General features: G+C 50.7%; 2 protein-coding genes across 2 annotated transcripts; one reads left to right on the forward strand and one right to left on the reverse strand.

Annotated features, from left to right (window-relative positions):
* Window positions 1-3,539: 3,539 nt before the first annotated feature.
* Window positions 3,540-21,016, forward strand: HGD (homogentisate 1,2-dioxygenase). Its single transcript, XM_072345151.1, has 15 exons — window positions 3,540-3,857; window positions 5,478-5,779; window positions 9,501-9,572; window positions 10,919-11,007; window positions 11,826-11,931; window positions 13,102-13,161; window positions 13,338-13,429; window positions 13,905-13,939; window positions 14,825-14,904; window positions 15,278-15,377; window positions 16,668-16,792; window positions 17,105-17,209; window positions 18,300-18,426; window positions 20,012-20,193; window positions 20,781-21,016. The coding sequence occupies exons 2-15, from the start codon at window positions 5,765-5,767 to the stop codon at window positions 20,910-20,912; spliced, it is 1,320 nt and encodes a 439-aa protein (XP_072201252.1). The 5' UTR covers window positions 3,540-3,857; window positions 5,478-5,764; the 3' UTR covers window positions 20,913-21,016.
* Window positions 21,017-24,195: 3,179 nt separating this feature from the next.
* Window positions 24,196-26,720, reverse strand: NDUFB4 (NADH:ubiquinone oxidoreductase subunit B4). The gene is made up of 3 exons (XM_072339503.1): window positions 26,428-26,720; window positions 26,035-26,181; window positions 24,196-24,353 (listed from the first exon to the last, which is right to left on the reverse strand). Exons 1-3 carry the CDS (start codon window positions 26,626-26,628, stop codon window positions 24,294-24,296), a joined length of 408 nt encoding a protein of 135 aa, XP_072195604.1. The 5' UTR covers window positions 26,629-26,720; the 3' UTR covers window positions 24,196-24,293.
* Window positions 26,721-63,985: the final 37,265 nt, after the last annotated feature.

A 63,985-nucleotide genomic window follows, 5' to 3' on the forward strand; every position in this document is an offset into this window, starting at 1 on the left:
AACATCATGCTGTATCTCTGGCAAAGCCTGTTGCCTGTGTCAGTTGTAAAACTCACCTGTGCTGCTTTGGGGCTTTCCCAAGCCTTGTGAGTGTGTTCAGGTCAACACACACAGGGCAGAATAGCTATATGTTGGGGACAGGACAACCACTTGCTACAAGAAATGATGGAGAGCCTTTTGTCCCCCAGTCTGTACACAGATCCGGGGTCATCCCATCCCAGGTGCAGTTGCTCTTATTGAATTTCATATGGTTAGTGATTGCCCAGCTTGCCAAGATCTCTCTGTAAAGCTCCATAGCATCTCCTTCCTATTTACTGTCATCTGCTTAAGAAGCTGTAGGCCCTGCTCTGGCTAAAGTATGCCCTAAGGGAAAAGAATTACAGTGAAGGGATAGTGACAAACATATAGCCTTGCCTTTGTCGCATGCCACTGATCCAGAAAATGCTTATGGAGTGCATAGGGAAGGGAAGGCCAGAAGTTCCTTGTCTTTACTTCCCTTTTTCCCCAGCACCCATGTTATTTACCTCTCAGTGCCCCACCACCTGAACTTGAAGGTGATTTAGCAGGAAAAAAAAAAAAAGTGTTTTAATGTATTTGCTATAAAGTCAAGTTATTTGAGTCTCCTTGTCTATTGGGCCAGTATGAGCTGTCTCATCTTCCATTTGAAAGTCTTGTCCCATTCCCCCTCTCATCTTCCATTCACCATTGATATGCTGAACACCAGATGCCATTTTCAAGCTGTTACATTTTCAAGCAAACCCCTTGGTACTTTCATTCTGCTTCCCTGACATAGAAGAGCTCCTTGCACATCTTTGCAAAGCTGCATCACAGCGCTTGTGAGAATAGATATCCACTACTCAGCTGCTGGTATGCAGTTACCATGCAGGTGTATATGTGTCGTAACAGCCAATGCCCTGGTTTTTCACATTTCTTTTATGACTTTCATCATACATTGCAGCTGGAATCTCTGGGGTAGAGGCCATGTGAAGCCATGCATTGGACAAAGGTCATAAACCCAGAAAGGTAGCTGAAAAAACACTGCATGTTCTTAAAGCTCATTCTTCCACCATCGATTCATTTTGTTTATGAATCATGTTTATGTGATAGCAATTCATTGTGACTATGAATCACATTTATGATTCATACAGCAACAAAGACAGTTGCTATAACATTAATAAAGTACCTCTGTACTTAATATTTCATTAGATCTATATTTAAGAGCCCCTCCAACTAACTAAAGGAGTTGGCAAAGCTGAATCACAGAATCACTGAGGTTGGAAGAGGCCTCTTGAGAGCATCTAGTCTGATACCCCTGCTCAAGGAGAAACAACTGCAGCAAGTTGCCCATAACTAGGTCCAGTTGAGTTCTGAATACCTTCATCACTGGACAACACAAATAGCTCTTGGCAACATATTGCAGTGTAACACGTGAAGGATAACAAGACAATGGGGAATTATCTATGGATTTATGACTTACCTCTTAAGTTGGATAGGCTGGGTCAGAAGCACCACAGAAGTGTTGAAAAGCTTTCTTTTCTGCATTTCATATAATTTGGAGATCAATGAATCAAAAAGGCCAGAAACATTAGTTCAGCAGCATCTCATTGTGGTTTTCCCTGAATAGAATGGAAAAGCAAGGGTAGACAGACTAATAAGCTTTGAAACATTTGAGTTTCATGTCAAGTGAGTAAAATGATTACAGCATGTATTTCCTTACGTCAGAGAAGAAAAGAAGTAGCAAGTAGGTCTGCCCATATTTTGGAGGGCTGCTCCAAAAGTAATACCTCCTATTTTATTGTGTTAGCTCACAAAATCAGAGGTGGATGTTGGTGGTACGACACTAAAGGCTTAACCTTCCTGACAATATCCCATTACATTTTATTGCTGTGTGACAGCTGGCAGCAGAGGGGCAATCTGACAAACTGACATCTGACATGGAAATGTGGGTGAAGTAAAGGTGTGTCATTGAATTCACTCATGCAGAGAAAGTTGCACCTATTGACATTCATCAATGCTTGCTGAATGTTTATGGAGACCAGACAGTGGATGTGAACACACTGAGGCAGTGGGTGGTGGGTGTCAGTAGTGTCAAAAGTGACATGAAAGACAAGCCATGTTCCAGGTGGCCATGAAGAATTTGACAAGCACAGCATGTAGGCTCTTGTTCATTGCTGGCAAAAATGCATAGCTAGTGGTGTTGACTAGGTTGAAAACTAGTGTTCTGTAGCTGAGAATTTGTTCTATCAGATAGTGTTATTGTTGCTCTTTGTACCTGTTGTAGTTTTCATTGAAATAAATGGGAAGCATTAATTTCGGAGCATCCTACATAAAAAAACAAGGCCTTTATTTTCATCTGTCACACCAGAAGAAGACAAGTGAGCAGGACCTGTAAAAACCTATTGAGCAAAATGAAATATAGGTTCTCAAAAAAGAATGTACAATGGAATCCCGCTGCATGGCTCAAGAAGGGGGAAGGGGATTTTGAAGCCCCTGAAACTTTGTAACTTTGTTTTCCAAAACAGGTAATTCTTCAATGTCAGGAAATGTGAGATAGACTCTACCCTTAAATATTGTCTGGCAGGAAAGGAATCTCCAGAGTAGGTGTCAGGCACCGGGTACTTTATTTCTTTGGCTATGATGAATTGCTGTTCAGGGTTAGCTAAATTATTCGCAGCTCCGTTTGAGGTGGAGAATTCTTTGGTGCTGACATGATTTCTTATGGTAATACTAGAAGAGGCAGTAGTATAGAGAGAGCCTCCCTTAGCATATGGTAAGATGGAAATCAGTTAACTGAAAGCTAAAGAAGGCTAAAGAATTGACTTTAGAACTTGGAGACTGTTATGTCTATGTTCTTCTAACACAAGGGGGTCCAGGTCTATGGTTCAGACTTTCAGGTGCTACCAAAACAAAACAACCCATATTTCCAGTTGAACTTGTCCCCAGTGCACTCACATTGTAATATGAATAATTTTTTACCTGTTTTACAGCAAACATGAGCAATGCACTGATGCCTAACACTGCACAAGCAGGTTAGCTAAGTCTGTTCCTGGTGACTATGTGACATGACTTCTAGCTTCATTAAGCCAGAGGAGCAAAACTCATCCCCAGCAGAGCCTAAGTAAGGAACATTGGAGGCAGTAGGGGAATCTTGATCTCAAGCAGACAGAAACACCCACAGTCTGAGAAAGAATGGAACACTTCCTTTCTTGGATCATCTCTCCACAACATTCATTGTCTCTACTGGTTATGAGGCACCATCTCCTGACAGTGCTCTCAATTAATGTCTTGCATCTTTCCAGACAAGTCTTTGACTACATCTCTCAATCTCCATTTCCAAGTAATTTCCCCACAGCCCACGTCTCCCGAGATGCATCTGTGCTTGCTGTGTTTATGTTCACTCGGTGTTCACCTTGTGTGAAACAGCATGCAAAAGTGAATACAGACTGCCTCAAAACCTGTCAGCTACATGGACAAGCAATAGAAAAGCAATCAAGGAGCCGATGAGGTGCTGTGGACTTCCTTGGCCGTGGTGCTCCTGCTCCTGGAAGACAAGTATTGTAGGGACAGAGGAGGAGCTGCATCCAATTTTAGGCACCCCAATGTACTGACGAATGGCTGTAAGTTGAACTGTGACCAGACAAGATGTTCAGGGGTTGGAGCTTTCCTCTGATGAGAGATTGGGCTGGTTTGGCCTGTAAATGATGCAGCCTTGGGAGAACCAAAACCTGCGGGAAGGATACCAAGAAGTTAGATAGCACCTGCCTCTTCACAGTAGTGCATGATAAGGCATCTACCACCAACATGGGAAGACTGAGCTGCATAGAAGTTCAACTTTTTGACCACGAGACAACTGCCAGGTGAGGCTGTGCATTCTCCATTCTTAAAAGTCTTCAAAACAATACTGGTATGATCTCAAAGCTGACTTTGATTTAAGCTGAATATTGCTGTAGTGACTTTCTCAAGTCCTTCCTAACCAGAATTATTATGTTATCCTAAGGCCAGAGGGGATATCCAAGGCAAACTACCCCTCCCTTATCAATAACCACTGTCTTACAGAATCATAGAGTCATTAGTCTTGGAGAATACTTCTAAGATCATCAAGTCCAACCATCCAATCCTCACCATGCCCAGTAACCATGTCCCTCAGTGCCACATTTAGTTACTGAATAACTTCATGGATGGTAACCGAATCGCTTCCCTGAGCAGTGTGTTCCAGTGCCTCACCACTCCTTCTGAGAAGAATTTTTCCCTAACATCCAATCTGAACCTTCCACTGTGCAACTTAAGGCCACTAGCTCTCTCCCTATCCCTAGTTAAGTGGGAGAAGAGGCTGACACCCACCTCACCACAACCTCCATTTAGGGAGCTATAGAGACTATTAAAATCTTCCCTGAGCCTCCTCTTCCTTGTTCCTCAGCCACTCCTCATAAGGCCTGTGCTCCAGACCCCTCACCAGCTCCACTGCCCTCCTCTGGACACACTTCAGGGCCTCAATGTCTTTCCCGTAGCGAGGGGCCCAAAACTGATCACAGCACTTGACGTGTGACCTCACCAGAGCTGAGTACAGAGGGATGATTGCCTCTCTAGTCCTGCTGACTGCACTATTTCATATGCTCCATTCGCTCCTTCATAGCAGTCAGCCTAGTTTGCCGGGCAGCAGAGCTGGAGTCATCTTGTCATACTCCCAGAGAAGCGTTGTTGCAGAGTCTCTACCCAGCACATCTCCTTTCTCTGCAGACATTAAAAAGTGGCAGCTCTCAGTAGCCTCAGTGTTTTACTGAGGGTGGTGTGCGGAGGTTTTTGGAGCAGGCAGGCTACTAGCAGTTGTCCCTCTCACAGAGCACATTAACCACAGGGTCACATCTAAATCGGAAGGCATGCCTCCCAATGGAGCAGGCCACAGAAAGAAAGGAAAAAACATTGCTACTTTCCTTTTTTTTTTTTTTTTTTTTTTTTTTTTTTCTTAAGATAGAGGAGAATTCAAAGTAAGAAAAAAAAAATCAAATGAAATCAATTGATTTTATTTTTTTTTAAATTTTTTTAGTTTTTTTTCCCCTGCAACTTCTGGAAACGCAGAGTTGCTTTCATTAGTATTCTGTGCCACCTGCTTGCTTCTGCTCCTTCCTTGGCAACAGCTTTCCTGCCAAATATTAATATTTCAGAGTTCTGTAAGTTTTGCTCACCAGCTCTAATGGTAAAGTACAGAGCCATCCCTTCCCTCGGGCCCTGAAGTGCTGTGTAATGTTACCACACTGGTATCACTGACTTCACCAGCATGGGGATATGATCTCTTCTGTCCCCTAAGACCAGATACCACGTGGTTCAGAGGCATAATGAACAAAATGTGTGCTTATGTATTTAGAGGGTCATTCACCAAAATTGTGAGGGGTGTGATTTACAGTAGAGGCTCATAAATAAGTTGCAAAAAAATGACTTTTCTTTGTTCTTAATCACCTTGTCTTCTCACCCATGTGCAGGAAGCAGCAGTGACATTGTCCCCCTCGCTTCTATTTCTTATTTCCAAACCCTTCCCAGGACTGGACTAGGGGGAAGGCTGGTGTTTGATTAAACACAGACTGGGCTGAGCAAACAGAGCTCTCTTGGACTTTCTCACTTCCAGCCCGTGACCAGCTCAGCAGGGTTGATGCAGCCCTCCCGGCTGGACACACACACTCACGGACTTCTGAAACCACTTCAGGCTGCGTTGGCTATTTATCTGCTCAGGGTTTGCATCTGCTGACAAAGGAGGAAGACCAAGAGGACCATGACAAGCTTGAAGGTGAGGGGCTGTGGGGGCTGAGGGTGCTGGGGCTGCCTGCCCTTGACATCCCCTCTGTGCACCCTCACTTGGCACCAGAACTCCCTGGTGGGTGCTCCTGGAGGGGCTGGTGGAAGTGAAGTGTAGGATAGTGAGTTCTGCAGTTGAGGACTGGCAATAGGTTTTAGCTGGAGGTAATGTATCCCATTTAGTTTCAATGTATCTCCCTTTTGTGTTTTAAGGTGTGTTCAAAAGACCTCTCAAGATACAGGATTTTGCTATAATTCACACAAATGGGCTATTATCACTTTCTTCTCCTTTGGAAATCATTCTTGATCCAGCTGATCCTGTTCAGGACCTCTGCATTACCTTATTTGTTCTCCCCCTCTCCCTCTTGCCCTGCTGCCAGGAGGTGTTTCCCCCTCAGCCTATGAAATCTGGCCACTAACATCTGCCCAGCTGTTGCAACCCTGGTGCAATCTTTCCCAGTGGCCTAGGAAAGCTCCATCCTGGGTCAATGTCTCAGTGTAAATGGAAAACCCAGTGCTAGTTCCTCCTGACAAGTCATGCCCTCCTCTCCCAGCACAGAGTGAATTGCGAGGGCAGATGTTGTTCTATTGTTCATTTATAGGACAGCAATCTCAAATTTTGCCAGCACTTTTGTGGTATAGGGCACCAAGTCATCACTACAGTGGGTGAGGTCTCATCCCAGGACTGCTGTGCTGCTCCCCAAACTAAAGGGCTGACACTGTTGGGAAGCCCTTCTATTTTCACCCTCCTGCTGCCCCTATTTTCATTCATCTTCCTGTGGGTTTATCCTAAACATGCCAATGTTGGCCCCTCTGAGCTGGGACAAGGCAGTGAGCTGCTTGTGCAGAGATGAATGTTGCTTTCGTGTCTCCTGCAGCAGTAGCAGATAGAGAAATGTATTATGCAGCATTTGAAGAGGGGCCTTAATTATCTTGCAGCCCATGTGTTTGGACTTCAAATACATTTCTTCCCATCCCTGCTGTCTAATCTGGTGAACGAAAGGTTATGGTTTATAGGTCAGAGCGTGACACCCATTGCGAGCTCTCTGCTTTGCATCCCAGTTATTGCAATCAATGCTCTTTGCTGAATTTTTAATGCTGAGCTGCGCTTTCATCTCCCCTATTTTACTGAAAAGCAACAAAACAAAAACAAGGTGGAATCAGACATACTCCTGAGATCCTGTTTACATAAAAATCTATGGGATCATGAACAAAATAATGACAATAATTAAAAGCAGAATTGAAAGCAAAGGACCACAGAGAACTTTTTGTTCCACAGAGAAATCACCTGCCCAACTATTAAAAAAGTCCCTGATCAATTAGGAGGAGGAGCAGGGAAAGAGCAGCAGGTCACTGCCCTGGGCTGTGTCATGGAGAAGGGTTGATCATGAAGAAGGGTTGGTTGTGGAGAACAAGAAGTGGTTGTGGAGATGAAGGAGAGGTAAGGGAGAAGTAGATTTGGCCATGGGGAAGAAAGGTTTGCCATGAAGAACAGCTGATCACATGGAAGAAAGGTTGCAATGCCCCAAAACACCCCAACAGCCATCCCAACAACTGTGGCCGCACTCTGGAGGCAACAGACGAGGAAAGCCATTCTTGGTGAGGTTTTCAGCCTTCCTGAGCCAGGTTCAAAGCTGGATCTGAGCAGCAGTTTTCTCCTGCTGCAAAGCATCTGAGCCCTACGATGTTTTAATTATCCCCCAGCACTGGTTTACTTGGAAAATGAACCAACAGGCAAATAAAATCGCAAAAGGAAGATAAATAAATAAACAAAATCTCTACTCCCTGTCCAGAACGTGAGCATGCAAATAGCTTTAACTCCCCAGCCATGCACTTACACGTGGGAGCCTGTGCAGGGTGTTTTTTTTTTTGGCAAACCACATTGTGTTCTGTGCTGACCCCTGAAGGAAAGGAGAGGAGGCAACCATCCCCATGGGAATAGCAAAAGAGAGTGAGTGAATGAGAAAAGCCATGCCAAACAGCCAGGTAAAACCTGGAGCAATGAAACCTCGGGGCTATTAATCACCATCAGGGCATCGTCTGAGTCCTGCAGCTGCAGTCCTGCCCTCCATAGGGAAGTGTCTTTTTTTTTTTAGCCCTCGACACAGTTACCTGAGGACTATTTTTTCCTTAGCAGAGAAAAACTGTTTTGCCTGAACAATGATGCTGCAGCTTCTCCCTGCACTCCCCAGAAAAGACCCTCCTCCAGCTTTAAGCCCGAGTATTTTGCAGACAGGGGTGATGTTCCTCAAAGCAGTTGCATTAACCCTCCCTATGCTGAGCATCCTTTCTTGCCCCTTTCCTCTCCTGCTTACTGCCAGCCAGAGCTCCCTCCTGCCTCCACCCTTTGCAGCTGGTGAAGGAGAATGCAGTGGTGAGATGTGGATTCACTCTGGAACTGCTGCAGTTCCAGCAGATAGTGCTGCATTTCCTTTCAGAAGGAGGAAAAAGGAAAAAAAAAAAAGCAGGAATGTTCCATCACATTACCTTTGCCAAGGGTGGTTAGGTGGCCTGCTGCTTTGCATATCAATGTGCTTCGTGCAGAAGCAGGTGGAGAGCAGATTGTGTTAGGAGAGATCCATCCTCCCCAGTTCTACATAAAGCAGGTTTGGGTGAGGCAGGGCTTCTGGCCAGCGTGAGTCCCTCTGGGAAGGGACAATGTTTTTACAAATAGCTGACAGGCACCTGAGAAAAAACTCAGTTTTTTTTTCAGCAAAATCTGAGAACAGGGGGAAGAAATCCACGCACTGCAGTAACAAACCCAGTCCTACTCTGCTCAAGGCAACGGCAGCATTGTTCTGTCCAAGTTGGACAGCTGGGCAAGCACCTTGTTCCAACTCAAACGCACTCCTGCCTACCCTAGAAGATGAGGCTGCAGTAAGTTTTGTGCCAGGGGAGTGGTTTCCACAACGAAAGTAAAGCATTTTGAAAAGGTCGATCTGAAGCTGGGAGGTCTGAGCGAACAAGCTGCCTCCCAGCAGTACCACGAGCACCTTCAGGCTGTGTACGGAGAGAGGGACAGTAGGCAGCATGAATATTTAAGTCTGTTGCTGGGCCATGAGGCTGAGCCATTGATCGCAGCCAGAATACCTCTGCATTCATGCAGGATGCAGAGGGGCTGTGCTTCATTCTGTAGGATCAGAGGGGCTGCCTCACCCGGGGTCCTGCAGCCCCATCTGTGCCCTCACACAGAACTTGCTGGATGGGTCCCTCACCCGTACACTGCCCTAGGACCCTAGATGGTCACCTTAATTCTTGCTTGCTGCCGTGGTAGGCAGTTCACACCTCCACTGGGTTACACTCATTTAGGGCAAATCAGTGAGATGCTTAATTCCCAGCAGAGCCTCCCTCATCCCAGCTAAGTCCTGACCTTTCTTATGATGGCCATGGAGATGTGTCATGAGAATCACGCAACACAATGACCCTCAGTTTCAATCTCTGGCACAGAATGTCACCAAAATGTACATGCAGGTCCAACAGAAGAGCAGGTCCTGATTGTGTTTCTCAGCCTACCACAGGGCTTGCTAGTGAAACAGACTGGGGAGATGGGAAGATGGTGCACGGAAGCAAGCAAGCAGACCACTTGGGGCAAGTCTCAATGCATGCAAAGATTGTGGAGGAAAAAAAAGCACGGGGAAGGGATGGATGAGTTGTCTGGAGAGGTTTGACTTCTGTTTTCAAAACACTGAAGAACTGTGTGATTTACTTTACAGTACATGTCAGGATTTGGAAATGAACACGCTTCGGAGGACCCACGCTGTCCAGGAGCTCTACCAGAGGGACAGGTACAGAGCTTGTGAAAATGCTTAATTAAAAAGACACGGAGCAGAATGACTATCTGTTCCCTGGGCTTCTTTCTAAATTAATGTGTTTTCTTTCTCTCTGCCACAATGAAAGTCTTCAGGTGCCTCCCTTATGCAAGATGAGAATAATAAGACGCTGGCAAAAATCAGAATTAAATACTTCCCATTATGTTCAAGTTCCTTGTGAGACACCAAGTTTTGCTTGGGAGCTGCAACTTGCCTGGCTTTCCTCTGCTCAGCAGCAGCTTTAACAAAAGGATTTGGGAATGGAAGTGGCTTGGGCATGCTGGGTAGGAGGGAACTGGTGGGGACTGAGTCAGAGCAGAAGTCTGACTCTTAGCATAGGGACAGTGCACACTCCTGTGGATCTCAGCAGGCATGGATTTAATTCAGCGGGGTTACTGGCCTTTGGCAGGATGGCAGCTGCCCTCTATGAGCTGTCATAAGTGGGCAGATCTGTGGTTAGAAATAGACAACTTGAGAACACACTCGATTAAAACACAGTGTGCTGGATTGTTTTAATGGAGAATTCACTCCTCATTTGGTGCTACGCACTCAGTCCCTTCTTTCTGTGGGTGTCCTTATGGCGGCAGGAATTTCCAGGCCAGCTTTGCAGAGGTACCCCACCAAAGAGCACTCATCAGATCAGAGTTTGGGTTCAGCATGGAAAGCGTTAATAGAAAACCTGACTGTGAAGTAGATGGAAAATCTTCAATCCCAAGGGTGGATCCTTTCTCCACTGCAGTATTTATAAGACCAGCATCTGCAGTCGTGCTGGCTCAGACAAAAATGACAAGGGCTATTGATCCCCCTGCTCCACTGTGCACCCTTGCCAACAAGACAGAGGGACAGAGTGTGGAGGCTGGGAGATTTGTGCTGGGAGCTTTTCCTCTTACTGATTCCCCCTCACCCCCCCAGCAGGTGATGTGATGCTGCAGGGTGACCCAGCATGGCAGGGACAGGATTCTGGCCCAGAACCTGCAGAAGGGAGAGGGGCAGTGAACAGAGTATGGCTGCCAAAAAGAAAAAAAAGAGGCAAATTGTAATTATATACAGTCTGTAAGTGCTGGGAATAACACTGTTTCCTATGGTGCTCTCACTGCATTCTGGTGCTAGCAGCATGCTTCCACAGCCTATGTGCCTCCTGACGGCTGTGAGAGCTTCCAGGTGATGCTATAGAGGAATGGATTTTAGGCTGGGCTGGTACATATTGGGCATCCAGAACCCTGAAAGTGGGGATGTAGGGCTGCCTGGGCTGTTCACAGACTGAATGGGGTTGGGAGTGTCACACATCTTTCACTGCTGGTTCCTCTTTCTCCCCGCTGCAGAACAACCCACAGGTCTGCCCCTATGGCCTCTACGCGGAGCAGCTCTCAGGCTCAGCCTTCACCTGTCCCCGGGCCAGCAACAGGAGGAGGTACGATGGTGGTGCATGTGGGGATAAATCAGGACACATACAGGTGCCCTTGGATGCCTTGGGACACAGGGGCAGGACACTGACATCAGCCCTGGGTTGAGAAACCTTTGCTTTGGACAAACCAAGTGTCAGACATGTTTCTGAGGGGCTTCTGAGATGTCCATTCTTGGGCTGCCATTGCTCTCTATTAGAAGAACTCACCCTGCAAAGGGTAATGGGCTCCAGTGGTGCAGGATGACATGGTGAGCCTACCACTTTGCTGAACCTCAAAGGATTCAACTCGGCAGCTGAATCACACTAGGCAGGGGGCTGGCAGCTCCCACAGTGCTCAGGAAGAGACCTCCAGATAATATTCAGACAGTGACAGAGGCATGGGGGACTTCCTGTGGTGCTAGGAGGCCTCATCTCATGGGTTGGCCCAAAAACTTTGGCCCTATGGGTTTATGCAGTCATACAAAATGCTACTTTCAGTAATCCACCCAAATCCAGGTGTTGCCTGTGACCTTCTAGTTCCTGAAGCTCCCTTGGTCTTTTAGTTAGCTAGTATGCTCATCCTTGTGCTGCCTGAACTTCAGTCTTTATGTAGCCTTTGTTCCCACCCGAGAAATAGCTGTATTTCAGTTACAGATATAACAAAATCCCTCTGGAATCCCCCTACCTCTCTGGAAGTCTCTGACTGTGAGACAACATTCAATATTTAATATACCACTTGCTCCAGTGGCCACCAACACTAATATTCCTCCTGCCCACTGGGGTTCATTCATGCAGAGGACCTCACCTCTTCCCCAGCCTCATCCCATCCCTGTCCCTCCCCACAGCTGGCTCTATCGGATCCTGCCCTCCGTCTGCCACAAGCCCTTTCAGCCTCTGCACGAGAGCCACCTGACACACCACTGGGATGATGTGGAGCCTGACCCCAACCAGGTAACCTTACACCCTCCATCTGGGGAGGGGGACAGCCCTTGGTATGATGTGGGTTGCAGAACGCGGGCTGCTCCATCATCCTACTGCATCAGTGGCTCATGCTGGGGCCTACACTGCCATCACCTCCTGTCAGGAGGCTGCTGTCTGCCAGCCTGTTCCTCTGTAGCCCTCCTGGGAAATCAAGCCCCGTTCTGGAGAGGCACAGCATTCGTTTCCCTCTGTTACGGCCTTGCTATCATCTTTAATCATTATTTCTTCCCTGCCAGCCCCAGGACATTTAGCTCTGCTAATCTGCCTCTCTCCTCCCGTTGTGCTCCTCTTGACATAACCTCGTGCTCATTGATTTCAGCTCCTCCCTTTCCTGATGCATTATCATTAGCCATCCTGCAGCCTCCCGATGGCTTGCCCATTTGTCTAAATACTTCCCTGGTTCTGCTGAAACACGTTTTCCAGCCACTGACCGAGCAGAGGTGACAGGCTGCTGTTTAGGTTCCTGTAGTTTTCCTTCCCAAATACAGCTCAGCTGCAGCTGTGCAGGCTTCCAGCCCATCTTCAGCTCCCCATGGCATTCTGTGGTTCACCTAGTTCACACCACAGCTTTCCCCACTGTCATCCATCTAAAGGGATTACTGTGTAGAGCCATCAGCCATTCCCATCCTGCTGATCTCAGGTGCTTGGGTGAATTTGTACCAAAATCCCTCCTGCAATGGGCTCGTGACTGTGGCAACTGATTCTGAAGAGACCCTAGTGATACTCCTTAGTGGTAATAAACACACTGGGGACTCCTCTGGCACCTCCTGCCTAGGGGTCCCACTAGGCCTTGGGAGGAAATTCCCTGCTCTCAGCAGTGTTGTTAGGAATAAAGGAACAGACAGCTTTTAAATAGGATTTAAACACAAAACGAAACAAACAAACAAACCAAAGAACCCACCAACCTTGGCTCTCACACAGGCCATCCAATTGCTTTACAAAATTATGACTCAAAGGGAAAGAGCTCCATAAATCAAAAGAAACCTGCAGACCAAATTAAGCAAGGCGAAGAGGAAACAGAAGCAATCTCAGCAAGTAGAGGGCAATAGGGAGGGGAAGCAGGCTGCTTCCTTTTGAATTGCCATCCTTTACCTTATAATCACCTTGTTCCCTTCTTGCTTTCTGTTTCCTGCAACCTAGCTGAGATGGAAGCCCTTTGAGATCCCAAAAGCCTCCCAGAACAAGCTGGACTTTGTGAGCGTAAGTTGGGGTGCTGGGACTTTGGATTTCAAAGACAAGTCAACAGCATATTTGGTCAAAGCCAAAAGTGGTGAGGCAGTTGGCTGATACCCAGCCAAGGGATGGGATGAAGCAGGATGGGGCTGCACATCCTGACTGCCTGACACTCACACCCAAGGCCTGGGGTCTGCCCACAGGGACTGCACACTTTGTGCGGAGCCGGAGAGCCCCGAGGACGCAACGGTATCGCCATCCACATCTTCGTCTGCAACACCTCCATGCTTGACAGGTCAGGGACTGGTTGTCGGAGGCTGGGCTGAAGGAGGGAGATGGATAAAAGGATGCAGGGAAAGGAGATGTCATGGGCCTGAGGCTCTTGTGCCAGGGACCAGTGCTCCTTGGAGGTGAATACAGCCGCAGGAGACCATCACTACCCATTGTCTAAGGCTGATTCACCCAAGGCTACAGAGATAGCACCAAGGTGGGAAAAGAACCTGCTATCAGGCTGTACACATCAAACCTACACCTGCCTGTGCATCATCTCCCCTAACCCATGTGTTGCATTTCTGTTGGTCTCCCAGCTCAAAACTCCCCTGCTAATACCATGGTCTGGTCCCGGGCCTGGGCACTCTGGTCTGGGTGACACTGCTTGAGCAGAAGTTGGACCAAGTAACCTCCAGAGGTCCAAGTCCAGCTGTGCTGTGATTCTGTAAGAGCATGTGTACAAGTGAAACCTTGACCTTCATGTTCTCCTTTTCCTTTAGATGCCTTTATAATTCAGATGGTGACTTCCTGATTGGTGAGTCAATGCTTCGGCTTCTCCTTTCTCCTGCAGGGCATATCTGGGTTGCCACCTGCCTGCTTATTTCCTCCTTCAAAGCCAGAGCCTGGCAGCCATCTTCAAAGACTTGAGGAGGGATAAGTTCACTCACATACCACCCAGATCTGGTGTTTTGGCAATAGCTGGGCTTTCAGGCTTGTCCCATCACTGCCAAGCAGCACAGAAGGGGCACACCCATGCCAGAACACATTGTTCCTTTTGAGCGGTGACCCAGCTCCCCCAGCCTGGCTATCAGAGATCCCTTCCCAGATCACTAGCAGGCACACACTGGAGGTTATCTGGAAAAACATAAGCTCTAGAATTTCTGAACAGCTTATTGCGAATTGCCTTCACTGCTTCAGTCCAAGATCATTTGGCATGGTAGCTTAGCTCCCGCACTCTGCCAGCCTCAGGCAACCAGACTGCCACGATGAGAGCTGAGCTTGGCACATGGAAGAGCATGCATGCAGAAAAAATACTCTGCACGGCATCACAAGACCAAGAGCCTGATATTTACCTGCATCTTTTTTGACCAGTGGACAGAAATGCTTCCAGGCCCCCAGTGGGAACATTTCTCTTATGAAATGTTGTTCATGCCCACCTCCCTTAGTACTTGAGGTGAAAGGGCAGGTTTTGTAAATCTGTCAGATTTCCAGGTCAAAATGTGAGTGATTCAATGCCAAAAAAAGCCAAAGAAAGTACTGCAGATATTAGTGGAACACTACCTGTGATCTCAGAAAGCAGGAAGAATAAGCTATTACCTAGCTAATGCAGTTGTTTCCTTCTAAGGGGACTGAGAAGAAGTCATCACACACAGTGACAGCCTGCTCCTTTATCTCTTCTACCTCCATTTTATTTCCACAGTGCCCCAGCAAGGAAAGCTTCTCATCACAACTGAGTTTGGGAAGATGCTAGTGGAGCCCAATGAAATCTGTGTTATCCAGGTAAGGGCTGTGGTTAGCTGGAGAGCCCGTTGTTGGAGCAAGCAGCTAAAACCTGAGCTCTGTGTGGTTTATGCTGAGCTATGTGGGGCTGGAGGGACCAGAGAAACCCAGCTGAAGCCAGTTCCATCATGTAGCAGAGCCCCAGGTGGAAGATGACACCCATTCCAGGTGGAGAATGCAGTGGCATCCAATTCAAAGAGCAGCACCTCACACACTGCGATGTGTGGCCACAGAAGGTCACAGTGTGTAGGCAATCTGAGGGCCTGCTAGAGGCAACCAAAGCCACAGAGTGTTTGGCATGTCCTGCATTGAGTTGCTTTTGGTTTGTTAGCCAAGTACAGGGATGATCCTGGTTTCTTCCTTTCTTTTCCAGCAAGGAATGCGTTTTAGCGTGGAGGTGTTTGGAGAGACCAGAGGCTACATCCTGGAAGTGTACGGGGCACACTTTGAGCTACCTGACCTGGGACCCATTGGTAACCATCTCCCATCAGACCTACAGAGCAATCCAAAGGGAAAGAGTTAGGAATTGCCAATCTATATCTTATCTCCATGTAATCCATCCTCCCATGCACACATTCCTCCCTAAAGGCAGTTTCCATCCTGGCACTGTTATTCCCACTGAAGGCCTGTGAAAGCACCTCATAGCCATAGTGAATCTGGAGCTGTAGAACCCACAGGTAGGAGCCAATCCAGCCTGCAGCTCCTGGCTGGGCCCCACTCCAGCATCTGCCCCATGCAACATGCTCTGTACAGCTTTTTCCACACTGAATCTACACAGATTTTTTCACCAGCTTTCCTTTTAGCAAGTTGGGATTGCCTGCCTTCACCTTGCTTCTTGTGCTATGTGCCTGCTCCACTTGATTATTGCTATTGTTACACCTGCCTGCTCGTGGGAAGTTTTCCCATTAGGTAATTTTTTCAGACACTGTTGGAGAGGAGGGTTTTTTGGTCTCCAGAAGGCAGGCATCTATTATAACATTTACTTGCTGGAGAAAAGGAAACGAGTGCCCTTGCCTGTAGACCTTTTCAGGAGACGGTAATTATGAGAGCTCCTCTCCTTACCACCTACCTGCCTTCCCCTCAGAGACTAAGACTCTTTGTATTTCATTCTTATTTTATTCTAACTTCACTTTTCACTTGAAAAATGGCAGCTGGAGAAAAGCACTGACTGTTAAACCTTAGCAGTGGGTAGTAATGTCTTGCATTTTTATCCAAGAAACTCAAAACACTTTGTAACAATAATGCTAATGAGAAGAAGAAGAATATTGCAGCGCCCATATGGTGCTTTGCATTTTGAAAATGCACTCCTCACATTAACCAACCCTCAGTATGCCCAAAGTCTACAAGTATCACTAGCCCTCATTTTATTCCTTTTTTGTTCAGAAAAGTCTTATGCTCCCTCATGACACGCTTCTGCATTTCTAAGTGTCCAAGCAGCAGGATGTCCAGCAATAGAGAGCAATTCATCCTCTATATTTCTTTACTTTTTATTTTTGCTTAATTCCCAACATCTACACATCTTTAGTAGAGGTTGAAGGACTAATACTGTTTAGGAAAGAATGGAGGGAGGCTTATCTTAGTCACATAAGGGAGCGTGGACCTAAATGCTAGGACATGTTACAGTTATCTACTTATAGAAGCCAAAGAAGCACATGAATCTTGAAGGTTTCATGATGGACCCAGAAGTGTGGTCAGTCCCAACGCAGAAGGGCACCCACAGAGCCCTGTTGCCCAACAAGCTCTTACATTTCTTTCTTCTGCAGGAGCCAACGGCCTGGCGAACCCACGTGACTTCTTGGTGCCAGTAGCGTGGTATGAGGACCGGAGAATTCCAGGGGGCTACACAGTTATCAGCAAGTACCAGGGCAAGCTGTTTGCAGCCCAGCAGGTAAGGAGGCCATAGGAAAACACTGGAGCAACCACCAGTGCATGTTGTCTCAGGCACTGCTTTGGCACTCAAACTTCTTCAGAGACGGAGCCCTGGAGGGAGGGTTAAGGCTCTCCAGGTGGGAGCACTGAGGAAAATCATGTCCTCGCAGCATCAGGCTGTGCCTGAAGGCCTTTGTGCTCCAGACTGTCAGTACACTTCTCATCAGCACTAAACCTATTTTAACTTGAGAAGGGGCAGCACCCTGTGCGTGTGCAGAAAGGTGGAGGGTTGTGTGTGGTAACATTCTCTCTGTCCCTATTGCTTTGATAGGAATTCTCCCCCTTCAACGTTGTAGCCTGGCATGGGAACTACACACCATACAAATACCATCTGGAAAACTTTATGGTCATTAATTCTGTCGCTTTTGACCATGCGGTAAGTTCAGGGGCAATTAAGGCAGAGCAAAGCTTTGTGGATGCTGTACCATCAGAATTCACCCAGAGCTCCAGGGTCCCTGTGCCTGTTAAAAAATACCTTATGCTATAAGAAACAGTGTGAGATCTGTCACATTTGTTTTCCTGGGCCTCAAACAAGCCCTTGCAAAAAAAAAGAAGACAGCCTCCTTAGTGGTGCAATGACAGAACTGGAGGTTGATCAGCTTCCTAAACAGCTTAGCATAGAAAGCCTGCTCTCTGGAAGAGGGCTGAATACTGAAGCCAGCATGCACCGTGAGACACAGAGAAAAGACACACACTTAAAATTCTTGTTCTTTATTGCAATGATACAGGCTCCTTCCCCTGGTTCGTCTGAGCCCTTGAAACACATTCCAAGAGCTGGCAGCTCTCATTGCAATAATTTCTAGATCTTATGGAAAATAACTAAAGCCAAAATCAACGTGAGCAGCTCTTCTAAAAAAGAAACCAGCCCAGTGGGAGAGGTGCCCACAGCCGTACCATCTCCTGGCACTGCTTCCACAAGTGGGTGTGCGAGGAGACAGAAGCACCGCTAGTGAAATAACCAGCAGAAAGCATTGTTTAATCTCTGAAATAACCTGCCAGGAGAAAGATAGGTTTGGGATCAAAGCCCAGAAAATCACTTTACTGGAGTGGAAACTTCAAAAATCCTTGAAGCAAGCCACAATTTATCTGCACTCTGTTCTCCCTGTTAGTCAGCCACTGGTGCTGTGAGGCGAATACCCCAGTAGGATGTTGTGCTCCAAAAGCTGCCAAGAAGGAGGTTTCATGGTAGGAGCGCTGGAGACTGCTCCTGGAGTCGCAGTGCTGCATCCCAAATCCCAAGGATACCATGCTTGCTCACCCTCCCTCAGCTTTCTCCTCTACACAAGGGGGATTTTTGACCCATTAGAGTGAGAAGGGAGGGAAAGCAAAATTATTTTGGGATCCTCACATTGAAGAAAGCAGGGAAAGGCCAAGGTCTGCTATGCATATTCATACCCAGCTTTATCGATGGGGTGACCCGAGTCATGCTCTGTTTGATGCTTTCTGCTTTGTTGTTTTTTTTTCAGGATCCATCTATCTTTACCGTCTTGACAGCCAAGTCGACCCGTCCTGGAGTGGCAATCGCTGACTTTGTCATATTCCCCCCACGATGGGGGGTTGCCAACAACACCTTCCGGCCACCTTACTACCACAGTATGTCTGTCTGGTCTTTGTGGGTTTTGTTTGAGTGCAGAGGCACAGAAAAACCAAGCCTCCATTTATCTGAAAGCACACGCAGTGAAAAAGTCTCATTTGTTGCCCTTGGCAAAGTTACACACAGCTTCTTGGAGTCAGTGAGTGCTCCTTGAAAAATGAACAAAACCAGAGATGTTCTCATTTGCAGAATCTCAGGAAAAGTCAGAGGTGATGGGCTGGTTGTGCTTGCATAGGTGGTTGTGCCTGTACCCAAGGGGCTCCCGCTGAGATGGCATGCACACTTAAACTGGCACTGCATGAACAGGTCAGATACTGTCCTGCCATCCAGCCATGAATCACAGAACTCATTAGGTCATGAAAGAATGGGAGAATGGAAAATATGACAACACACGTGGAATAAAGCACTGTGACAGCTGCCCATGACCTAGTAGGGCCAGCTCAGGGTTGCAGTGGAGGGCTGAATTGGCTCTCCTGAGCCTCTCTTCACTGCTGCACAGTGGAGGCGGTACCACTGGCATTTACAAAAGCCAGAGGAAGGAACTATTCACCAGCCCATTCTCCCCAAGTGATAGGATGAGTTACGTAGTGGGCACATCAGTAATGAAGCTCTCACAGCCTGTACTGTTCCCTGAGTGCTCCAAGCACAGCATTTGAGCAAGTTCAATGAAAAGCCTGTACAATCGACTCCTACAGGAGATGCTGACAACATGGGATGAAAATAAATGACTGTTTGCATACATTTTTAGGCCAACTGTGCTCTGAGCTAAATTAGTTTTGTTGTTAAATTTTTCAGGCCTCAGGTTGTACTTAACAAAGACAGAACTAGCGGTTAATCGGGGCTATATATAGCAGAGCTGCAGAGGCATGTCCTGGTTTTGCAGCAAACTGACCACTCAGCAGAAAGCTGCCATATTGTTTAGTCACATCAGATCTACTAAAGCTGGAAGGCTGCAATGGCAGTTGTTAGCATACTTTCTTCAGAGGGAGTATAACTAATAACTCCTGCATTACTGGATTTGGCCATCTGTAGCTAAGTTAGGTTACATCAAGGGATTCTTCCTCAGGGAAAGACAGAATTTGTCTCCTTGTCTTTGTGCACACAGTGGCTCTGCTCTTGAGAACTAAGCAGATCCTGTGTGCATCAAAAGCATAAGGTACTGAAGAATCTGGCTGCACTGGAGTGGCAGAAGGACACAGAACAAAGTAATTGTGTTTCCAGCCTGGGACAGCATACCAGTTTGTCTCACCACGGCATTTGTGCCTCAGTACCTATAACACAGGGATGATTACTCTGATTACCTTCGAGAGCTTTCAGATCTCTAATCTGAGTCTGTAAATACCAAGTTACCCATAAAGTCTGTATGCAGCTTCAACGTTCATACAGCTCAAAGTGGCAGGAAAAACACAGGTCTGCCCGCATCAAAACCTTTACCACTTTGCAAGCACTGCCTGTAGCATCCCTGCTGTCTTCTCCTGTGCAGCCATGCTTATTAACCTCCACCTCCCATACTGCTCGGTTTGTGGGTTTCAAGGAGATCTCAGCTCCTGTTGTGTCACAAACTCTTCTCTATGCCTTCCTTAGGGAACTGCATGAGTGAGTTCATGGGGCTCATCAAAGGCCATTATGAAGCAAAGGAGGAGGGCTTCCAGCCTGGAGGGGCCAGCTTGCACAGCATGATGACTCCACATGGACCAGATGCTGACTGTTTTGAGAAGGCAAGCAAAGCCAAGTTGGAGCCTGAGAGAGTTGCAGAAGGGACTATGGTAAGGAGCCTCTAAGGTTTTGTACCCAGCACAGCATACTGCTGCTGACACACACAAAAAGCATAGCTTCCTAAAAGCAAGGTGGAAAAGCTGTTGGACCAAATTGCTGTAGCATTCATATCTCTCTGACTGATCAGACATGAGATGTGACATCTTTGATCATCTGACCAGGTAAGCTGTTGCCTGAGCAGGAAGCTGGGAATTTTCATTCTGATTAACTTAAATTTTGTCTGATGCTATGGACAAAGAAGTCAAACCCACAGCTGTCTTCCTTTCTTACTCCCTAAAATAAAATTATGATCACCGACGGGTTCAGAGCCAAAGCTGTTTGAGCAACCTGGCTTTCAGGGTATGCAGAGTGCGAAGTCACTCCTGGGACCTGGCTAACACCAGCACTGTAGCACCAGCTCTGAAGAGATGTGCCTATCTCTGCTGGGAGTTGCTTTCTCCCCCTGGGCTGATCAGGTTGGATGCAGAGTTTGGCAGAGCTGGACCATGTGTACAGCTCCTTTTTGTGCTAGAGTAGAACCCCCTTGCCTGGATTCAGACTCTCCCTTGGCCTAACCTTCCTTTCCTGTTCCCACCAGGCCTTCATGTTTGAATCTTCCCTCAGTATGGCTGTAACTGACTGGGGCCTCAAAACCTCCAACCGCCTAGATAAAAACTACTACAAGTGCTGGGAACCTCTGAAAAGCCACTTCAACCCTAACTGCAAGTAAAGAGATGGATTTGTTGCTTGAACGAAGACAGGGAAATCCTGCACACCTGTATGTGGCAGCACAGTCAATTCAGACAAAGAGTGCAGAACGGCATTTCCTGCAGCCACCAAGTCATCAAAATGACCATGCCTATGTAATTCAGGAAACAAAATGAAAACCACTATTTTTAGCTTTCAAATACCCAATTAAAGCTATCCTGGTGCCACTCTGCAGCCAAAATACTTGAGTGTCTCTCATCCCATGCAGTTGGTATGAATGTTGTACTGCTATGGATGCAAGGTGAAAGCCATCATTCCAAGGGGCCCTGACTACATGGTATGATGTGCCTTTCATAGGGAGAAGCTGAAGATCAGTGAGGCATTTCATGCCACCTGCAAAGGAAGACTTTTCCAAACAGAGCTGAAAGCTCTATCAGATGTAAGCCTCCTACCAGAGCAGGGCATTTCAGCCTGCTGGGCTGTGAATGGTTGCCAAGAGCCCTTATGGTCGAAAAAGCATTCTGCAGATTAGAAAAGGTCAGAGAATCCAAAGCGCTTCACTGCTAATTAAGGGAAAGCTTCCTTTTCAATCTTATTTTAGCAGTCCATCAACATTGACTTCTTCATCAACAATTGATGAGGTCTCTTTTATGAAGAACCTCAAAAACCACAGGAATACTCAAGCCTCACCCCTAGGTGGTGAGTTTGAGCCACTCTCCTGTTCCACAGGGTGCAGGCAGAAAAGGAAACCCCAAACAAGTATGCTAGGAATGAGATGCACAACCAACCTTCAGGCCTCTGCCTTAGTGCACACCCTCTTCCTCGTAGCATCAAAACAGCACGTGGAAGTGTCAGATTTAGTCAGACAGGTATTGCTAAATGCTGGTGCCAAGCAACTCGCCTCTCAGATCCTAAACTAGTTTGCTTATAATCCATGCTCAGCTCTTCTTCTGAGGGAATTGATTTCTCCTACTGAAAACTAAAAAGATTGGCTCCATGTTTCTGTCTAGGATGTGAAACTGTTACTAAGTTTGGTACCAGGAGGATCTGTGCTTCCTACTTCTCCAAAGGAACGATCTTCCATTTCCCAAAAGAGAAGGAAATGCAGAGCTGGAACACCTAACTTCAGTCAGTTATGCACATCATCAGACTTGGATCTATACCAGATCCTTCAGGGAAGAAAAACATCAGTTTGGAGCAAAGCACTACGTTATATAACCTTTAAAATAGCCAACTCAGAAGACAGTGATGAGGAGGCTCCATTTGTCAGAAAAACAGACTTAATCAGACTGGTCCAGGGATAAATGAGGTCTAAATGTTTCACAAGCTGAGAGGAAAAGCTTGTTCTCTGTTTGGGCCATAAATTATGATCCAATTACCTGCAGACTTGGGTTTCTCTTGCTCCAGAATTATCACTGAAGCAGAAATGAGTGGTTACATGTCAGTCAAGGGTAAAATTCCATCAGGCACGCTGATCCTTCTGTCTTCTCTCTTGGTTTCTGAAGGGAAACACCTCTCTCCATCCCCTGCTCACCCAGCACCACTGCTCCCAACTACCCACCTCACTTCCAGCAACGTGTGCTTGTTCCTCACCAAAACCAAAAACCTAACAGCCTAGGGAGTTTTCCAAGTAGCACAAGAGAAAAATAGGGCAGCCTTCCTCCAGGCACCATGCTCAGACCTCCAGGGATGTAGCATCACACACTCCTGTCTGCAAAGGCACAGCCACAGCAATGCAATGAAGCAGCCGAAGGCCGGCCTAGAAGACCAGAGGTGCTGCTCCCACCCACAAACCATCCTGAACAATTTGTTCAGCTGGCCTAAAACAATACAGCTGCAAGGCAGAATTTACATGTGTGGCAACTGAAGTTCCAATTAGCTGAGGAAATGAGAAAGTGGGAGATCAAATTAGTTTGTGGCAGCAGGAAGGCAGTTAATTTACAATGCTCAGACAAGCAATTATTTCTTTCCCTACATATCACATTCTCCATGTATTGATGCTTCTTCTCTTGCACTGACCCACAGCTGTATTTTGTAGAATCATTTGCAATAACCTTTTAGAAACAGTTCTGCAAAGGGAATAACTGAGGTGTGCTTTAGTTATGGCAGCAGAAGAGCAAGTTGCAGACAGGTGCAGAGGGCTTGCTGGGAGCACATATAGGATTAGAAGAGATGTTAGGAAGCCCTCTGGGCAGTCCTGACCACTCAGCTCTAGGAGACCCTGTTTGAGCCAGGAAGAGGACAAGATGACCTCCAGCAGTCCCTTCCAAACCCAGCTGTTCTGTGAAGAGGTTCAATAGTTTGCTCAGATGGAGGGAGACTCCAACTGGCCTGTACTAACATCCTAATCAAAGCAGACAGAATGCCTACTAGAGCTGACCTGCTTTGCAGTCAGTAATGTAGGCTGCACTCACAGCAGAGGATTTGTAACTCATGTTTAAGGCTGCTTTTTTCATATTGACCTCAACATTCAGGAAAAAAAGCTCCTTTACACCATCTAAAGAATGGGGGTTGTTTGGACTGCGATGGCACCTAGAGGCCATCTGAGAATCCAAGTCCAAGTTAAGATCTTTTCCTCACACTCACATTTCACTACCTTGTGGTGACAATTCTGTAGATACCCTACAGCAGTTGACCAGGGCAGAGAATAAGCAGAGGAGATACTTTCACAGACACAAGGTTCAGTTATGCATTATGCTTTTTAAATATTTATTATAAATATCACAGCTTGTTTCCAGGGGTGAAATGGAATTCTCCTATACTGCAAAGGAACCACTGCCAGAAAGAAGCACCTCATCTTTTTAGTTCTTGATCCTCTACACAGGAATCCCAACATTTGTGGTAATGCTGTTAGTCACATAAAAAGCGACAATGTACAGCTCACTATTTCCAACACTGGTACAGTAATTTTACTTCAAATATAGGGTGTTTTCAGGAAAGGAAAAATCAACTTACTGAGAACAGGCAGGCAGCCTCCTAAATAATTAATCAGAATACAGAACAGGAGTTGTCTATTACCTGGTTTGGGCAAACTATATAGTCAAACCAACAACAGAAGTACCCAGTAAATGAGCAATTGTTCTTTAGGAAACTGTGTAGGGGTTGCTTTATATTTCAACCTGTTATTAATCTTCAGTCTGAACTGCTCTGACAGCAAAAACTTCTAAATTTTATAAGGACTCTTTATATGCAGATCAAGAGAGTTAACTGGTGAGCTCAGGACATGCTCTCTGTATCTATTTGCAATAGATATAAAGATTCTGTGCAGCTGCACTTTCCATAATTATTAAAGATGGAAGACGATCGAGGAGTAATTAAGATTTATTCTTCTGAAGGAGAAACATCAGCATACAATACATCTTATTTACTTCTGTCTCAAGAGCAGCACTGTGATTCCAGCAACCTAAAAAACACTGAATGGCCGCTCGTATTTACCTTCTCGGATAAGCTTCTCTTTATAATCCTGCGGAAGAGAGAACATTCATCATTAGTCTATAAGAGAGGAAGTTTCAATCAACCAGGGATAAGAGAAAAGCAACTCTAATATTTCAGCAAAGAGTATAGGAATATATTACCACACAAGCACAAACTCTGCTAACAGTCACGTGTAAAAAGAAAGAACAACTATGGCATTTACCTTACACAAGGACAGATGCTCTGACCTTTGTACATCAGTTGTCTCTCACAAGTCAGCTCAGACTAACTGCTGTAGTGCTGCTGTAGTGTGTTTTTCACCAAACTAGTTGTATTCAAGTTAGTTATTTTATGCATTTAGTCGCTGCCTCTTCCTTCTGGCTGAATAACCTAGTTTAAAGACCTAACTATGGTGAAACTTCTTGTAACTCGCCTAAATGTTCACTAAATGTGCTCACTTACAGCCCATTTGTATCTCAAACTGCAGCCATCTACCATTTCACAAAGACATACTATTACCACAGACAGAAACTGTAGGTACTGCCCTGACTCTTTCTGCCTGGACAAATACAGAAGAATTACTTAAGACTGAGAAGTTTCTCTTTAGCTTCCCAAACACACAACAATTACCCCTACTACTGTGTTTTATAAACCACTGGAAATATCCCTAAACACCAGTAAAGGAATCAGAAAACACACTGCTCTGGAAATACCATCAAACACTTCAGATTCAGTATTTCCACCTAGTGTACGCCAAAGTACAGAAGTAAAGACTTCTTTACAGAAAAGGTAGTTAAGCACTCCAATAGGCTGCCCAGGGAGGTGGTTGAGTCTCCACCCCTGAATGTGTTTAGGGTAGTATGGTTAGGCTGTGGTTGGTTTTGGTGATTTCTATGGTCTTTTCCAACCTGAGCAATTCTACGATTCTGATAAATATGGCTGATTACTTTCAGAAAGATCTGCTGCTGCTCAGATTCTGACACCCTCATTTCAGGCTGTACAAGAGAATCAAGTTCCAAAAGCTTCCAAAAGTTCAAAAACCCAGGTGAGATCAAACACTGTCATCAGCTTAAGTGCTCCTCCCTATCACAGAATGGCCTGGGATGGAAGGGGCCTCAAGGATAATGAGCCTCCAACCCCCCTGCCACAGGCAGGGCCACCAACCTCTACATTTAATACTAGACCAAGTTGCCCAGGGTCCCATCCAGCCTGGCCTTTCACACCTCCAGTGACAGGGCATCCACAACCTCTCTGGGCAGCCTGTTCCAGCAGCTCACCACTCTCATAGTAAAGAAAGCTACTATTTCTTCTGTCTACTTAGTAAGAACAGAGAAAGGGCCAACCAATTCTTCCTAGGGCTGTCATCCACCAGTTACCTACTTTTTATTTTTGAGAACACATCTAAAGCATGTCAACAGCTGAAAACTGTGGTCTCTTCTGATTAATTTACAGAGTCAGTACTGTGGAAAGCTTTATTATAGCAAAATGTCGTATCAGAGAAACTGTGACTGACTGTATCTGCATATGCAACACAGGCTTCTTAGCACAGTGGAACTTTGCAGCCAGTTATGAGACTTTGAGATAGCAGGTTCAGCACTAACTAGCCTTCCTTCTCTTAATACTTCAATAGGATAAAACGTTCTTAGGTGCAGGGGGAATTAAGTCTCTAGGCAGATTTATGTTTTACAACCTGGTGTTCCCTGAAGCTCAACACCACCAGCAGAACTCACCCTCTCAGTTTTAAAGGCAGCCATCCAGAAGAGGATAGGGCCTATCGCAAATACAACTCCTAGGAAGGACGTCTTGGGTGTCGGGCGGAAATTGGGGTACACATGGTGCGTCCTGGCATAGTCCCAGCGCAGCAAGGCAGGATCTTCCTGAGGTAACAAGAAAACTGTGAGCCCCAAACACGGTCCAAAAGCCCATCAAGCGCCCCCCAGGCCGCAGCGCGCCATCTAGACCCAGTAATGCAGGCCAGCAGGGACAGACACCAAGGTCACAGGGAGAAGAGGGCACGGCCCCGCCCGCAAGGACCCGGGACGGGCTTTGCAGCGGGCCGCCCCCGTCCGTGTGAGGCAGACGAGCCCGGAGCATCCCCCCGCCCGCGCCCCCTCCCCACTCACGATGACGGCCGGCGGCTTCGGGTTGTTCAGCTGCAGCAGGTACTGCCGCTTAAGCCGGGCACGGATGGCCAAGCGCTCGGCCTCAGCACGGCGCTTCTCCGGCGACGCGTCATAAGTGGCGGGGTCGAGCTCGGGCGGCAGCGAAACGTAGCGGTTGGGCCGGTACTCTTCAGCCGCTGTGCGAGGCGGCCTCGACGCCATCTTGCACAGCCCGCTCCGGGCGGGCAGCGCGCATGCGCGACATGGCGGCGGGCGGGGCCGCCGAGGGCAGTGCGGTCTCTGCCGCCCGTGAGGTTGCTGGGGGGCGGGTGGGACACACTCGCGGTTACCACCTCACGGCAGTACCAAGCCATCAGATTTAATGAGCTTTGTGGTTTTCTGCAGCTCCGTTACTGTCTCTGTCCGTAACTGGGCTTGTGTTTCCCTGTCCTTTTTTCACTGGAATCGAAAAGCTGTTCCTCACTGCTCTGTGTTATTTCTGAATAGCTGACACATGCAGCCTTGAAACAGAGGGGACTCTGGCAGCTGTGGGATGCAGGTGACAGCTAGGAAAGACAGTTGGCATACTGGAAGTGATAACTGCCCTTGCTGAGTGTTTTTACCTCTTTACTGGAACACAGGAGCAGAACAGGACACTCCTGTCCCTGCAGATCTCCTGAAGGACTCCAGAACAACCAAATGCTTTTCCCCCTATCTGTTGGCTTCTGAGGTCTATCTGTAATGGTGTGGAACAGTTCCTGCAGGCAGAAGCAGATGTGGTCTTTTGGTGAAGTCACTTGACAAAGGCAGTGGGGCCCATTCCCAGCCTTGTTACAGACCCTGTGTGATCTTATCAGCACAGGTCCAAGCTGTGCCTTCTCCCACTCTCCAAAGCTCACAGCTGAGAGCATGCATGCTTGGCATGCCAACAGTGCTGAGATTAATTCTACTGAGAGAAAAACAGAAGGTGCAAAGCTACATTTCCATTAACAGTGCAGTCTATTGTATTAGAAAATCAAACAGCCAAACCCTACGCTAAAAAAAACCCTCTGCATTTCATCTTCAGTACTAACTCATCCTCTTGTTCAAAGGATCTGGTTCCCTAGAGCCTTTTCTGAGTAACGTCACTTGTTTTATGGGATAAGAAAATAACTATGTTGCTTCCAGAGGTGTATATTAGAGAATCACAGAGTTGTTGGGGTTAGAAGAGACCTCTAGAGATCATTGAGACCGACCTCCTGCTAAAGCAGATTTCCTACAGCAGATTACATGGAAAGGCATCCAGGTGGGTCTTGAATATCTCCAGAGAAGGAGACTCCACCACCTTTCTGGGCAGCCTGTTGCAGTGCTATATCACTCTGTCAGTAAAGTTCTTCCTTGCTTTAGTATGGAATTTATAATTTATTCTTAAAAAGCACTAGGATGGTACTTACGTTTCAAACACAACACTCCAAAAACAAAGATAGCTCTTTCTACCTAAAGTGCTCTTCTCCCAAAAACCAATGTGCCACCCAAGTGCTGGTGTAAGCAACTCAGCCAGCACTGCTGACATGAGATTACAGCATCATATGGTCTTTGTGTCCTGCAACCATATGTGATCTAACTACCAGCACTTGGCAACATTAAAGTATGGAACAATTAATTCAAACGTGGCAAAACTGCCCCGAATTTGTCCCACAAACAGCCAGATATTAAGTGGATCCAGGGCAGTGATAATCATAGAATCCCAAACTGATTTGGGCTGAAAAGGACTTTAAAGCCTCCCCAGCCCCAACCCCTCCGTGTGCAGGGGCACATCCCATAGTCCCAGTGCCCACGGCCTTGGGTCCCTCTGGCTCTCTGGGCAGCAGTGCCAGGTTCTCACCACCCTCTGAGTAATGGATTTTCTCATAAAACTTAACCTAAATTTCCCCTCTTCTGGATGAAAACCATTCCCCCTTGTCCTATCACTATGTACCCATATCAAGAGCCACTCTCCATCCTGTTTATCAGCTCCCATTAAGTCCTAGAAGACCAGAGTGAGGTTTCCCCAGAGCCTTCCTTTCTACAGGCCCAACATCCCAAGCCTTTAAACTCAAGGCTGTGCACTGCGCTTTGTTGCTCTCAGCCCTTCAGAGGTGATTTTTGCATCTTCTCTGTTTAAAACCAGCTATGTCTCTAACTTCAGAATACCATCAGCCTTCAGCAAAAGCTCCACACGACAAGAAAAAAGGTCTAAAAATTGCATAAAACAATGAAAGGAAAAAAAAAGAACCTACCACAGGCAAAGTCCTTGAGAAATCATTCTTAGTGGATTTTTTTTTTTTCCTGCTGATAGAATTGCTGCACATAGTGAGAAATGATGTGGTGGCAAACTGGACTCCTGTGCAGGCTTCCTGCATCATCTACTCATTCTGCTGGTTATTGAATGTTTGAGGCTGGCAGTATGGAATCAAATTGACAGTTCTTACGTGAAAGTGCCTTTGAAATTTACATCATCTGTTGGGTTTTCTTTTATGAACAGCAGTAATAGAAATGGAGGGAAGCGGTCAGGAAAAGTAATCTTTGTCCAGAACCCTGTGGTGGGTTGACTTTGGCTATAAGATGCTCACCCTGCTGACCTCTCTCCTCCTCCACAGAACAGGGGGAGAAAATAAGATGGAAAAACTCATAGGCTGAAATAAACACAATTTAATAAAACAGCAAAAGCCTTGCACAGAAGCAAAACAAAAAGGGGAAATCATTTACTACTTCTCATCATCAGGCAGATGTCCAATCACATCCTGGGAAGCAAGGCCTCAGTGTACATAGCAGTTGCTTGAGAGGACAATCACTGCAACTGCAGATGTTACCTTTCCTTCCCATCACCCTCAGCTTTTATTGATGAGCATGATGTCATATCCCCTCTGTGGGACCTTTGGTTAGTTGGGGTCAGCTGTCCTGGCTGTCCCTTCTCAGCTTCTTGCCCAGCTCCAGCCTACTGGCCTTTGGGGGGAGTGAAAGATGTTGAAGAGAGAGCTTCAATCTGTGCAAGCACTAGTGAGTAGCAGCCAAAACACAGGTGTACAATCAGCATTGTTTTAGCCACAAATACAAAACACAGTGTATGGTAGGAGCTGCTGTGAAAAATATTAACTGCATCCCAGCCAGACCCCATATGAACTTTCTTGCACCTTTAGTTCTGCACATAGCTTCCCAGTCACAAATCTGAAACTGGGCATACTTCTGTAGCAGACTCTGGCTCAAGCTTAGTTTTAAAATCACACAAGATAATCTTCATTTTAGACCGGTGTGAATCTGGTGTTGACTTTTCAGCTGTGTTCCAAAACACACTAGTTTTGTTCAACCAATAACACAAAAGCTGCCACTTTTCAGAGCAACTAAGCTAAACAGCTCCATGTTTCGAATGAATGAAAATTAAGCCAACATGCAGATACGTCTACCTACATTTGAGATAATTGTGCATGATGCTTTTAGAAGAGACAGGTTAAATGTGCAGTAATCTTAAAAAATACTTGTGTCTTCTGTGGATTGCTTGTGGTTTCCTTGTTTGCATTGGTTGTCAGATTGGATCAGCATGCTGCTGGGCTCTGTTTTGTATTGTCATTGACCTTTTGCAAAGAATACAAGCTGAAAAAGGCAGAAGCTGACAGGATCATTAATGCCACAAGAACATTCACAAATAGAATCATAGAATCATAGAATTACTCAGGTTGGAAAAGACCTTGAAGATCATCAAGTCCAACCGCAGCCTAACCAGTAGCCTATCTTTTAAAAAACAACCACGAAACAACACCACAACAACAAACCTCTGCTAAATCATATCCCTGAGTACCACATCCAAACGGCTCTTAAACACATCCAGGGATGGCGATTCAACCACCTCCTTGGGGAGCCCATTCCAGTACCTAACCACCCTTTCTGTAAAGAAGTTCTTTCTAATATCCAACCTAAACTTGCCCTGGCGCAACTTGAGGCCATTTCCCCTCGTCCTGTCACATGTCACTAGTGAGAAGAGACCTGCCCCACTCTCACTGTAAGAACCTTTCAGGTACTGGAAGACGGCAATAAGGTCTCCCCTCAGCCTCCTCTTCCTCAGGCTAAACAGCCCCAGCTTCCTTAGCCTCTCCTCGTAGGGCTGGTGGTTCCTTACTTTGAATTCCTATCTGTAATGAACAGGAAGAGTCATTTGGTACCAATTCCCATTCCTTTCAGGGGAAAGGAATACTGATGGGTCTGCTGCCAGCCCTTTGAGTGGAACTGATAATAGTCATCCAGCTACATGGGCTTGAATCATAGAATCATAGAATGACCTGGGTTGCAAGGGATCACAATGATCATTGAGTTTCAACCCCCCCATCATATGCAGGGCCACCAACCACTAGACCAGGCTGCCCAGAGCCACATCCAGTCTGGCCTTCAATGCCTCCAGGGATGGGGCATCCACAACCTCTCTGGGCAACCTGTTCCAGTGTGTCACTGCCCTCTGTGTGAAAAAAGTTTCTCCTAATCTCTAACCTAAACCTACCCTGTCTTAGTTTAAAACCATTCCCCCTTGTCCTATCACTATCCACTCTCAAAAAAAGATGTTCCCCCTCCTGTTTATATGCTCCCTTCAAGTACTGGAAGACCACAATGAGGTCTCCCCAGAGCCTTCTCTTCCCTAAGCTAAACAAGCCCAGTTCCCTCAACCTTTCCTCATAGGAGAGGTGCTTGAGCCCTCTGATCATCCTAGTGGCCCTCCTCTGGAACCTTTCCAAGAGCTTCACGTTCTTCCTGTACTGATGGCCCCAGGCCTGGATGCAGTACTGCAGATGGGGCCTCAAAAGTGCTGAGCAGATGGGAACAATCACCTCCCTCTCCCTTCTGGCCACCCCTCTTTTAATGCAGCCCAAAACACAGTTGGCCTTCTGGACTGCAATGCTGGCTCATACTCAGCTTCTTGTCCACCAGGACCCCCAGGTCCCTCTCCGCAGGGCAGCAGAAAAAAAAAAAAAAGTGCTTGTTTCAGAAGGGGAGCAATATAAAATGTACTGGGACACAGCACAGCTTGTTTATTCTCAGAACAAGTGAGTCTAATTGTAATATATAGCTATCATAGAAGCTTGGAATCATACAGTGGCTTGGATTAGAAGGGACCTCAAAGATCATCAAGTTCCAAAATTCCTGCCACTGGCAGGGTTGCCAGCTGCGAGATCAACTGGTACATCACATTGTCCACTGGCCAATTCAACCTGGCCTTAATCACTTCTAGGTATAGAATCATAGAATCACCAAAATTGAAAAAGACCTAAAAGATCATGTCATAAGAGAGGTGCTCCAGGCCCTTTATCATCTTCATGGCCATCTGCTGGACTCTTTCCAGGAGGTTCCTGTCTTTTTTATACCGGGGAGCCCAGAACTGGACGTGGGCTCCCGCTCAGGATGTGCTCTCTCCCCCTGAGGCACGGCTGTCTGTGGGCACCTCAGAGCCACCGATGCCTCTTTCCCCCCCGCCCAGCGCCCTTCCTCCTCCCCAGGCGCGTGCCCCCAAACCCCGCACAGCAGCCCTCTCCTGCAGCAGTGCCTTTCGTGCTGCCGCTGTCCCGGACCCACTGCCACCACAATGACACCGGCTGCAGAAATGTTGGTGTTATAAATTAATAATTTTTATTTTAATGATAATTAATAAATATGAAATTTATATAACTATAAATAATTATGATTTGAATTATAATATAGTAATAATGAAATTACATGCCAGATGGAAAATGGAGGTGATGATCTGGGAGAGGTTGTTGTTCACCCAGTGGAAGATGTTGTTGTTCACCCAGTGGAAGATGTTGTTGTCATTGGAGGTGCCTTCAGCGCAGGAACCTTTGGTGGGCTGAGGTGTGTCCCGCCCCTCCGGCTGACTGTCACCATTTGACCCACAGGCTGTCAGATGGACAAAAGTGCTTCATGGAAATGGAGGCTGAGGCCGTTTGTCTGGTTCCCTGGAAGTGACAGGGCATGGGCACAGGGAAAGGGCTGCAGGCTCGTTTTGCAGAGCATCACCCTTCAGGGCTCTGATTCCTGTGCCGCTTTTCCAGCCTCACAGGATGGCTCAGGGCAGCCTGTGGGGCTCGCTCCACCTCCAGCAGGGCCCATTTTGCACGGGGGGCTCTGGCTGGGTGTCAGTGCTATGGCCGGGCAAGTCCCTGGGCACAGCTGATGGACCTCTACGGTGCGTCTGCTTTCCCTGGAAGACTTCACATTGTGGTTCCTTGCTCCCCGGCCATGGTTTGCTCCGTGCTTGATGTCTTAGCTGGCCCTGGTGTCTTCACAGTCCTAGCAAGATGCTGAGGACTGCCCTCAGCAGCTTCCACATACCCCATAATTTCCCGAATTCCACAAGGAAACAGGCTATCCGGCTTTGCTTACAGAAGCCCTGGACGTGGTTCACGGTGTCGAGCAATCTGGAGGCTCTCTGCTCGGTGTGTGGGGACTGCTGCTTTGGGCCTTCTGGAACAGAAGACTCTCTGACCCTGTGCGGGACCCATCTGGAGTGTGGAGAAGGGCCGATCCAGAAGGGCCAGTTCAAGGGACGGCGATCAGCATTGATGGGCAGCCTCTCCTGAGGCTGCACAAGTACTTTGTCTCCATTCCCAGGACAGGTGGTTAGTCCAGTCAAGCAGAGCCAGTTGGAGATCTGACTCTTGGTCTCAACTGGGCTCTGCTCCTCAGGAAGGACGTGGTTTTTGTTCTCCTCCTCGGTCTTGGTGGGGCAGCTGGTTAGTCCAAGCCAACAGAGCCAGTTGGAGGTGTGGCTCTTGGTCTCAACCGAGCTCTGCTCCTCAGGAAGGACGTGGTTTTTCTTCCCCTCCTCGGTCTTGGTGGGGCAGGTGGTTAGTCCAAGCCAACAGAGCCAGTAGGAAGTGTGGCTCTTGGTCTCAGCCGGGCTCTGCTCCTCAGGAAGGACGTGTTTTTTCTTCCCCTCCTCGGTCTTGGTGGGGCAGGTGGTTAGTCCAAGCCAACAGAGCCAGTTGGAGGTGTGGCTCTTAGTCTCAGCCGGTCTCTGCTCCTCAGGAAGGACGTGGTTTTTGTTCTCCTCCTCGGTCTTGGTGGGGCAGCTGGTTAGTCCAAGCCAACAGAGCCAGTTGGAGGTGTGGCTCTTGGTCTCAACCGAGCTCTGCTCCTCAGGAAGGACGTGGATTTTCTTCCCCTCCTCGGTCTTGGTGGGGCAGGTGGTTAGTCCAAGCCAATAGAGCCAGTTGGAAGTGTGGCTCTTGGTCTCAGCCGGGCTCTGCTCCTCAGGAAGGACGTGTTTTTTCTTCCCCTCCTCGGTCTTGGTGGGGCAGGTGGTTAGTCCAATCCAACAGAGCCAGTTGGAGGTGTGGCTCTTGTCGTCAACAGGGCTCTGCTTCTCTTGAAGCACCTGGTTGATGTTCTCACCCTCGATCTTGGTGGGGCACATGGTCAGGCCAAACCAGCAGACCCAGCAGGAGGACAGGCTTATGTCGTCAACCGGGCTCTGCTTCTCTTGAAGGACCTGGTTGATGTTCCCCTCTTCGATCTTGGTGGGGCACGTGGTCAGGCCAAACCAGCAGAGCCAGCCAGAGGTCTGACCCTTGGTCTCAACTGGGCTCTGCTCTTTGGGAAGTACCTGGTCGTTGTTCCCATCCTCGATCTTGGTGGGGCACGTGGTCAGGCCAAACCAGCAGAGCCAGCCAGAGGTCTGACCCTTGGTCTCAACTGGGCTCTGCTCTTTGGGAAGTACCTGGTCGTTGTTCCCATCCTCGATCTTGGTGGGGCACGTGGTCAGGCCAAACCAGCAGAGCCAGCCAGAGGTCTGACCCTTGGTCTCAACTGGGCTCTGCTCTTTGGGAAGTACCTGGTCGTTGTTCCCATCCTCGATCTTGGTGGGGCACGTGGTCAGGCCAAACCAGCAGAGCCAGCCAGAGGTCTGGCTTTTGGTTTGAACCATACGCTGCTTCTCTTGAAGGACCTGATTGATGTTCCCCTCTTTGATCTTGGTGGGGCACGTGGTCAGGCCAAACCAGCAGAGCCAGCCAGAGGTCTGGCTTTTGGTTTGAACCAGACGCTGCTCCTCCTGAAGGACCTGGATTTTGTTCCCGTCCTCGATCTTGGTGGGGCAGGAGGTCAGGCCAAACCAGCACAGCCAGCTGGAGGTCTGGCTCTTGGTTTCAACCGTAAGTTGTTCCTCTGGAAGGGCCTGGTTGCTGTTCCCATCCTCAGTCTTGGTGGAGCAGGTAAGGCCAAACCAGCAGAGCCAGCCAGAGGTCTGGCTCTTGGTTTGAACCGGACGCTGCTCCTCCTGAAGGATCTGGTTATTGTTCCCGTCCTCGATCTGGGTGGGACAGCTGGTTAGGCCAAACCAGCACAGCCAGCCAGAGGTCTGGCTGCCGGTCTCAGTGGGGTGCTGCTCCTCAGGAAGGACCAGCTTCTTGTCCCAATTCCAGGCCCAGCTGCGACAGCTGAAAAAGCCAGTAATTGGAGACAAGAAAGGAAGTAAGATGAGGAAGAGAGTCAGGCTGAGCTTCATCCTGTTCTCTCCCAAGGACCGCTCTCAACACACAAGTGGCTGTCACCCAGAGCAGAGCTCCAGCAGTGACCACCAGGACGGTGCGACCGCCTCAAGTGTCTGAGCTGGGGGAGGCAGCCAACGTGACCTGGTAAAGACCGATGTCATGCCCCGCACTGTGATGTCACAATGCCTTTCCCTGGGTGTGTGCACCCATGCACCCAGCTCAGGGCTGGAGACCCTACGCTCAAATCCCACTTCCATGTTCCACCTCCCTTTTTTCCAGTCTATCGGCACTCTGTAATTTTTACCATTGGTCGAGGCTATAGAATCATAGAATCATAGAGTGGCCTGGGTGGAAAAGGACCACAACCATCATCCGTTTTCAGTCCCCCTGCTATGTGCAGGGTCACCAGCCATCTGACCAGGCTGCCTAGAGCCACATCCAGCCTGGCCTTGAATGCCTCCAGGGATGGGGCATCCGCAACCTCTTTGGGCAACCTGTTCCAGTGAGTTACCACCCTCTGTTCAAAAACCTTTCTCCTACTATGTGTCTTAGTTTAAAAACGTTCCCCCTTGTTCTGTCACTATCCACCCTTGTAAACAGACGTAAACAGACGTATACAGGTGCTCCTCTCCCATCCTTTTGACCCTTTCAGTCCAACAGCAATGAACTCTGAGATAATTTCCTGTAGTTATATGCAGGAAAGAAAATAAAAGAATATATGATAACGTAGACCAAGTGATTCAATCCTTTGCTTACGTCGCCCATAGCAGTGTCTGCATTTGTCTTCTGCATGACACAGATTCACAGAGTTGTAGGGGCTGGAAGGAAGCTCTCAAGATGATTGAGTCCAGCCCACCTGCCAAAGCAGGCTCCCTAGCCTAGGTTGCACAGGTAGGCATCCAGGCGGGTCTTGAACATCTCCAGACAAGGAGACTCCACAACCTACTTGGGCAGGAGTTCCAGGGCTCTGTCAGCCTCACCGTGAAGACATTCTTATTCACGGGTGTACAGAACTTCCTATTTTGGCCGTTTCCCAGTGTCCTGTCACCATGCACGGCTGAAAGGAGCTTGGCCACGTTCCTTTCATAGAATCATAGAATCACCAAGGTTGGAAAAGACCTAAAAGATCATCCAGTCCAACCGTTCACCTGTTACTAATAGCTCCCACTAAACCATGTCCCTCAACACAATGTCCAGTCTTTCCTTGAACACCCTCACGGTCGGTGACTCCACCACCTCCCTGGGCAGTCCATTCCAGTGCCTGACCACCCTTTCTGAGAAGTAATACCTCCTAATGTCCAGCCCTGAATCTCCCCTGCTGCAGCTTGAAGCCATTCCCTCTAGTCCTATCACTAATGACACGAGAGAAGAGGCCGACCACCAGCTCACTCCAACCTCCCTTCAGGAAGTTATAGAGAGCAATAAGGTCTCCCCTGAGCCTCCAGGCTGAACATTCCCAGCTCCTTCAGCCTCTCCTCCTATGGCCTGTGCTCCAGACCCCTCAGCAGCCTTGCTGCCCTCCTTTGAACACGTTCCAGGGCCTTGATGCCTTTCTTGCAGTGAGGGGCCCAAAACTGGACACAGTATGCCTCCGTCACCTTAGACACAGACAATGATCAGATCCCCTCTGAGTCTCCTTTTCTCAAGGCTGGACAGACCCAAGTCGCTCAGCCTTTCCTTATAAGAGAGGTGCTCCAGGCCCTTTATCATCTTCGTGGCCATCCGCTGGACTCTTTCCAGGAGGTTCCTGTCTTTTTTGTACCGGGGAGCCCAGAACTGGAGGCAGTACTCCAGGTGAGTCCTGACCAGGACAGAGTAGAGGGGGAGGATCACCTCCCTTCACCTGCTGGCCACGCTCCTTTTAATGCACTGCAGGATCCCATTGGCTGTCTTGGCCCCCAGGGTACAGTGCTGGCTCTTTTGGAAAACCTCACCGGTTTTCTTAATCTTGCATTCCACTGTCATACTTAGAAGATCAGTATGTTCTCCCTTAGCTCGTTGCTTCAGTTTTGTTGCTAGGCCCATCTCCGTACCTTTTCACCACCTCCCTTCCCCCTTTCCTGGCTCCTGGGTTCGTTTGTCCCTCTGCCCCATTAGTCACAGAACCGGGCTGCACTGGGCTGGAACCGTGACACCGTCCCAGTGCCCCAGAGTCCCGTTTGACTGCCCACAGGCTTCCTGCAGCGACCTCATGGCTGCCAGCCTGAACTACCAGTCAGCAGTAATAATCAGAGGGACGAACCAGAGCAGGGAGTCTGAGCCGCCGCGCCTCAGGGCCTCCTTGCGTGTCCCAGCAGCTCTCGCTGTGGTGTTTTGCCGCCGTTGTCCCTTTCTGGGAAGGCTCCTTTGGTGTGAGCCTCCACTAGGAAGCTGATCCGCACGGGATCTTTGCCGAACTGGCCCAGCTGTGGATTCCCAGTGTGCCCTGGATGCTTCCCAGCGTGCTGCGGGACTCAAAGGACCTCCCCGTGTGCTCTGGGGACGCTGCTTGACCTGAGTGGGATGTGGGCTCCCGCTCAGGATGTGCTCTCTCCCCCTGAGGCACGGCTGTCTGTGGGCACCTCAGAGCCACCGATGCCTCTTTCCCCCCCCGCCCAGCGCCCTTCCTCCTCCCCAGGCGCGTGCCCCCAAACCCCGCACAGCAGCCCTCTCCTGCAGCAGTGCCTTTCGTGCTGCCGCTGTCCCGGACCCACTGCCACCACAATGACACCGGCTGCAGAAATGTTGGTGTTATAAATTAATAATTTTTATTTTAATGATAATTAATAAATAGGAAATTTATATAACTATAAATAATTATGATTTGAATTATAATATAATAATAATGAAATTACATGCCAGATGGAAAATGGAGGTGATGATCTGGGAGAGGTTGTTGTTCACCCAGTGGAAGATGTTGTTGTTCACCCAGTGGAAGATGTTGTTGTCATTGGAGGTGCCTTCAGCGCAGGAACCTTTGGTGGGCTGAGGTGTGTCCCGCCCCTCCGGCTGACTGTCACCATTTGACCCACAGGCTGTCAGATGGACAAAAGTGCTTCATGGAAATGGAGGCTGAGGCCGTTTGTCTGGTTCCCTGGAAGTGACAGGGCATGGGCACAGGGAAAGGGCTGCAGGCTCGTTTTGCAGAGCATCACCCTTCAGGGCTCTGATTCCTGTGCCGCTTTTCCAGCCTCACAGGATGGCTCAGGGCAGCCTGTGGGGCTCGCTCCACCTCCAGCAGGGCCCATTTTGCACGGGGGGCTCTGGCTGGGTGTCAGTGCTATGGCCGGGCAAGTCCCTGGGCACAGCTGATGGACCTCTACGGTGCGTCTGCTTTCCCTGGAAGACTTCACATTGTGGTTCCTTGCTCCCCGGCCATGGTTTGCTCCGTGCTTGATGTCTTAGCTGGCCCTGGTGTCTTCACAGTCCTAGCAAGATGCTGAGGACTGCCCTCAGCAGCTTCCACGTACCCCATAATTTCCCGAATTCCACAAGGATACAGGCTATCCGGCTTTGCTTACAGAAGCCCTGGACGTGGTTCACGGTGTCGAGCAATCTGGAGGCTCTCTGCTCGGTGTGTGGGGACTGCTGCTTTGGGCTCTCTGGAACAGAAGACTCTCTGACCCTGTGCGGGACCCATCTGGAGTGTGGAGAAGGGCCGATCCAGAAGGGCCAGTTCAAGGGACGGCGATCAGCATTGATGGGCAGCCTCTCCTGAGGCTGCACAAGTACTTTGTCTCCATTCCCAGGACAGGTGGTTAGTCCAATCAAGCAGAGCCAGTTGGAGATCTGACTCTTGGTCTCAACTGGGCTCTGCTCCTCAGGAAGGACGTGGTTTTTGTTCTCCTCCTCGGTCTTGGTGGGGCAGCTGGTTAGTCCAAGCCAACAGAGCCAGTTGGAGGTGTGGCTCTTGGTCTCAACCGAGCTCTGCTCCTCAGGAAGGACGTGGTTTTTCTTCCCCTCCTCGATCTTGGTGGGGCAGGTGGTTAGTCCAAGCCAACAGAGCCAGTTGGAAGTGTGGCTCTTGGTCTCAGCCGGGCTCTGCTCCTCAGGAAGGACGTGTTTTTTCTTCCCCTCCTCGGTCTTGGTGGGGCAGGTGGTTAGTCCAATCCAACAGAGCCAGTTGGAGGTGTGGCTCTTGGTCTCAGCCGGGCTCTGATCCTCTGGATGGACCTGTTTTTTCTTCCCCTCCTCGGTCTTGGTGGGGCAGGTGGTTAGTCCAAGCCAACAGAGCCAGTTGGAGGTGTGGCTCTTGTCGTCAATAGGGCTCTGCTTCCCTTGATGGACCTGGTTGATGTTCTCACCCTCGATCTTGGTGGGGCATGTGGTCAGGCCAAACCAGCAGGCCCAGCTGGAGGTCTGACTCTTGGTCTCAACTGGGCTCTGCTCTTTGGGAAGTACCTGGTCGTTGTTCCCATCCTTGATCTTGGTGGGGCATGTGGTCAGGCCAAACCAGCAGAGCCAGCTGGAGGTCTGGCTCTTGTCGTCAACCGGGCTCTGCTTCTCTTGAAGGACCTGGTTGATGTTCCCCTCTTCGATCTTGGTGGGGCACGTGGTCAGGCCAAACCAGCAGAGCCAGCCAGAGGTCTGACCCTTGGTCTCAACTGGGCTCTGCTCTTTGGGAAGTACCTGGTCGTTGTTCCCATCCTCGATCTTGGTGGGGCACGTGGTCAGGCCAAACCAGCAGAGCCAGCCAGAGGTCTGGCTTTTGGTTTGAACCAGACGCTGCTTCTCTTGAAGGACCTGATTGATGTTCCCCTCTTTGATCTTGGTGGGGCACGTGGTCAGGCCAAACCAGCAGAGCCAGCCAGAGGTCTGGCTTTTGGTTTGAACCAGACGCTGCTCCTCCTGAAGGACCTGGATTTTGTTCCCGTCCTCGATCTTGGTGGGGCAGGAGGTCAGGCCAAACCAGCACAGCCAGCTGGAGGTCTGGCTCTTGGTTTCAACCGTAAGTTGTTCCTCTGGAAGGGCCTGGTTGCTGTTCCCATCCTCAGTCTTGGTGGAGCAGGTAAGGCCAAACCAGCAGAGCCAGCCAGAGGTCTGGCTCTTGGTTTGAACCGGACGCTGCTCCTCCTGAAGGATCTGGTTATTGTTCCCGTCCTCGATCTGGGTGGGACAGCTTGTTAGGCCAAACCAGCACAGCCAGCCAGAGGTCTGGCTGTCGGTCTCAGTGGGGTGCTGCTCCTCAGGAAGGACCAGCTTCTTGTCCCAATTCCAGGCCCAGCTGCGACAGCTGAAAAAGCCAGTAATTGGAGACAAGAAAGGAAGTAAGATGAGGAAGAGAGTCAGGCTGAGCTTCATCCTGTTCTCTCCCAAGGACCGCTCTCAACACACAAGTGGCTGTCACCCAGAGCAGAGCTCCAGCAGTGACCACCAGGACGGTGCGACCGCCTCAAGTGTCTGAGCTGGGGGAGGCAGCCAACGTGACCTGGTAAAGACCGATGTCATGCCCCGCACTGTGATGTCACAATGCCTTTCCCTGGGTGTGTGCACCCATGCACCCAGCTCAGGGCTGGAGACCCTACGCTCAAATCCCACTTCCATGTTCCACCTCCCTTTTTTCCAGTCTATCGGCACTCTGTAATTTTTACCATTGGTCGAGGCTATAGAATCATAGAATCATAGAGTGGCCTGGGTGGAAAAGGACCACAACCATCATCCGTTTTCAGTCCCCCTGCTATGTGCAGGGTCACCAGCCATCTGACCAGGCTGCCTAGAGCCACATCCAGCCTGGCCTTGAATGCCTCCAGGGATGGGGCATCCGCAACCTCTTTGGGCAACCTGTTCCAGTGAGTTACCACCCTCTGTTCAAAAACCTTTCTCCTACTATGTGTCTTAGTTTAAAAACGTTCCCCCTTGTTCTGTCACTATCCACCCTTGTAAACAGACGTAAACAGACGTATACAGGTGCTCCTCTCCCATCCTTTTGACCCTTTCAGTCCAACAGCAATGAACTCTGAGATAATTTCCTGTAGTTATATGCAGGAAAGAAAATAAAAGAATATATGATAACGTAGACCAAGTGATTCAATCCTTTGCTTACGTCGCCCATAGCAGTGTCTGCATTTGTCTTCTGCATGACACAGATTCACAGAGTTGTAGGGGCTGGAAGGAAGCTCTCAAGATGATTGAGTCCAGCCCACCTGCCAAAGCAGGCTCCCTAGCCTAGGTTGCACAGGTAGGCATCCAGGCGGGTCTTGAACATCTCCAGACAAGGAGACTCCACAACCTACTTGGGCAGGAGTTCCAGGGCTCTGTCAGCCTCACCGTGAAGACATTCTTATTCACGGGTGTACAGAACTTCCTATTTTGGCCGTTTCCCAGTGTCCTGTCACCATGCACGGCTGAAAGGAGCTTGGCCACGTTCCTTTCATAGAATCATAGAATCACCAAGGTTGGAAAAGACCTAAAAGATCATCCAGTCCAACCGTTCACCTGTTACTAATAGCTCCCACTAAACCATGTCCCTCAACACAATGTCCAGTCTTTCCTTGAACACCCTCACGGTCGGTGACTCCACCACCTCCCTGGGCAGTCCATTCCAGTGCCTGACCACCCTTTCTGAGAAGTAATACCTCCTAATGTCCAGCCCTGAATCTCCCCTGCTGCAGCTTGAAGCCATTCCCTCTAGTCCTATCACTAATGACACGAGAGAAGAGGCCGACCACCAGCTCACTCCAACCTCCCTTCAGGAAGTTATAGAGAGCAATAAGGTCTCCCCTGAGCCTCCAGGCTGAACATTCCCAGCTCCTTCAGCCTCTCCTCCTATGGCCTGTGCTCCAGACCCCTCAGCAGCCTTGCTGCCCTCCTTTGAACACGTTCCAGGGCCTTGATGCCTTTCTTGCAGTGAGGGGCCCAAAACTGGACACAGTATGCCTCCGTCACCTTAGACACAGACAATGATCAGATCCCCTCTGAGTCTCCTTTTCTCAAGGCTGGACAGACCCAAGTCGCTCAGCCTTTCCTTATAAGAGAGGTGCTCCAGGCCCTTTATCATCTTCGTGGCCATCCGCTGGACTCTTTCCAGGAGGTTCCTGTCTTTCTTGTACCGGGGAGCCCAGAACTGGAGGCAGTACTCCAGGTGAGTCCTGACCAGGACAGAGTAGAGGGGGAGGATCACCTCCCTTCACCTGCTGGCCACGCTCCTTTTAATGCACTGCAGGATCCCATTGGCTGTCTTGGCCCCCAGGGTACAGTGCTGGCTCTTTTGGAAAACCTCACCGGTTTTCTTAATCTTGCATTCCACTGTCATACTTAGAAGATCAGTATGTTCTCCCTTAGCTCGTTGCTTCAGTTTTGTTGCTAGGCCCATCTCCGTACCTTTTCACCACCTCCCTTCCCCCTTTCCTGGCTCCTGGGTTCGTTTGTCCCTCTGCCCCATTAGTCACAGAACCGGGCTGCACTGGGCTGGAACCGTGACACCGTCCCAGTGCCCCAGAGTCCCGTTTGACTGCCCACAGGCTTCCTGCAGCGACCTCATGGCTGCCAGCCTGAACTACCAGTCAGCAGTAATAATCAGAGGGACGAACCAGAGCAGGGAGTCTGAGCCGCCGCGCCTCAGGGCCTCCTTGCGTGTCCCAGCAGCTCTCGCTGTGGTGTTTTGCCGCCGTTGTCCCTTTCTGGGAAGGCTCCTTTGGTGTGAGCCTCCACTAGGAAGCTGATCCGCACGGGATCTTTGCCGAACTGGCCCAGCTGTGGATTCCCAGTGTGCCCTGGATGCTTCCCAGCGTGCTGCGGGACTCACAGGACCTCCCCGTGTGCTCTGGGGGACGCTGCTTGACCTGAGTGGGACGTGGGCTCCCGCTCAGGATGTGCTCTCTCCCCCTGAGGCACGGCTGTCTGTGGGCACCTCAGAGCCACCGATGCCTCTTTCCCCCCCGCCCAGCGCCCTTCCTCCTCCCCAGGCGCGTGCCCCCAAACCCCGCACAGCAGCCCTCTCCTGCAGCAGTGCCTTTCGTGCTGCCGCTGTCCCGGACCCACTGCCACCACAATGACACCGGCTGCAGAAATGTTGGTGTTATAAATTAATAATTTTTATTTTAATGATAATTAATAAATAGGAAATTTATATAACTATAAATAATTATGATTTGAATTATAATATAATAATAATGAAATTACATGCCAGATGGAAAATGGAGGTGATGATCTGGGAGAGGTTGTTGTTCACCCAGTGGAAGATGTTGTTGTTCACCCAGTGGAAGATGTTGTTGTCATTGGAGGTGCCTTCAGCGCAGGAACCTTTGGTGGGCTGAGGTGTGTCCCGCCCCTCCGGCTGACTGTCACCATTTGACCCACAGGCTGTCAGATGGACAAAAGTGCTTCATGGAAATGGAGGCTGAGGCCGTTTGTCTGGTTCCCTGGAAGTGACAGGGCATGGGCACAGGGAAAGGGCTGCAGGCTCGTTTTGCAGAGCATCACCCTTCAGGGCTCTGATTCCTGTGCCGCTTTTCCAGCCTCACAGGATGGCTCAGGGCAGCCTGTGGGGCTCGCTCCACCTCCAGCAGGGCCCATTTTGCACGGGGGGCTCTGGCTGGGTGTCAGTGCTATGGCCGGGCAAGTCCCTGGGCACAGCTGATGGACCTCTACGGTGCGTCTGCTTTCCCTGGAAGACTTCACATTGTGGTTCCTTGCTCCCCGGCCATGGTTTGCTCCGTGCTTGATGTCTTAGCTGGCCCTGGTGTCTTCACAGTCCTAGCAAGATGCTGAGGACTGCCCTCAGCAGCTTCCACGTACCCCATAATTTCCCGAATTCCACAAGGATACAGGCTATCCGGCTTTGCTTACAGAAGCCCTGGACGTGGTTCACGGTGTCGAGCAATCTGGAGGCTCTCTGCTCGGTGTGTGGGGACTGCTGCTTTGGGCTCTCTGGAACAGAAGACTCTCTGACCCTGTGCGGGACCCATCTGGAGTGTGGAGAAGGGCCGATCCAGAAGGGCCAGTTCAAGGGACGGCGATCAGCATTGATGGGCAGCCTCTCCTGAGGCTGCACAAGTACTTTGTCTCCATTCCCAGGACAGGTGGTTAGTCCAATCAAGCAGAGCCAGTTGGAGATCTGACTCTTGGTCTCAACTGGGCTCTGCTCCTCAGGAAGGACGTGGTTTTTGTTCTCCTCCTCGGTCTTGGTGGGGCAGCTGGTTAGTCCAAGCCAACAGAGCCAGTTGGAGGTGTGGCTCTTGGTCTCAACCGAGCTCTGCTCCTCAGGAAGGACGTGGTTTTTCTTCCCCTCCTCGATCTTGGTGGGGCAGGTGGTTAGTCCAAGCCAACAGAGCCAGTTGGAAGTGTGGCTCTTGGTCTCAGCCAGGCTCTGCTCCTCAGGAAGGACGTGTTTTTTCTTCCCCTCCTCGGTCTTGGTGGGGCAGGTGGTTAGTCCAATCCAACAGAGCCAGTTGGAGGTGTGGCTCTTGGTCTCAGCCGGGCTCTGATCCTCTGGATGGACCTGTTTTTTCTTCCCCTCCTCGGTCTTGGTGGGGCAGGTGGTTAGTCCAAGCCAACAGAGCCAGTTGGAGGTGTGGCTCTTGTCGTCAATAGGGCTCTGCTTCCCTTGATGGACCTGGTTGATGTTCTCACCCTCGATCTTGGTGGGGCATGTGGTCAGGCCAAACCAGCAGGCCCAGCTGGAGGTCTGACTCTTGGTCTCAACTGGGCTCTGCTCTTTGGGAAGTACCTGGTCGTTGTTCCCATCCTTGATCTTGGTGGGGCATGTGGTCAGGCCAAACCAGCAGAGCCAGCTGGAGGTCTGGCTCTTGTCGTCAACCGGGCTCTGCTTCTCTTGAAGGACCTGGTTGATGTTCCCCTCTTCGATCTTGGTGGGGCACGTGGTCAGGCCAAACCAGCAGAGCCAGCCAGAGGTCTGACCCTTGGTCTCAACTGGGCTCTGCTCTTTGGGAAGTACCTGGTCGTTGTTCCCATCCTCGATCTTGGTGGGGCACGTGGTCAGGCCAAACCAGCAGAGCCAGCCAGAGGTCTGGCTTTTGGTTTGAACCAGACGCTGCTTCTCTTGAAGGACCTGATTGATGTTCCCCTCTTTGATCTTGGTGGGGCACGTGGTCAGGCCAAACCAGCAGAGCCAGCCAGAGGTCTGGCTTTTGGTTTGAACCAGACGCTGCTCCTCCTGAAGGACCTGGATTTTGTTCCCGTCCTCGATCTTGGTGGGGCAGGAGGTCAGGCCAAACCAGCACAGCCAGCTGGAGGTCTGGCTCTTGGTTTCAACCGTAAGTTGTTCCTCTGGAAGGGCCTGGTTGCTGTTCCCATCCTCAGTCTTGGTGGAGCAGGTAAGGCCAAACCAGCAGAGCCAGCCAGAGGTCTGGCTCTTGGTTTGAACCGGACGCTGCTCCTCCTGAAGGATCTGGTTATTGTTCCCGTCCTCGATCTGGGTGGGACAGCTTGTTAGGCCAAACCAGCACAGCCAGCCAGAGGTCTGGCTGTCGGTCTCAGTGGGGTGCTGCTCCTCAGGAAGGACCAGCTTCTTGTCCCAATTCCAGGCCCAGCTGCGACAGCTGAAAAAGCCAGTAATTGGAGACAAGAAAGGAAGTAAGATGAGGAAGAGAGTCAGGCTGAGCTTCATCCTGTTCTCTCCCAAGGACCGCTCTCAACACACAAGTGGCTGTCACCCAGAGCAGAGCTCCAGCAGTGACCACCAGGACGGTGCGACCGCCTCAAGTGTCTGAGCTGGGGGAGGCAGCCAACGTGACCTGGTAAAGACCGATGTCATGCCCCGCACTGTGATGTCACAATGCCTTTCCCTGGGTGTGTGCACCCATGCACCCAGCTCAGGGCTGGAGACCCTACGCTCAAATCCCACTTCCATGTTCCACCTCCCTTTTTTCCAGTCTATCGGCACTCTGTAATTTTTACCATTGGTCGAGGCTATAGAATCATAGAATCATAGAGTGGCCTGGGTGGAAAAGGACCACAACCATCATCCGTTTTCAGTCCCCCTGCTATGTGCAGGGTCACCAGCCATCTGACCAGGCTGCCTAGAGCCACATCCAGCCTGGCCTTGAATGCCTCCAGGGATGGGGCATCCGCAACCTCTTTGGGCAACCTGTTCCAGTGAGTTACCACCCTCTGTTCAAAAACCTTTCTCCTACTATGTGTCTTAGTTTAAAAACGTTCCCCCTTGTTCTGTCACTATCCACCCTTGTAAACAGACGTAAACAGACGTATACAGGTGCTCCTCTCCCATCCTTTTGACCCTTTCAGTCCAACAGCAATGAACTCTGAGATAATTTCCTGTAGTTATATGCAGGAAAGAAAATAAAAGAATATATGATAACGTAGACCAAGTGATTCAATCCTTTGCTTACGTCGCCCATAGCAGTGTCTGCATTTGTCTTCTGCATGACACAGATTCACAGAGTTGTAGGGGCTGGAAGGAAGCTCTCAAGATGATTGAGTCCAGCCCACCTGCCAAAGCAGGCTCCCTAGCCTAGGTTGCACAGGTAGGCATCCAGGCGGGTCTTGAACATCTCCAGACAAGGAGACTCCACAACCTACTTGGGCAGGAGTTCCAGGGCTCTGTCAGCCTCACCGTGAAGACATTCTTATTCACGGGTGTACAGAACTTCCTATTTTGGCCGTTTCCCAGTGTCCTGTCACCATGCACGGCTGAAAGGAGCTTGGCCACGTTCCTTTCATAGAATCCTAGAATCACCAAGGTTGGAAAAGACCTAAAAGATCATCCAGTCCAACCGTTCACCTGTTACTAATAGCTCCCACTAAACCATGTCCCTCAACACAATGTCCAGTCTTTCCTTGAACACCCTCACGGTCGGTGACTCCACCACCTCCCTGGGCAGTCCATTCCAGTGCCTGACCACCCTTTCTGAGAAGTAATACCTCCTAATGTCCAGCCCTGAATCTCCCCTGCTGCAGCTTGAAGCCATTCCCTCTAGTCCTATCACTAATGACACGAGAGAAGAGGCCGACCACCAGCTCACTCCAACCTCCCTTCAGGAAGTTATAGAGAGCAATAAGGTCTCCCCTGAGCCTCCAGGCTGAACATTCCCAGCTCCTTCAGCCTCTCCTCCTATGGCCTGTGCTCCAGACCCCTCAGCAGCCTTGCTGCCCTCCTTTGAACACGTTCCAGGGCCTTGATGCCTTTCTTGCAGTGAGGGGCCCAAAACTGGACACAGTATGCCTCCGTCACCTTAGACACAGACAATGATCAGATCCCCTCTGAGTCTCCTTTTCTCAAGGCTGGACAGACCCAAGTCGCTCAGCCTTTCCTTATAAGAGAGGTGCTCCAGGCCCTTTATCATCTTCGTGGCCATCCGCTGGACTCTTTCCAGGAGGTTCCTGTCTTTCTTGTACCGGGGAGCCCAGAACTGGAGGCAGTACTCCAGGTGAGTCCTGACCAGGACAGAGTAGAGGGGGAGGATCACCTCCCTTCACCTGCTGGCCACGCTCCTTTTAATGCACTGCAGGATCCCATTGGCTGTCTTGGCCCCCAGGGTACAGTGCTGGCTCTTTTGGAAAACCTCACCGGTTTTCTTAATCTTGCATTCCACTGTCATACTTAGAAGATCAGTATGTTCTCCCTTAGCTCGTTGCTTCAGTTTTGTTGCTAGGCCCATCTCCGTACCTTTTCACCACCTCCCTTCCCCCTTTCCTGGCTCCTGGGTTCGTTTGTCCCTCTGCCCCATTAGTCACAGAACCGGGCTGCACTGGGCTGGAACCGTGACACCGTCCCAGTGCCCCAGAGTCCCGTTTGACTGCCCACAGGCTTCCTGCAGCGACCTCATGGCTGCCAGCCTGAACTACCAGTCAGCAGTAATAATCAGAGGGACGAACCAGAGCAGGGAGTCTGAGCCGCCGCGCCTCAGGGCCTCCTTGCGTGTCCCAGCAGCTCTCGCTGTGGTGTTTTGCCGCCGTTGTCCCTTTCTGGGAAGGCTCCTTTGGTGTGAGCCTCCACTAGGAAGCTGATCCGCACGGGATCTTTGCCGAACTGGCCCAGCTGTGGATTCCCAGTGTGCCCTGGATGCTTCCCAGCGTGCTGCGGGACTCACAGGACCTCCCCGTGTGCTCTGGGGGACGCTGCTTGACCTGAGTGGGACGTGGGCTCCCGCTCAGGATGTGCTCTCTCCCCCTGAGGCACGGCTGTCTGTGGGCACCTCAGAGCCACCGATGCCTCTTTCCCCCCCGCCCAGCGCCCTTCCTCCTCCCCAGGCGCGTGCCCCCAAACCCCGCACAGCAGCCCTCTCCTGCAGCAGTGCCTTTCGTGCTGCCGCTGTCCCGGACCCACTGCCACCACAATGACACCGGCTGCAGAAATGTTGGTGTTATAAATTAATAATTTTTATTTTAATGATAATTAATAAATAGGAAATTTATATAACTATAAATAATTATGATTTGAATTATAATATAATAATAATGAAATTACATGCCAGATGGAAAATGGAGGTGATGATCTGGGAGAGGTTGTTGTTCACCCAGTGGAAGATGTTGTTGTTCACCCAGTGGAAGATGTTGTTGTCATTGGAGGTGCCTTCAGCGCAGGAACCTTTGGTGGGCTGAGGTGTGTCCCGCCCCTCCGGCTGACTGTCACCATTTGACCCACAGGCTGTCAGATGGACAAAAGTGCTTCATGGAAATGGAGGCTGAGGCCGTTTGTCTGGTTCCCTGGAAGTGACAGGGCATGGGCACAGGGAAAGGGCTGCAGGCTCGTTTTGCAGAGCATCACCCTTCAGGGCTCTGATTCCTGTGCCGCTTTTCCAGCCTCACAGGATGGCTCAGGGCAGCCTGTGGGGCTCGCTCCACCTCCAGCAGGGCCCATTTTGCACGGGGGGCTCTGGCTGGGTGTCAGTGCTATGGCCGGGCAAGTCCCTGGGCACAGCTGATGGACCTCTACGGTGCGTCTGCTTTCCCTGGAAGACTTCACATTGTGGTTCCTTGCTCCCCGGCCATGGTTTGCTCCGTGCTTGATGTCTTAGCTGGCCCTGGTGTCTTCACAGTCCTAGCAAGATGCTGAGGACTGCCCTCAGCAGCTTCCACGTACCCCATAATTTCCCGAATTCCACAAGGATACAGGCTATCCGGCTTTGCTTACAGAAGCCCTGGACGTGGTTCACGGTGTCGAGCAATCTGGAGGCTCTCTGCTCGGTGTGTGGGGACTGCTGCTTTGGGCTCTCTGGAACAGAAGACTCTCTGACCCTGTGCGGGACCCATCTGGAGTGTGGAGAAGGGCCGATCCAGAAGGGCCAGTTCAAGGGACGGCGATCAGCATTGATGGGCAGCCTCTCCTGAGGCTGCACAAGTACTTTGTCTCCATTCCCAGGACAGGTGGTTAGTCCAGTCAAGCACAGCCAGTTGGAGGTGTGGCTCTTGGTCTCAACCGAGCTCTGCTCCTCAGGAAGGACGTGGTTTTTCTTCCCCTCCTCGATCTTGGTGGGGCAGGTGGTTAGTCCAAGCCAACAGAGCCAGTTGGAAGTGTGGCTCTTGGTCTCAGCCGGGCTCTGCTCCTCAGGAAGGACGTGTTTTTTCTTCCCCTCCTCGGTCTTGGTGGGGCAGGTGGTTAGTCCAATCCAACAGAGCCAGTTGGAGGTGTGGCTCTTGGTCTCAGCCGGGGTCTGATCCTCTGGATGGACCTGTTTTTTCTTCCCCTCCTCGGTCTTGGTGGGGCAGGTGGTTAGTCCAAGCCAACAGAGCCAGTTGGAGGTGTGGCTCTTGTCGTCAATAGGGCTCTGCTTCCCTTGATGGACCTGGTTGATGTTCTCACCCTCGATCTTGGTGGGGCATGTGGTCAGGCCAAACCAGCAGGCCCAGCTGGAGGTCTGACTCTTGGTCTCAACTGGGCTCTGCTCTTTGGGAAGTACCTGGTCGTTGTTCCCATCCTTGATCTTGGTGGGGCATGTGGTCAGGCCAAACCAGCAGAGCCAGCTGGAGGTCTGGCTCTTGTCGTCAACCGGGCTCTGCTTCTCTTGAAGGACCTGGTTGATGTTCCCCTCTTCGATCTTGGTGGGGCACGTGGTCAGGCCAAACCAGCAGAGCCAGCCAGAGGTCTGACCCTTGGTCTCAACTGGGCTCTGCTCTTTGGGAAGTACCTGGTCGTTGTTCCCATCCTCGATCTTGGTGGGGCACGTGGTCAGGCCAAACCAGCAGAGCCAGCCAGAGGTCTGGCTTTTGGTTTGAACCAGACGCTGCTTCTCTTGAAGGACCTGATTGATGTTCCCCTCTTTGATCTTGGTGGGGCACGTGGTCAGGCCAAACCAGCAGAGCCAGCCAGAGGTCTGGCTTTTGGTTTGAACCAGACGCTGCTCCTCCTGAAGGACCTGGATTTTGTTCCCGTCCTCGATCTTGGTGGGGCAGGAGGTCAGGCCAAACCAGCACAGCCAGCTGGAGGTCTGGCTCTTGGTTTCAACCGTAAGTTGTTCCTCTGGAAGGGCCTGGTTGCTGTTCCCATCCTCAGTCTTGGTGGAGCAGGTAAGGCCAAACCAGCAGAGCCAGCCAGAGGTCTGGCTCTTGGTTTGAACCGGACGCTGCTCCTCCTGAAGGATCTGGTTATTGTTCCCGTCCTCGATCTGGGTGGGACAGCTGGTTAGGCCAAACCAGCACAGCCAGCCAGAGGTCTGGCTGCCGGTCTCATTGGGGTGCTGCTCCTCAGGAAGGACCAGCTTCTTGTCCCAATTCCAGGCCCAGCTGCGACAGCTGAAAAAGCCAGTAATTGGAGACAAGAAAGGAAGTAAGATGAGGAAGAGAGTCAGGCTGAGCTTCATCCTGTTCTCTCCCAAGGACCGCTCTCAACACACAAGTGGCTGTCACCCAGAGCAGAGCTCCAGCAGTGACCACCAGGACGGTGCGACCGCCTCAAGTGTCTGAGCTGGGGGAGGCAGCCAACGTGACCTGGTAAAGACCGATGTCATGCCCCGCACTGTGATGTCACAATGCCTTTCCCTGGGTGTGTGCACCCATGCACCCAGCTCAGGGCTGGAGACCCTACGCTCAAATCCCACTTCCATGTTCCACCTCCCTTTTTTCCAGTCTATCGGCACTCTGTAATTTTTACCATTGGTCGAGGCTATAGAATCATAGAATCATAGAGTGGCCTGGGTGGAAAAGGACCACAACCATCATCCGTTTTCAGTCCCCCTGCTATGTGCAGGGTCACCAGCCATCTGACCAGGCTGCCTAGAGCCACATCCAGCCTGGCCTTGAATGCCTCCAGGGATGGGGCATCCGCAACCTCTTTGGGCAACCTGTTCCAGTGAGTTACCACCCTCTGTTCAAAAACCTTTCTCCTACTATGTGTCTTAGTTTAAAAACGTTCCCCCTTGTTCTGTCACTATCCACCCTTGTAAACAGACGTAAACAGACGTATACAGGTGCTCCTCTCCCATCCTTTTGACCCTTTCAGTCCAACAGCAATGAACTCTGAGATAATTTCCTGTAGTTATATGCAGGAAAGAAAATAAAAGAATATATGATAACGTAGACCAAGTGATTCAATCCTTTGCTTACGTCGCCCATAGCAGTGTCTGCATTTGTCTTCTGCATGACACAGATTCACAGAGTTGTAGGGGCTGGAAGGAAGCTCTCAAGATGATTGAGTCCAGCCCACCTGCCAAAGCAGGCTCCCTAGCCTAGGTTGCACAGGTAAGCATCCAGGCGGGTCTTGAACATCTCCAGACAAGGAGACTCCACAACCTACTTGGGCAGGAGTTCCAGGGCTCTGTCAGCCTCACCGTGAAGACATTCTTATTCACGGGTGTACAGAACTTCCTATTTTGGCCGTTTCCCAGTGTCCTGTCACCATGCACGGCTGAAAGGAGCTTGGCCACGTTCCTTTCATACAATCATAGAATCACCAAGGTTGGAAAAGACCTAAAAGATCATCCAGTCCAACCGTTCACCTGTTACTAATAGCTCCCACTAAACCATGTCCCTCAACACAATGTCCAGTCTTTCCTTGAACACCCTCACGGTCGGTGACTCCACCACCTCCCTGGGCAGTCCATTCCAGTGCCTGACCACCCTTTCTGAGAAGTAATACCTCCTAATGTCCAGCCCTGAATCTCCCCTGCTGCAGCTTGAAGCCATTCCCTCTAGTCCTATCACTAATGACACGAGAGAAGAGGCCGACCACCAGCTCACTCCAACCTCCCTTCAGGAAGTTATAGAGAGCAATAAGGTCTCCCCTGAGCCTCCAGGCTGAACATTCCCAGCTCCTTCAGCCTCTCCTCCTATGGCCTGTGCTCCAGACCCCTCAGCAGCCTTGCTGCCCTCCTTTGAACACGTTCCAGGGCCTTGATGCCTTTCTTGCAGTGAGGGGCCCAAAACTGGACACAGTATGCCTCCGTCACCTTAGACACAGACAATGATCAGATCCCCTCTGAGTCTCCTTTTCTCAAGGCTGGACAGACCCAAGTCGCTCAGCCTTTCCTTATAAGAGAGGTGCTCCAGGCCCTTTATCATCTTCGTGGCCATCCGCTGGACTCTTTCCAGGAGGTTCCTGTCTTTCTTGTACCGGGGAGCCCAGAACTGGAGGCAGTACTCCAGGTGAGTCCTGACCAGGACAGAGTAGAGGGGGAGGATCACCTCCCTTCACCTGCTGGCCACGCTCCTTTTAATGCACTGCAGGATCCCATTGGCTGTCTTGGCCCCCAGGGTACAGTGCTGGCTCTTTTGGAAAACCTCACCGGTTTTCTTAATCTTGCATTCCACTGTCATACTTAGAAGATCAGTATGTTCTCCCTTAGCTCGTTGCTTCAGTTTTGTTGCTAGGCCCATCTCCGTACCTTTTCACCACCTCCCTTCCCCCTTTCCTGGCTCCTGGGTTCGTTTGTCCCTCTGCCCCATTAGTCACAGAACCGGGCTGCACTGGGCTGGAACCGTGACACCGTCCCAGTGCCCCAGAGTCCCGTTTGACTGCCCACAGGCTTCCTGCAGCGACCTCATGGCTGCCAGCCTGAACTACCAGTCAGCAGTAATAATCAGAGGGACGAACCAGAGCAGGGAGTCTGAGCCGCCGCGCCTCAGGGCCTCCTTGCGTCTCCCAGCAGCTCTCGCTGTGGTGTTTTGCCGCCGTTGTCCCTTTCTGGGAAGGCTCCTTTGGTGTGAGCCTCCACTAGGAAGCTGATCCGCACGGGATCTTTGCCGAACTGGCCCAGCTGTGGATTCCCAGTGTGCCCTGGATGCTTCCCAGCGTGCTGCGGGACTCACAGGACCTCCCCGTGTGCTCTGGGGGACGCTGCTTGACCTGAGTGGGACGTGGGCTCCCGCTCAGGATGTGCTCTCTCCCCCTGAGGCACGGCTGTCTGTGGGCACCTCAGAGCCACCGATGCCTCTTTCCCCCCCGCCCAGCGCCCTTCCTCCTCCCCAGGCGCGTGCCCCCAAACCCCGCACAGCAGCCCTCTCCTGCAGCAGTGCCTTTCGTGCTGCCGCTGTCCCGGACCCACTGCCACCACAATGACACCGGCTGCAGAAATGTTGGTGTTATAAATTAATAATTTTTATTTTAATGATAATTAATAAATAGGAAATTTATATAACTATAAATAATTATGATTTCAATTATAATATAATAATAATGAAATTACATGCCAGATGGAAAATGGAGGTGATGATCTGGGAGAGGTTGTTGTTCACCCAGTGGAAGATGTTGTTGTTCACCCAGTGGAAGATGTTGTTGTCATTGGAGGTGCCTTCAGCGCAGGAGCCTTTGGTGGGCTGAGGTGTGTCCCGCCCCTCCGGCTGACTGTCACCATTTGACCCACAGGCTGTCAGATGGACAAAAGTGCTTCATGGAAATGGAGGCTGAGGCCGTTTGTCTGGTTCCCTGGAAGTGACAGGGCATGGGCACAGGGAAAGGGCTGCAGGCTCGTTTTGCAGAGCATCACCCTTCAGGGCTCTGATTCCTGTGCCGCTTTTCCAGCCTCACAGGATGGCTCAGGGCAGCCTGTGGGGCTCGCTCCACCTCCAGCAGGGCCCATTTTGCACGGGGGGCTCTGGCTGGGTGTCAGTGCTATGGCCGGGCAAGTCCCTGGGCACAGCTGATGGACCTCTAAGGTGCGTCTGCTTTCCCTGGAAGACTTCACATTGTGGTTCCTTGCTCCCCGGCCATGGTTTGCTCCGTGCTTGATGTCTTAGCTGGCCCTGGTGTCTTCACAGTCCTAGCAAGATGCTGAGGACTGCCCTCAGCAGCTTCCACGTACCCCATAATTTCCCGAATTCCACAAGGATACAGGCTATCCGGCTTTGCTTACAGAAGCCCTGGACGTGGTTCACGGTGTCGAGCAATCTGGAGGCTCTCTGCTCGGTGTGTGGGGACTGCTGCTTTGGGCTCTCTGGAACAGAAGACTCTCTGACCCTGTGCGGGACCCATCTGGAGTGTGGAGAAGGGCCGATCCAGAAGGGCCAGTTCAAGGGACGGCGATCAGCATTGATGGGCAGCCTCTCCTGAGGCTGCACAAGTACTTTGTCTCCATTCCCAGGACAGGTGGTTAGTCCAGTCAAGCAGAGCCAGTTGGAGATCTGACTCTTGGTCTCAACTGGGCTCTGCTCCTCAGGAAGGACGTGGTTTTTGTTCTCCTCCTCGGTCTTGGTGGGGCAGCTGGTTAGTCCAAGCCAACAGAGCCAGTTGGAGGTGTGGCTCTTGGTCTCAACCGAGCTCTGCTCCTCAGGAAGGACGTGGTTTTTCTTCCCCTCCTCGATCTTGGTGGGGCAGCTGGTTAGTCCAAGCCAACAGAGCCAGTTGGAAGTGTGGCTCTTGGTCTCAGCCGGGCTCTGCTCCTCAGGAAGGACGTGTTTTTTCTTCCCCTCCTCGGTCTTGGTGGGGCAGGTGGTTAGTCCAATCCAACAGAGCCAGTTGGAGGTGTGGCTCTTGGTCTCAGCCGGGCTCTGATCCTCTGGATGGACCTGTTTTTTCTTCCCCTCCTCGGTCTTGGTGGGGCAGGTGGTTAGTCCAAGCCAACAGAGCCAGTTGGAGGTGTGGCTCTTGTCGTCAATAGGGCTCTGCTTCCCTTGATGGACCTGGTTGATGTTCTCACCCTCGATCTTGGTGGGGCATGTGGTCAGGCCAAACCAGCAGGCCCAGCTGGAGGTGTGGCTCTTGGTCTCAACTGGGCTCTGCTCTTTGGGAAGTACCTGGTCGTTGTTCCCATCCTTGATCTTGGTGGGGCATGTGGTCAGGCCAAACCAGCAGAGCCAGCTGGAGGTCTGGCTCTTGTCGTCAACCGGGCTCTGCTTCTCTTGAAGGACCTGGTTGATGTTCCCCTCTTCGATCTTGGTGGGGCACGTGGTCAGGCCAAACCAGCAGAGCCAGCCAGAGGTCTGACCCTTGGTCTCAACTGGGCTCTGCTCTTTGGGAAGTACCTGGTCGTTGTTCCCATCCTCGATCTTGGTGGGGCACGTGGTCAGGCCAAACCAGCAGAGCCAGCCAGAGGTCTGGCTTTTGGTTTGAACCAGACGCTGCTTCTCTTGAAGGACCTGATTGATGTTCCCCTCTTTGATCTTGGTGGGGCACGTGGTCAGGCCAAACCAGCAGAGCCAGCCAGAGGTCTGGCTTTTGGTTTGAACCAGACGCTGCTCCTCCTGAAGGACCTGGATTTTGTTCCCGTCCTCGATCTTGGTGGGGCAGGAGGTCAGGCCAAACCAGCACAGCCAGCTGGAGGTCTGGCTCTTGGTTTCAACCGTAAGTTGTTCCTCTGGAAGGGCCTGGTTGCTGTTCCCATCCTCAGTCTTGGTGGAGCAGGTAAGGCCAAACCAGCAGAGCCAGCCAGAGGTCTGGCTCTTGGTTTGAACCGGACGCTGCTCCTCCTGAAGGATCTGGTTATTGTTCCCGTCCTCGATCTGGGTGGGACAGCTGGTTAGGCCAAACCAGCACAGCCAGCCAGAGGTCTGGCTGCCGGTCTCAGTGGGGTGCTGCTCCTCAGGAAGGACCAGCTTCTTGTCCCAATTCCAGGCCCAGCTGCGACAGCTGAAAAAGCCAGTAATTGGAGACAAGAAAGGAAGTAAGATGAGGAAGAGAGTCAGGCTGAGCTTCATCCTGTTCTCTCCCAAGGACCGCTCTCAACACACAAGTGGCTGTCACCCAGAGCAGAGCTCCAGCAGTGACCACCAGGACGGTGCGACCGCCTCAAGTGTCTGAGCTGGGGGAGGCAGCCAACGTGACCTGGTAAAGACCGATGTCATGCCCCGCACTGTGATGTCACAATGCCTTTCCCTGGGTGTGTGCACCCATGCACCCAGCTCAGGGCTGGAGACCCTACGCTCAAATCCCACTTCCATGTTCCACCTCCCTTTTTTCCAGTCTATCGGCACTCTGTAATTTTTACCATTGGTCGAGGCTATAGAATCATAGAATCATAGAGTGGCCTGGGTGGAAAAGGACCACAACCATCATCCGTTTTCAGTCCCCCTGCTATGTGCAGGGTCACCAGCCATCTGACCAGGCTGCCTAGAGCCACATCCAGCCTGGCCTTGAATGCCTCCAGGGATGGGGCATCCGCAACCTCTTTGGGCAACCTGTTCCAGTGAGTTACCACCCTCTGTTCAAAAACCTTTCTCCTACTATGTGTCTTAGTTTAAAAACGTTCCCCCTTGTTCTGTCACTATCCACCCTTGTAAACAGACGTAAACAGACGTATACAGGTGCTCCTCTCCCATCCTTTTGACCCTTTCAGTCCAACAGCAATGAACTCTGAGATAATTTCCTGTAGTTATATGCAGGAAAGAAAATAAAAGAATATATGATAACGTAGACCAAGTGATTCAATCCTTTGCTTACGTCGCCCATAGCAGTGTCTGCATTTGTCTTCTGCATGACACAGATTCACAGAGTTGTAGGGGCTGGAAGGAAGCTCTCAAGATGATTGAGTCCAGCCCACCTGCCAAAGCAGGCTCCCTAGCCTAGGTTGCACAGGTAGGCATCCAGGCGGGTCTTGAACATCTCCAGACAAGGAGACTCCACAACCTACTTGGGCAGGAGTTCCAGGGCTCTGTCAGCCTCACCGTGAAGACATTCTTATTCACGGGTGTACAGAACTTCCTATTTTGGCCGTTTCCCAGTGTCCTGTCACCATGCACGGCTGAAAGGAGCTTGGCCACGTTCCTTTCATAGAATCATAGAATCACCAAGGTTGGAAAAGACCTAAAAGATCATCCAGTCCAACCGTTCACCTGTTACTAATAGCTCCCACTAAACCATGTCCCTCAACACAATGTCCAGTCTTTCCTTGAACACCCTCACGGTCGGTGACTCCACCACCTCCCTGGGCAGTCCATTCCAGTGCCTGACCACCCTTTCTGAGAAGTAATACCTCCTAATGTCCAGCCCTGAATCTCCCCTGCTGCAGCTTGAAGCCATTCCCTCTAGTCCTATCACTAATGACACGAGAGAAGAGGCCGACCACCAGCTCACTCCAACCTCCCTTCAGGAAGTTATAGAGAGCAATAAGGTCTCCCCTGAGCCTCCAGGCTGAACATTCCCAGCTCCTTCAGCCTCTCCTCCTATGGCCTGTGCTCCAGACCCCTCAGCAGCCTTGCTGCCCTCCTTTGAACACGTTCCAGGGCCTTGATGCCTTTCTTGCAGTGAGGGGCCCAAAACTGGACACAGTATGCCTCCGTCACCTTAGACACAGACAATGATCAGATCCCCTCTGAGTCTCCTTTTCTCAAGGCTGGACAGACCCAAGTCGCTCAGCCTTTCCTTATAAGAGAGGTGCTCCAGGCCCTTTATCATCTTCGTGGCCATCCGCTGGACTCTTTCCAGGAGGTTCCTGTCTTTCTTGTACCGGGGAGCCCAGAACTGGAGGCAGTACTCCAGGTGAGTCCTGACCAGGACAGAGTAGAGGGGGAGGATCACCTCCCTTCACCTGCTGGCCACGCTCCTTTTAATGCACTGCAGGATCCCATTGGCTGTCTTGGCCCCCAGGGTACAGTGCTGGCTCTTTTGGAAAACCTCACCGGTTTTCTTAATCTTGCATTCCACTGTCATACTTAGAAGATCAGTATGTTCTCCCTTAGCTCGTTGCTTCAGTTTTGTTGCTAGGCCCATCTCCGTACCTTTTCACCACCTCCCTTCCCCCTTTCCTGGCTCCTGGGTTCGTTTGTCCCTCTGCCCCATTAGTCACAGAACCGGGCTGCACTGGGCTGGAACCGTGACACCGTCCCAGTGCCCCAGAGTCCCGTTTGACTGCCCACAGGCTTCCTGCAGCGACCTCATGGCTGCCAGCCTGAACTACCAGTCAGCAGTAATAATCAGAGGGACGAACCAGAGCAGGGAGTCTGAGCCGCCGCGCCTCAGGGCCTCCTTGCGTGTCCCAGCAGCTCTCGCTGTGGTGTTTTGCCGCCGTTGTCCCTTTCTGGGAAGGCTCCTTTGGTGTGAGCCTCCACTAGGAAGCTGATCCGCACGGGATCTTTGCCGAACTGGCCCAGCTGTGGATTCCCAGTGTGCCCTGGATGCTTCCCAGCGTGCTGCGGGACTCACAGGACCTCCCCGTGTGCTCTGGGGGACGCTGCTTGACCTGAGTGGGACGTGGGCTCCCGCTCAGGATGTGCTCTCTCCCCCTGAGGCACGGCTGTCTGTGGGCACCTCAGAGCCACCGATGCCTCTTTCCCCCCCCGCCCAGCGCCCTTCCTCCTCCCCAGGCGCGTGCCCCCAAACCCCGCACAGCAGCCCTCTCCTGCAGCAGTGCCTTTCGTGCTGCCGCTGTCCCGGACCCACTGCCACCACAATGACACCGGCTGCAGAAATGTTGGTGTTATAAATTAATAATTTTTATTTTAATGATAATTAATAAATAGGAAATTTATATAACTATAAATAATTATGATTTCAATTATAATATAATAATAATGAAATTACATGCCAGATGGAAAATGGAGGTGATGATCTGGGAGAGGTTGTTGTTCACCCAGTGGAAGATGTTGTTGTTCACCCAGTGGAAGATGTTGTTGTCATTGGAGGTGCCTTCAGCGCAGGAGCCTTTGGTGGGCTGAGGTGTGTCCCGCCCCTCCGGCTGACTGTCACCATTTGACCCACAGGCTGTCAGATGGACAAAAGTGCTTCATGGAAATGGAGGCTGAGGCCGTTTGTCTGGTTCCCTGGAAGTGACAGGGCATGGGCACAGGGAAAGGGCTGCAGGCTCGTTTTGCAGAGCATCACCCTTCAGGGCTCTGATTCCTGTGCCGCTTTTCCAGCCTCACAGGATGGCTCAGGGCAGCCTGTGGGGCTCGCTCCACCTCCAGCAGGGCCCATTTTGCACGGGGGGCTCTGGCTGGGTGTCAGTGCTATGGCCGGGCAAGTCCCTGGGCACAGCTGATGGACCTCTAAGGTGCGTCTGCTTTCCCTGGAAGACTTCACATTGTGGTTCCTTGCTCCCCGGCCATGGTTTGCTCCGTGCTTGATGTCTTAGCTGGCCCTGGTGTCTTCACAGTCCTAGCAAGATGCTGAGGACTGCCCTCAGCAGCTTCCACGTACCCCATAATTTCCCGAATTCCACAAGGATACAGGCTATCCGGCTTTGCTTACAGAAGCCCTGGACGTGGTTCACGGTGTCGAGCAATCTGGAGGCTCTCTGCTCGGTGTGTGGGGACTGCTGCTTTGGGCTCTCTGGAACAGAAGACTCTCTGACCCTGTGCGGGACCCATCTGGAGTGTGGAGAAGGGCCGATCCAGAAGGGCCAGTTCAAGGGACGGCGATCAGCATTGATGGGCAGCCTCTCCTGAGGCTGCACAAGTACTTTGTCTCCATTCCCAGGACAGGTGGTTAGTCCAGTCAAGCAGAGCCAGTTGGAGATCTGACTCTTGGTCTCAACTGGGCTCTGCTCCTCAGGAAGGACGTGGTTTTTGTTCTCCTCCTCGGTCTTGGTGGGGCAGCTGGTTAGTCCAAGCCAACAGAGCCAGTTGGAGGTGTGGCTCTTGGTCTCAACCGAGCTCTGCTCCTCAGGAAGGACGTGGTTTTTCTTCCCCTCCTCGATCTTGGTGGGGCAGGTGGTTAGTCCAAGCCAACAGAGCCAGTTGGAAGTGTGGCTCTTGGTCTCAGCCGGGCTCTGCTCCTCAGGAAGGACGTGTTTTTTCTTCCCCTCCTCGGTCTTGGTGGGGCAGGTGGTTAGTCCAATCCAACAGAGCCAGTTGGAGGTGTGGCTCTTGGTCTCAGCCGGGCTCTGATCCTCTGGATGGACCTGTTTTTTCTTCCCCTCCTCGGTCTTGGTGGGGCAGGTGGTTAGTCCAAGCCAACAGAGCCAGTTGGAGGTGTGGCTCTTGTCGTCAATAGGGCTCTGCTTCCCTTGATGGACCTGGTTGATGTTCTCACCCTCGATCTTGGTGGGGCATGTGGTCAGGCCAAACCAGCAGGCCCAGCTGGAGGTCTGACTCTTGGTCTCAACTGGGCTCTGCTCTTTGGGAAGTACCTGGTCGTTGTTCCCATCCTTGATCTTGGTGGGGCATGTGGTCAGGCCAAACCAGCAGAGCCAGCTGGAGGTCTGGCTCTTGTCGTCAACCGGGCTCTGCTTCTCTTGAAGGACCTGGTTGATGTTCCCCTCTTCGATCTTGGTGGGGCACGTGGTCAGGCCAAACCAGCAGAGCCAGCCAGAGGTCTGACCCTTGGTCTCAACTGGGCTCTGCTCTTTGGGAAGTACCTGGTCGTTGTTCCCATCCTCGATCTTGGTGGGGCACGTGGTCAGGCCAAACCAGCAGAGCCAGCCAGAGGTCTGGCTTTTGGTTTGAACCAGACGCTGCTTCTCTTGAAGGACCTGATTGATGTTCCCCTCTTTGATCTTGGTGGGGCACGTGGTCAGGCCAAACCAGCAGAGCCAGCCAGAGGTCTGGCTTTTGGTTTGAACCAGACGCTGCTCCTCCTGAAGGACCTGGATTTTGTTCCCGTCCTCGATCTTGGTGGGGCAGGAGGTCAGGCCAAACCAGCACAGCCAGCTGGAGGTCTGGCTCTTGGTTTCAACCGTAAGTTGTTCCTCTGGAAGGGCCTGGTTGCTGTTCCCATCCTCAGTCTTGGTGGAGCAGGTAAGGCCAAACCAGCAGAGCCAGCCAGAGGTCTGGCTCTTGGTTTGAACCGGACGCTGCTCCTCCTGAAGGATCTGGTTATTGTTCCCGTCCTCGATCTGGGTGGGACAGCTGGTTAGGCCAAACCAGCACAGCCAGCCAGAGGTCTGGCTGCCGGTCTCAGTGGGGTGCTGCTCCTCAGGAAGGACCAGCTTCTTGTCCCAATTCCAGGCCCAGCTGCGACAGCTGAAAAAGCCAGTAATTGGAGACAAGAAAGGAAGTAAGATGAGGAAGAGAGTCAGGCTGAGCTTCATCCTGTTCTCTCCCAAGGACCGCTCTCAACACACAAGTGGCTGTCACCCAGAGCAGAGCTCCAGCAGTGACCACCAGGACGGTGCGACCGCCTCAAGTGTCTGAGCTGGGGGAGGCAGCCAACGTGACCTGGTAAAGACCGATGTCATGCCCCGCACTGTGATGTCACAATGCCTTTCCCTGGGTGTGTGCACCCATGCACCCAGCTCAGGGCTGGAGACCCTACGCTCAAATCCCACTTCCATGTTCCACCTCCCTTTTTTCCAGTCTATCGGCACTCTGTAATTTTTACCATTGGTCGAGGCTATAGAATCATAGAATCATAGAGTGGCCTGGGTGGAAAAGGACCACAACCATCATCCGTTTTCAGTCCCCCTGCTATGTGCAGGGTCACCAGCCATCTGACCAGGCTGCCTAGAGCCACATCCAGCCTGGCCTTGAATGCCTCCAGGGATGGGGCATCCGCAACCTCTTTGGGCAACCTGTTCCAGTGAGTTACCACCCTCTGTTCAAAAACCTTTCTCCTACTATGTGTCTTAGTTTAAAAACGTTCCCCCTTGTTCTGTCACTATCCACCCTTGTAAACAGACGTAAACAGACGTATACAGGTGCTCCTCTCCCATCCTTTTGACCCTTTCAGTCCAACAGCAATGAACTCTGAGATAATTTCCTGTAGTTATATGCAGGAAAGAAAATAAAAGAATATATGATAACGTAGACCAAGTGATTCAATCCTTTGCTTACGTCGCCCATAGCAGTGTCTGCATTTGTCTTCTGCATGACACAGATTCACAGAGTTGTAGGGGCTGGAAGGAAGCTCTCAAGATGATTGAGTCCAGCCCACCTGCCAAAGCAGGCTCCCTAGCCTAGGTTGCACAGGTAGGCATCCAGGCGGGTCTTGAACATCTCCAGACAAGGAGACTCCACAACCTACTTGGGCAGGAGTTCCAGGGCTCTGTCAGCCTCACCGTGAAGACATTCTTATTCACGGGTGTACAGAACTTCCTATTTTGGCCGTTTCCCAGTGTCCTGTCACCATGCACGGCTGAAAGGAGCTTGGCCACGTTCCTTTCATAGAATCATAGAATCACCAAGGTTGGAAAAGACCTAAAAGATCATCCAGTCCAACCGTTCACCTGTTACTAATAGCTCCCACTAAACCATGTCCCTCAACACAATGTCCAGTCTTTCCTTGAACACCCTCACGGTCGGTGACTCCACCACCTCCCTGGCAGTCCATTCCAGTGCCTGACCACCCTTTCTGAGAAGTAATACCTCCTAATGTCCAGCCCTGAATCTCCCCTGCTGCAGCTTGAAGCCATTCCCTCTAGTCCTATCACTAATGACACGAGAGAAGAGGCCGACCACCAGCTCACTCCAACCTCCCTTCAGGAAGTTATAGAGAGCAATAAGGTCTCCCCTGAGCCTCCAGGCTGAACATTCCCAGCTCCTTCAGCCTCTCCTCTATGGCCTGTGCTCCAGACCCCTCAGCAGCCTTGCTGCCCCTCCTTTGAACACGTTCCAGGGCCTTGATGCCTTTCTTGCAGTGAGGGGCCCAAAACTGGACACAGTATGCCTCCGTCACCTTAGACACAGACAATGATCAGATCCCCTCTGAGTCTCCTTTTCTCAAGGCTGGACAGACCCAAGTCGCTCAGCCTTTCCTTATAAGAGAGGTGCTCCAGGCCCTTTATCATCTTCGTGGCCATCCGCTGGACTCTTTCCAGGAGGTTCCTGTCTTTCTTGTACGGGGAGCCCAGAACTGGAGGCAGTACTCCAGGTGAGTCCTGACCAGGACAGAGTAGAGGGGGAGGATCACCTCCCTTCACCTGCTGGCCACGCTCCTTTTAATGCACTGCAGGATCCCATTGGCTGTCTTGGCCCCCAGGGTACAGTGCTGGCTCTTTTGGAAAACCTCACCGGTTTTCTTAATCTTGCATTCCACTGTCATACTTAGAAGATCAGTATGTTCTCCCTTAGCTCGTTGCTCAGTTTTGTTGCTAGGCCCATCTCCGTACCTTTTCACCACCTCCCTTCCCCCTTTCCTGGCTCCTGGGTTCGTTTGTCCCTCTGCCCCATTAGTCACAGAACCGGGCTGCACTGGGCTGGAACCGTGACACCGTCCAGTGCCCCAGAGTCCCGTTTGACTGCCACAGGCTTCCTGCAGCGACCTCATGGCTGCCAGCCTGAACTACCAGTCAGCAGTAATAATCAGAGGGACGAACCAGAGCAGGGAGTCTGAGCCGCCGCGCCTCAGGGCCTCCTTGCGTGTCCCAGCAGCTCTCGCTGTGGTGTTTTGCCGCCGTTGTCCTTTCTGGGAAGGCTCCTTTGGTGTGAGCCTCCACTAGGAAGCTGATCCGCACGGGATCTTTGCCGAACTGGCCCAGCTGTGGATTCCCAGTGTGCCCTGGATGCTTCCCAGCGTGCTGCGGGACTCACAGGACCTCCCCGTGTGCTCTGGGGACGCTGCTTGACCTGAGTGGGACGTGGCTCCCGCTCAGGATGTGCTCTCTCCCCCCTGAGGCACGGCTGTCTGTGGGCACCTCAGAGCCACCGATGCCTCTTTCCCCCCCGCCCAGCGCCCTTCCTCCTCCCCAGGCGCGTGCCCCCAAACCCCGCACAGCAGCCCTCTCCTGCAGCAGTGCTTTCGTGCTGCCGCTGTCCCGGACCCACTGCCACCACAATGACACCGGCTGCAGAAATGTTGGTGTTATAAATTATAATTTTTTATTTTAATGATAATTAATAAATAGGAAATTTATATAACTATAAATAATTATGATTTGAATTATAATATAATAATAATGAAATTACATGCCAGATGGAAAATGGAGGTGATGATCTGGGAGAGGTTGTTGTTA

The sequence above is a fragment of the Excalfactoria chinensis genome, chromosome 1 (genome assembly GCF_039878825.1).
Source record: "Excalfactoria chinensis isolate bCotChi1 chromosome 1, bCotChi1.hap2, whole genome shotgun sequence".
NCBI classification, from domain to species: domain Eukaryota; kingdom Metazoa; phylum Chordata; class Aves; order Galliformes; family Phasianidae; genus Excalfactoria; species Excalfactoria chinensis.

What these genes read in the sequence shown, in the direction of transcription:
- HGD (XM_072345151.1), top strand. An exon ending in GAGCTCTACCAGAGGGACAG is followed by an intron (nt 9,573 to 10,918) that starts GTACAGAGCTTG and finishes TCCCCGCTGCAG; the next exon opens with AACAACCCACAGGTCTGCCC. An exon ending in CCGGCCACCTTACTACCACA is followed by an intron (nt 18,427 to 20,011) that starts GTATGTCTGTCT and finishes TGCCTTCCTTAG; the next exon opens with GGAACTGCATGAGTGAGTTC.
- NDUFB4 (XM_072339503.1), bottom strand. Translation starts at nt 26,628, where the DNA reads ATGGCGTCGAGGCCGCCTCGCACAGCGGCTGAAGAGTACCGGCCCAAC. An exon ending in CGAAGCCGCCGGCCGTCATC is followed by an intron (nt 26,182 to 26,427) that starts GTGAGTGGGGAG and finishes TTGTTACCTCAG; the next exon opens with GAAGATCCTGCCTTGCTGCG. An exon ending in CTGCCTTTAAAACTGAGAGG is followed by an intron (nt 24,354 to 26,034) that starts GTGAGTTCTGCT and finishes TCTCTTCCGCAG; the next exon opens with GATTATAAAGAGAAGCTTAT.